General features: G+C 38.7%; 1 protein-coding gene across 1 annotated transcript; it reads left to right on the top strand.

Moving 5' to 3' along the window:
- The first annotated feature begins 8,939 nt into the window (after nt 1-8,939).
- Nucleotides 8,940-44,521, top strand: LOC125133783 (cytochrome P450 2J2-like). The gene is made up of 9 exons (XM_047792307.1): nt 8,940-9,183; nt 20,930-21,092; nt 29,997-30,146; nt 30,544-30,704; nt 33,244-33,420; nt 35,657-35,798; nt 38,038-38,225; nt 41,130-41,268; nt 44,020-44,521. Exons 1-9 carry the CDS (start codon nt 8,974-8,976, stop codon nt 44,196-44,198), a joined length of 1,509 nt encoding a protein of 502 aa, XP_047648263.1. The 5' UTR covers nt 8,940-8,973; the 3' UTR covers nt 44,199-44,521.
- The last annotated feature ends 26,088 nt before the right edge of the window (nt 44,522-70,609 follow it).

Genomic DNA, 70,609 nt, shown 5'->3' on the forward strand with positions numbered 1-70,609 from the left:
CATTAGAGTTCATTCTTTGGGTTGTATATTCTAAGTGCCTTGTTGTTCATAATATTTAGAGTCAATGTGATGGAAATTGGATTGGTATTTTATTGAAAGAGAGTGACTATCTCTCCACTTTGTATCATCTTTGATTTCTTTCATCAGAGTTTTGCAGTTTTTCTTATATACATTTTATTGTATATACATAAACTATTCTTTCTTTTGTTTTTATTTTGTGCTAATGTAAATGATATTGAGTTTTTCATTTCATAATTCAATTATTCCTTGCTGGTACTTAAGAAAGAAATTAACTGCTGTATATTAGGTTTTTTTTAATAAACACTTTTATAATAAAATCCAAAGTTGTATCCTGCAATCTTGCTATAAGTGTTTTCTACTTCCAGGAGACATTTTGTGGAAGCTTTGAGATTCTTTACATAGACAGAAATGAAATTTGTAATCTTCACTTTGTATCTTTCCTTGAAATCTATATATCTTTTATTTCTTTTTTTATTTCTTTTTTTTTAATCTTACCACATTATCTCGAACTGCCAACATAGGTTGAATAAACTGGTAAAAGAGAATATCCATGACTTGCTTCTGATCTTATGAAGAAAACAACTAGTTTCTCACTGTAAGTTTTTTTGTAGATATTCTTTATCAAGTTCAGGAAGTTTCCCTCTATTCCTCTATTGTTGAGAGTTTTTAATCATTAATGTATGTTAGAATTTGTCAAATGCTTCTTTTGCATCTATTGTTATAATCATGATTTTTTCTTCTCTAGCTTGTTAATATGATGGGGTTATAGTTATTGATTTTCTAATATTGAATCAACTTTGCATACCTAGAATAAATCCCACTTGGGCATGGTGTATAATTCTTTTTGTACAGCGTTGTATTTGATTTGCTAATACTTTGCTGAGGATTTTTACATCAATGTTCATGAGAGATACTGGTTTTCCTTTCTTATAATGTCTTTTTCTGATTTTGTTATTGGTATAATGTTGGCCTGATGGAAAGATTTAGTAAGTATGCTCCCTGCTTATTTTCTGAAAGAGTTTGTACAGAATTACTAGAATTTCTTCCTTAAAGTGTGGCAGAATTTATTAGAGGAAGCATCTGAATATTGTGCTTTCTGTTTTGAAAGATTATTAATTATTGATTCAGTTTCTTTAATAGATAGAGCCTATTGAGATATCTATTTCTCTTTCTGAGTTTTTATATATAGACTGTGTCTTTCAAGAAATGGACCCATTTCATCTAGGTTATCAAATCTGTGGGCATAGAATTGGTCATAATATTCCTTTATTAAACTTTTTTTTTTGGGGGGGGTAGGGCCACACCTGTGGCATATGGAATTTTCCAGGCTAGGGATCAAATCAGAGCTACAGTTGCAGCCTACACCACACCCACATCAATGCCAGATCCTCAAACCACTGTGCGAGGTCAGGGATGGAACCCACATTGCCCTTACAGTTATCCTGCCTCCTGGTTCTGTCAATTGATGGTAAAGAAATAGAGTCTCTAACTATAATAGTGGACTCATCTGGTTTTCCTTGCAGTTCCATCAGTTTTGCATCATGTATTTTGAAGCTTTGTTATTAGGTGCATAGATATTATGGATTGTTATGTATTCTTGGAGAACTGACCTTTTATTATGCTTAATGCCCCTTTTTTAATCCATCTTTATTTTCCTTGCTTTGGTGTCAGCTTTGTCTGCAATTAACATTGCTACCCCAGATTTCTCTCCACTGGTGTTAGTTTGGTATCTCTTTCTCCATTCCTTTATCTTCAATCTATCTATGCCTTTATTTAAATTTAAAGTAGGTCTCTTCTAGAAAATATATAACTGAGTCTCTCTCTCTTTTTTCTTTTTTTTGGAGTAAAACACAAATAACATGAGGTACACCAGCTTTACAAAGTTTTTAAATGTACAGTACAACATTGTTAAGTACACAATGTTACACACCAGATCTCTAGAACTTTTCCATTTCACCTAGCTGAAACTCTATAGCCATTGAATAGAAATTTTCCCATTTTTGTTTTCCTCCTCTGAGTTACTGATAACCACCAGTGTGGAAAAATTGGAACACTTGTGCAACATTGGTAGGAAAGTATGATGATGCAGCCGCTATGGAAAACAGTGTGGAAGTTTTTCAAAAACATTGAAAACAGAACTACTATTTGATCCAGTGATCCCACTTTTGGGCATTTATCCAAAAGAACTGAAATAATAATTGTGAAGAGTTGTTTTAATTTCCATGTTCACGGCAGTATTATTCGTAATGGTCAAGAGGTGGAAACAAGTGAAACATCAATTAATGAATGAAGAGATAATGAAAATATTGGTTATACACAAAATGGAATTTTCTTCAGCTATAAAAAAAGAAAGACATTTTGCCATACGCTACAACATAAATGAAGCCTGAGGTCATTATGCTAAATAAAATAAATCAGTCACAGAAGGACAAAATCACATGATTCCATTTTATGAGGAATCTAAAATAGTTAACTCGATGTGGGAAAAGAATCAGAGAGAATAGATATGTGTATTTGTATGACTGAGTCACTTTGTTGTACAACAGAACTTATCACAGCCTTGTAAATTAACTATACTTCAATAAACTTAAAAAATAAAATAGTTAACTCATGAAATAAAGTGTAAGCTTTGTTCTTTCATGTCAAGATTGTTTTGGCTATTCCTTTGTGGTTCCATATGAATTTTAGGATTATATTTTCTATATCTGTAAAGATGCCTTAGGGATTTTGACAGAAATTGCATTGAGTAAAAGGGACATTTTAACAATATTAATTAAGACTTCCAGTTCATGAATGTGGGGTATTTTTCTATTTATTTGTGTCATCTTTAATTTATTTCAAAAATATTTTAGAGTTTTCATTATATATAAGTCTTTTGCCTCTTTGGTTAAGTTTATTATTAAGCATTTTTTTTTTTATTTTCAGTGCTGAACTAAAATTATCTCTGTTTGAAAGATATTATCTTATATGCAGAAAACACTAAAAATGCAATACATAAAATCTGTTAGAATTAATAAATTAACTCATCAAAGTTGCAGGATATAAAATCAACATACAAAAATCAGTATATTTCTATATATTAATAACAAACAATCTGAAATCTGAAAGGGGTCTTGGTTTTTGCCCACTCTGACAGATGTTGTCCTCTAATTAGTGTATTTAAAATATTAATGTTTAAAGTGGTCATTGGTACAGATTAACAGCTATCATATTCACTACTGTTTTCTATTCATTGCTCTGGGTTTGTGTGCCTTTTTTGTTTTTAACTCTTTCTGTCTCCTCTGGTTTTAATTAAGACTTTTTATACAATTCCATTGTCTTCTGTCTTAACATATTGATTATATTTCTTTTTATAAACTCATAAGATGGTTGCCCTAGAGTTCACAATATACATTTCCAAGTGATCCAAATCCACTTTCAGATAATACCACACAGCTTCATTGGTAGTACAAATACCTATAACAGAGTTTTAATTCCTTCCTTCTGTCCCTTACAATATTGCATTATTAATGTCATTTACTATGAGCTATAATCACTGAATACAGTTACTATTTTTTTTTTGACTGTACCTTCAGCATGTGGAATTTCCCCAGCCAGGGATCAAACCCATGCCATAGCAGTGACCCCAGTCACCACAGTGACAATGTCAGATCTTTAACCTGCTGTACCACAAGAAAACTCCCAGTTACTATTTTTATTTTGAATAAAGTATTAGCTATCAGATCAATTAAGAAAAAGAAAATGAAATATTTATTTTACTTTATTTTTTCTCTAATTCTTTCTTTATGTAGATCTGAGTTTATGGCCTTTATCTTCTTCTTTCTTTCTGAAGAACTTTTTAGCATTTTTTGTAAGGTAAGTCTATTAGCAAGTTTCCCTCAAAATTGGTTTGAGAAAAATCTTTAATTTTTCTTTAACTTAAAAAAAATTAGGAAATTTAGGATTTTCTTTCATAAATCTTTTTGGCAAATATTAAAATCTTATATAGTTCTGCATCCATGTATTCAACAATCCCCAGATTCAACTAACTGCAGATTATGCAGTGCCCTTGTATTTACTACTGATAAAACTGTGTATAATTGGACCCTTACAGTTCAAACCCATGTTGTTACTCAAGGGTCAAATGTACTTGCAATTTGAATACCATAAACACAAAACACAAAATATCCAAAGTTAAACACTGATCTTCTATGACTGACTCTATTTAAATATTGTGTGTTTTATATTTTATAGAAAGGAATTTTCAGAGTTTTGTCAATACTTACAGTATGTACTGTTATTCCTCAAAATCTCCATGAAATCTAAAAGGCTAGTATAAAAAGCAGGGTTTTTTTCCTTCCTGAAAATTCTAAAACATGCCAGTTTAGGTTACCCTTCAGATTTTTAGGGCATTAAAGATATACAAATAGAGGACCCAAGAATATTCATTAACACATTTAGATTAAGTTTGTTCACAGTTATTACAGGAATCCCTTTGACTTCCAGATAATGAGAAAAAAAAAAAAATCCTAAGCAAACACAAGATATATGATGAGCCCAGTTACTTCTGGGTAAAAATAATACATTTCTGGAGTTCCCATCATGGCTCAGTGGAAACAAATCTGACTAGCATCCATGAGGACACAGGTTTCATCCCTGGACTTGCTCAGTGGGTTAAGACTCCCCCGTTGCTGCGGCATAGCCTGGCGGCTATAACTCCAATTGGATCCCTAGCCTGGGAACCTCCATACGCTGGGGGTGTGGCCCTAAAAAAATAATGATAATACATTCCACCAATTTTTAAAATACATCCTTAAAAACACCCAGAAAAACATGTGTCTTTTAGTTGTCAAAAAATGTATTCATGTGGTGGAAGAATATAAGACAACTAATAAAAACGTAAAATTTAAAAATAAGAAACTTTCAAATTAAAAAGTTATGGTTGCTTAGAAAATATGCCTTACTTTTAATCTCAAATTTACTTCAAGTACTTGACATATAATCTAATACCAAAAAAATACTCTAGCTAAATATTTTTTACTATTTATACAGTGTTACTTCTCTGGATAGAAAGTTTTTATACAACATTTTTTCAATTAATGCTGAACAAATCACTTGCAGTTTCAATCACAATTAACAATTAACTTAAGAGTTCCCTTCGTGGCACAGTGGAAATGAATCCAACTAGGAAACATGAGGTTGTAGGTTCAATTCCTGCCCCTGCTCAGTGGGTTAAGAAGGATCTGGTGTTGCTGTGATATAGGCTGGCAGCTGTAGCTCCAATTAGACCCCTAGCCTGGGAAACTCCATATGTCACAAGTGCAGCCCTAAAAAGCAAAAAAAAAAAAAAAAAAAAAAAACAACGCTTAACTTGATGCATTACCAATTTATTCAGGAATTCATGTGGCATAAGGACCAATGAAGTGACTAATATGATAATTTCTCAGCACACAATTATTTACATGTTTCTATGTGTGTGATCTGATCAACAAAAATACACACAATATCAAGCCTTTTCTTTCCTTTCTTTGCCTGCTTGCTTTCTTTCTTAAGCAGCTGAATAATCGATTTGGAGGATTGGTTAGTTCAAGACACAGAACATAAAAGGAAAAGCATAAAGTACAAAATAACACTGAACACCAATGCCAGTACTCATCTCATTATGGTTATAACTAAGGATATTATTAATTTTTTGTTATTCAGTTTTCTTTAGAACATGAATCAAAGTCAGTAACTTGAACCTGAGGTACAGACACACTACACACACAACCTTACACAAAATACTTTTTAAAGTCACATTACGTTTTAAAATACTAGGAACCAAATAACTGCACTGATTCATATTTTAACTTTTTTTAAATTTTTTCTTCTTCTTCTTCTTCTTTTTTTTTTTTTTAATGGCTGCATCTGTAGCATAAGGAAGTTCCCAGGCTAGGAGTTGAATTGGAGCTGTTGCTGCCAGCCTACAGCACAGTCACATCAATGCCAGATCTGAGCCACGTCTGCGACCTACACCACAGCTCAAGGCAATGCTGCATCCTTAACCCACTGAGTAAGGCCAGGGATGGAATCTGCATCCTCAGGGACACTAGCCAGTTTCATTACTGCTGAGCCACAACAGGAACTCCCTGATTCGTTTTTGTTTGTTTTTTCGCTTTTTTTTTTTTTTTTTTTTTTAAGGGCGGCACTTGCAGCATATGAAAGTTCCCAGGCTAGGGGTCGAATCAGAGCTGCAGCCACCAGCCTACGCCACAGCCACAGCAACACAGGATCCAAGTGGCATCTGCAACCTACACCACAGCTCATGGCAGCTCTGGATCCTTAACCCACTAAGCAAGGCCATGGATTGAACTTGTGTTCTCATGGATGCTAGTTAGATTCATTAACCACTGAGCCACAATAGGAACTCCCATGATTCGTATTTCAACTTAATGGAACAAGAAAAGAACAGTATTCAACTAGGGGAGGTCATATTGATCATAATAAGCTCTTAAGGTTGAAAATGTCTTTTTCTCCTTTTGTACTTATAGGCTACACAAAATCCTGATAGTATTTATTATATGAAAAACTATCAATCACAGCTTTAGGATTTTATTGAGGAAGGATATAATGAGAAAGCAACTGGAAGATGAACCTTCATCTTTGTTTTCAAAGAAGTGCTCTGAATTTTTCTTTTATAGAAGAAGTTAAAACCAGTTTATTGTAAATATATTCAAACCATTAATTTTTGCAGGTAAAGTCCAGCATTTGATTTTTACAAAGTTTATGAGAGTAAGCCTATAGAGATCATCTGATCTTACATGTGACATCATGATTCAAGTCCAAGGCACAATCTCTCCCTTGTAGCATTGTTTAAATGCAAAGACAAAACAAAGAAAACAAAACAAATGGTAAAAAGATGTAACAAACCTAAATGTTCATTGATATGGAAATGGGTAAAGAAATTGTGGAGTAAAAAATAGAACTACCATATGATCTAGCAATTCCACCTCTGAGTATTTATCTGAAGAAAATGAAAACACAAAAGAGGTCTACACCCACCATACTGTCTGCAGCATTTCTTATAATAGCCAAAATATATAAACAATGTAATGTCCATGGATAGATAAATGAATAAAGAAAATAAGATCCACATATATCTTTAAGGAAATCTTGCCATTTGCAACAATGTGGATAAACCTCAAGGGTAATATGCTAAGTGAAATAAGTCAGACAGAGAAAGACAAATGTTATATGATCTCATTTGTATGTGGAATCTAAGAATAAAACAAAAGTTAAACCAAAAATGCATCTCATAGATACAGAGAACAGATAGGTGGTTGCCAGAGTTAGAGTTGAGGATTGGAACAAATGAGTGAACAGGGTCAACATACAAACTTCCAGTTATAAAATAAATAAGCTATGAGGATGTAATGTACAGCACGATGACTATAGATAATAATATACTGAATATTTGAAAGTTGCCGAGAGTAGATCTTAAAAGTGCTCATAACAAGAAAAAAATTTTTGTTACTATGTATAATACTGGTTGTTAACTAGAGGTCTTGGGTGATCATTTTGCTCAGATGAATCACTGTTGTGTATCCAAAACTAACATAATGTTACATGTCAATCATACCTCAATTTAAAAAAAAAAGTTCTGGGGTAGTGATAAAATACTACACAACTGTAAGGTGAATGAACTAAAGCCACATGTATCAATCCAGACAGCTCTCAAACACAATACTGAGAAAAAAAGTCAGTTGTAATAATCCTTTTAAAATACATATTAAATATTAAAACATTGCACAGATGCATAACAACTGTAGTGAAACAGGAAAACATACTGGAAGGATTAAAAACTAAACTCTGGTAGCTTCCTCTGGACTTTGGAAGACAGAAGAAACTTCAATGCTGGTTTATTTATTTTCGTTCTTTTTTTTTTTTTTAATGACAGTCTGTCTATATACATGCTGTGTATCTGAGCATGTGCCATACTATTCAGAACTATGCTTCATGCTTCCACTGTCTCACAAATGGTGAGACACAGGTAGGCACACAGCATAGCATGAAAGATTGGAACCTGGAGTCCTACACCGTCTTGAGGCTTCAGGGGAGGAATCTCAGGAGGCAAAACAAAAAGGACATGACTAAGACAAGGACCTACCTTCATTTAAGCATCTATTTAAAACTAGCATCAGTGCTAGGAGATTTGATGTAATGCTTCTTCACCTTCAAAACAGTTGCAAATACGGGGCCTCCTTTCAAAGTGTTGCAGACCAGTGGATTCATTTATTCACTACGTATTTGTTTATTTTACCTCCGTCTTAGTTTCCGCAATTGCAGGATGGAATGAAGAAAAGCCTCTGCGTAATTTTCCGACAATAAAGCAATCTATGTAAAGAGATGACCGTGATCCCTGCATTCGAGTAAGAGCCCAAGAAATGTCAGGTGCTGCTTTTGTCCTGATTGTTTACCAGAAACAGTTCCAATCCTCTGGTGAGAAAGTGACTGAAAAACAGGAAGCGCAGTAGTCGCAGCCTTCTCAGAGACTCAGTGAAATGATAAACCTAGAGCCCCCAGGGTGTTACGGAGGGATGGGCTTTCTAAACAGCTAATAAAAATTCTCCTAGCTGGGGCCTCTTCCAACACCCTTGCCTGTTCTCCCGGGAATCTGGCTCCAAGCAACAGGTGGGAAGCAGGCGGGCAGGGTAGGTACCGGGGAGAGGGGAGAACTTGGCAGGGCACACTGAGTGGGTGGCAGGAGGCGGGACCTAGGAAAGAGCCCGGACCGGTCCCGCGGACGTGGTGACACTGGGAGCCAGGCGCGCCAGGGGAGGGGTGCGACGAATGGGCGGTGGGAAGGGCGGGGCGAGGCCTGGCTGTTGGGAGGTGCCCCGCTGTGAAGGTGGGCGGGGCTGGCAGCTCCGAGTCAGAGAGCCACCCGGACCTTAGTTGGTCCAGACCGCGGAAGAGCAAGCGTAGGTTGCAGCCATGCTTGCTTCGATGGGCTCCCTGGCGGAGGCTCTCTGCACCGCGCTCCATCCCCTTACTTTCCTGCTGAGTGCCGTCGCTGTTCTCATCTTTGCTGATTTCCTCAAAAGGCGGCGCCCAAAGAACTATCCGCCTGGGCCCCTGTCTCTGCCCTTCGTAGGCAACTTCTTCCATCTGGACTTTGAGAAGGGGCACCTTTCACTTCAGCGGGTAGGAGCGGACGAAGGTGTCCGGCCGGGTCCTGACCCTGACTTGAAGGACAAAGGCCATTCTGGGTACTGAGGGCGGGAGGATGGGGCTCTGAGGCTAAAGCGGGCATCTTGGTACCTCCCGCTTTGAGCCTCGCTCTTCTTGCCGTCAACTGGCATAATTCCACCTGCTCTATCTAGGGGTGAAGTATTGTTAAGTGTTTATTATTTAAGCGTGCCAGGTGCTATATTTTAAGTCAATTAATTGCGGCTCTTGTTAGCTATATTTGGGACATCCTGTTTATAGGATGCAATCCAGTCTCACTAAAGTAATTATTTTTAAATATCATTCTTTTTAGATTTTCTTGGTACTTTCCGGCTGACTCCAGAGTGCAGACTCCTTAGGCAGCCACTTGGAACTTTTCTCATAGTTCCTTACAATATTCTTTCTAACCCTTACCCATCAGGGCTCCCTAACTGTGGTCGCTCCGAATTTCTTAAAATCCACCCCCACCCCCACCCCCACCCCCCAACACATTCACAGGAATCTTCAGCTTCTTCACTGCCTCTCAGCACAGGTACCTTGCTGATAGCACTGAGAGAGGCTGTTGTGAAAATGAAATAAAACAGTGAATGGACAATATTAATACAGCTTATTGTAGGTACCCAACAATTATTAGCACTCCTTTCCCTTCAAAGTGTCTGAAGCACTTTGAACACAAGCCTGTAATAGATATTCAAGTTCAGATGGAGAAGATTTTTTCACTTGGAGAAACACCCAACTGGTACCACTAAGTGACAGGATCAGTCTACAGAATTTTAAACTAAACTCCTAAACCTGTACCCTCGTTTAATAAATGTGTTGTTTAATTTCCTAGTATTGGGAGATTTTCCTGTTTTCTTTCTGCTAATGATTTCTGATTTGAGTCCATTATAGCCAGAGGACATATTTTGTATGATTTCAATTTTTAAAAAATGTTAGTTTTTACGATCCAATATACAGCACCATGATACTTGGGAAAAAATGTATTATGCTGCTGTTGGGTGGCATGTTCTTTACTGTATGTCAGCTAAATATACTTAGATGACTGTGTTCTTTATTTCTTTGGTACCCTTGTTGACTTCCTATCTACTGATGGTACCTATACTAGGAGAAGCATGTTAAAGTCTACAGTTGTAACTACAGGTTTGTCTATGTCTCTAATCAGTTCTGGTAGTTTCCAGTAATGTATTTGGAAGCTCTTTTATATGGTGCATATACATTTAAATTGTCATCTAGGTGAATTGGCTCTTGAATGATTATGTAATGTCCCTTTTTATCTTTGTTAATTTTCTTTGCCTGAGCTTTTCTTTGTCTGATGTAATGTAGCCACACCATCTCTTTTTTTGTGTTTGCATAGTATATGCTTCTCCATTCTTTCACTTTTTTTTTTTTTTGGTCTTTTTCTCTTTTTTAGGGCCGCACCCGTGGTTTATGGAGGTTCCCAGGCTAGGGGGCTAGGGGTCGAATTGGAGCTATAGCCACCGGCCTACACCACAGCCACAGTAATGCAGGATCTGGGCCACATCTGCAACCTACACCACAGCTCAGGGCAACACGGGATCCTTAACCCACTGAGTGAGACCAGGGATTGAACCCACAACCTCATGATTCCTAGTCGAATTCATTTCTGCTGTACCACAATGGGAACTTCTCCATTCTTTCACTTTTAATCTACTTATATGATTATGTTTGAAATGAGTTTCTTGTAGATAGCATATAGGTCAGTAATTTTTTTATTCTGCCAATCTCTTTTAATTGGTCAGTTTAGATTATTTATATTTAATGTAGTTATTGATATTTTAACACGGAAATCTGTCTTTTATTATTTATTTTCTAATTTTAACTTTGTTTTTTATTCCTCTATTTCTCATTTCCTTTCTTCCTATGAGTCATTTGAACATTTTTTGAGGATTTCATTTTAATTTATCTATCATGTTTTTGAGTATATCTCTCTATATTATTTTTTAAGTGGTTGTTATAAATATTACATGCTATGCATACATAGTTTATTGCAGTAAGGATTTACCACTTCAGGTGGAACATAAACACCTTAAAACTTTCTAGATCCTTTTACTTTTCTCACTTTGTAAAATATAAATTGTCTTAAATATTATCTGTACATACATTGAGCACCACATCAAACAGTATTATATTTAGCTTTTAACTGTAAAACACAATTTTAAAATTCAATAAGAGGAAGATAGTTTACTATATTTACCCATTTATTTACCCTTTCTATTGCTCTTCCTTTCCTGGTTAGAGAAAGTTGGTTATTTCTTTAGCCACTCTTTAGAACCAGTCTGCTGGCACAAAAATTCTCTTAGCTTTCCTTTGTCTAAGAATGTCTTTATTTCAACCTTCATTATCATTAGATATAGAATTCTAGGTTGACAGTTTATTTTATTAATCTTTTGAAAATGGTGTGCTGCTTCTTTCTTGCCTCCCTAGTTTCTGATGAGAAATCTGGGTAATTTGAACTGTGTTCCCCATGTGTTGTTTTCCTCTGCATGCTTTTAAGAAGTGTTCTTTTTTTTAGATTTCAGAGATTTGATTATGATATGTCTTGGTGCTGAGTTCTTTGGATTTATTGGGTTCACTCACAACTTCTTGGATCTGTAGTTTTTTCTGATATCAAGTTTAGAATTTTTCAGCTATTATTTCTTAAATATTTTTTCAAGTCCATGGGTTTTTGTTTTGTTTCATTTTTGTTTTTGTTTTTTCCTTTCTTTCTGGTATTCTTGGGCACTGATGGCACAAATGATACATCTTTTGTTATTCCAACATAGATCCCTGCAGCATATGGAAGTTCCCAGGTTAGGGGTCAAATTGGAGCTGCAGCTGAGGCCTATACCTCAGCCATGGCAGTATAGGATTTGAGCCACATCTGTTACCTATGAGGCCAGGGATCAAACCCTCATCCTTATAGCGACAATAGTGGTTCTTAACCCTCTGAGAAACAACATGTACTCCCCCTTTTTCTTTTTTTTTAGGTTTTATTCTTCTTTCAGTCTATTTCCTCCATATTGGTCAGGTTGGATAGGTTGGATACTTTCTATCAATACAATCTATCTTCAATTTCACTGAATCTGCTGTGTCATTAACCTCATTAACACTCTGCCATTGTGTTTCTCTACTGAGTTTTTTTGTTTAGGTTATTGTATTTTTTAGTTCTAAATTTTCTCTTTGGTTCTTTTATATATTTTATATGTCTTTGTTAAGATTTTCTATTTTTTAAAAAAAATTTGAGAAGGTAATTGTTTTTTGAAACATTTTCATTAGCTGCTTTAAAATCTTCATCTGATAATTCCAACATTTCTATCATCTCAGTATTGGTTTCAACTCATTCAATTTGGCATTTCCTTGGTTCTTGGTAACATAAGTAATTTTAGACTTTATTCTGGACATTTTTTGTTTATTTTGTTATATGACTCTGGGCTCTATGTAAAATGTTTATTTTGGCACATAGTCAACTTGCTTATGCTCAGAATCCTCAGTTTTGTGGATTATGGATCAGACGTCAGTTTAGGTTACAAAGCCCCTGCAGTGCTATTTTGGTCTACCCACTTACATGTTGTCCACCCCCACTGGACTCCACCCCACATTCTTATCCATGCAGGCTGGAGAGAATGAGGATGAGGATGAAAGCCTGGAGCCCCTCTGAGTAGCACAGCCTCTTCCTTACTACAGAGGGGGAAGGAAGTCAGAGATCTAACCATATCATCTCTGTGAGGAAGGGGTACCTTCTTGTTTCTGTAGAGTGTTAGAAATCATAATTTTGCCCACCAACTTCTCCAAGAAGTCCCTATAGTTTAGATCAGAGGTGATAGTCACAATTCAGCTCTCAGACTCAGCAAGGGAGGGGCATCACCTATTTGTTTCAGGGGTCAGGTGAAGACAGGTTTCTAGCCATATCATCCAGTGCCATAGGCACCCATTAATGTGGATAAGGGCCACATCTTTTTCGTGGTGTTTGTCTCCAGAACAGGAAGACAAAGAGAACGAAAGGTTCTAGTCCTTTGGCTAGAGAGAATAGGATTGTATGGAATTATTTTTTGGTCTGTGCCAATTAGTATTATGACCAGTATTAGGAATAAAATAAAATGCTGTTCCTCATTCTTATCTGGAAACAGAAACTTGATCTAGAAGTTTCCTGCTGGCACAGCGAATTAAGGATGTGGCATTGTCATTGCCTTGGCCTGGGTCACTGCTGTGGTGCAGTCTGATTCCTGACCAGGGAACTTCTGCATGCAATGGATGTGGCCAAAAAATTTAAAAATAAAATTAAAAAAAGGAAACTTCACCTGTACCCTTGTTTTACCATTAACTTAGATGTAACTAGAACAGTTAAATGATTTGCCTAATGTATAAAACTGGCCAGGGATGAAACTGAGGCTAGGGTCCTATCCCTGGCCCACTGATCATTCATCAGAACTGTTATGTTTTATTTTGTATAAGTTTGCATTTAAATATTGTTGGTCATAAAGCAAATGGCGTTAAATGGTGTGATTTAGCTGCAATTAAATTTATATTCTAGCAATTTGGATATATTAATACCAACTATTTGCTAGGTCTTGTGTATGGATGTATGTTAATTTTCATTTAATGTTCACAAAAGACACACAAGTTAGGAATCTTAGGATGTTGTTTCCATGTGACTACTAAAAAAGCTGGTTGAAAACAGTAAAGTGATTTTCCCAAGTTATTCAGCATAGATAATGAACAAACAGTGACTGGAACCCAGGACTGTTTGACTCTTATACCTATTCTCTACTTAAGCTACCTGACTTTTCATTATATAGTTAGAGCATAATGCCTTTATTCATGAGCTCAGCAGGTATTTATGAATTGCTTATCATGTGACAGTTGCAGTAGAAGACCGTGTATGATGAATGTGTGATATAAAATTCCAGTATCCAAATGAAATGACGATAGGATCACCGTGAATGGGAAACCCTGGAGGTAACCTTGTGTAGAATGTTGAGACAAATGTGGCTGAGCTTGAATACATTAGGCAAGTGGCTACATGGAATAACCTCCTGGAGATTTTTAAATGGGGGAAAGTGGAATGAGTTAAAACACAGTGAAAGGTCAGTAAAGAAACTGGCCTATTTGTATGGCATGATAAGAACCTTTGTTGTTTTAACTCCATTTTCTAAACTTTCTCTACATTAGCTATATGGCTTATTATAGGAGTATGTGCTTAAATAAGAGAAGATCTTATTTGACTTAGGTGGGGAAATGGTAGATAAGGTGGATAAATGTATTAGTCAGGATATTCATTGAACTGCTTGAAACAAAAAGGCCCCAAAATACAGTGATGTAAGAAGAGACTGAAATTCATTTCTCTTTCACAAGTGAGTTAAGATTTAGGCAGAAATTCTAGCATAGGGAGGCTGCTTTCTACCACAGAGTCATCCAAAAACCCCAGTTCCTTCTATTTTGTTGTTCTGATCCTAAAGCATGATCATGTGTAAGTTCTGGTCCATGAAAAGGAGAAAGTGGGAGGTGGTGAGAAGTAACTCTCATATAAGGACATGGCCCAGTGGATGCACAATCACCACTACTCATGGCCCCTTTGCCACACTTGGAGACGCTGGGAGATAGGGTTTCTGATTGGAAGGTCATGTGGCCAGCTAATCCTTAGGGAGCGCCATCACGCAGAAGGAGAGAGAGAGAGAGAATATCTTCATGCTTTCATTAAAGGATGAGACATACAGAGAGAGTTAGAAAGAGCCCTACCTTATGCCACTAACTATGTGCTATATATCTGGGAATCTTTTTCTGAAAACTGGGAATACTTTATAGGATTATTATATGAATCAAATAATCTCATTAATATCAGTTTACTGCCAGGGTGCCTAGCACATAATTAATGCTTAGTTCTATATCTACCACTTTCACTCTTTCTTCAAAAGTTTACAGTAACAAACTCAAGGGAAGCCAGTGGTCGGTTGGTTTCACACCAGGCATCACTTGTCTGGCCTGACTGCTGCATGGGCTTTATCAGTTCACTCCCTGGTCACTGCCACTCCCTTCCTTTGTCCATAGCTTACTAGAGTCCTTCTGCTAAAATACACTCCCAAATATATCAATAGCAATAGAGAGTTTTATTATTACTTTTAGTATTATGGTTACCTAGCACCACAGTTTCTAAATATGGCAACTATTACTATCCCCCATTTTACAGATTTGGAAACTGAGACACAGAGAAGTTAAATAACTTTACCAAAAATCACAAAGAAAGTAACAAGCAGAAGCTGGATACAAACAGATTTGTATGACATCAAAATCCAAGTTCTTAAGCCCTCACTTGTATTACCTCTCTTATTGACGTTTCTAAAATATTTCACTTGACATTAAAGCATCGTTGGTCTAGCTCATATTGGTCATAGCTATTCAGTCTTGTCTCCCATCCCTCTACACAAATAAGAGATTTTTTTTTCCAAGAACTTATCCTAGACTCGGGGTCCCCTTATGTGCTTCCTAAAATTTCCCCATCTTGATAACAGAGAATGGTAATAATGAGAACTGATTACCTAGCCTTTAGATGGCCAAACACTTAAACTTATGTACTTGTACCCCCAGCATCTGGCTTTGACCTAGCACAGGATTAGTGCTCTTTAATGAACACTGGTCAGCCTAGTCTTTGCCTTCACACTACATGTTCTATGATGGAACCCTGAATTTCATTTAAGATTTAGTCCAAATACCATCTCCTCTTAGAAGTTTTCTTCCATTTCTGGAGTGGAACTTCATCTCTTTTTTCAACAGTATCATCCCTCTCTCTAGCATTCTAACATATATCATCTTCCACCATGATAGAATCTTGGGCACTTTAGGAAAATGCCATAGCATATTGATCTGTGTACGGCCTCCACATATGACATAGCAATGTCACAAGGTGCCTGGTAGCTTTGAAGTATTTCATAAAGATTTGTTGGTTTGAACTAGCATTTGATTTCTACAGACTGTTCTCAGAAACGTAGCATAATCCCAGGAAAGGACTAACTGTGAAACCAGGAATCTTAGCAGGAGTTCATGGGCCCCAGGGCACTGGTGAACCCCTGAAACTGCATGTTTATATAACTGTATTCATGGTAAAGAATTTTCTTACAGAGTAGATTCATGACAGACTCAAGATTTTCAAAGAGTTCTATGACTCAAAAAAAGGGGTAAGAACCTCTGTTATGAACTTTTGTACATAGGTTTCTTTTTTGTGCTTTAGTGGATAGAAACACTTTTTAACTATAAAAGCAATACAAACACATTAAGACAATTTTTTTTTTAGTTTTAAAGCCACATCTGTGGCATATGGAAGTTCCCAGGCTAGGGGTTGAATTGGAGCTGCAGCTGGGGCCTACACCACAGCCACATTAACACAGGATCCGAGCCACATCTGTGACCTACACCAAAGCTTGTGATAATGCTGGATCCTTAACCCACTGAGAGAGGCTGGGAATTGAACCTGCATCCTCAAAAACACTGTGTCGGATTTTTAACCTGCTGAGGCACAACAGGAACTCTGAAACATTTTAATATTCAATTTAGTGAGTGAGAGAAAATCTTATCCCTCCTTGTGCCTAAACCCCCACTACACACACACACACACACACACACACACACACACACACACACCTACCTCTCAGTGCTGGTGAGTGTTCAGAGGAATAGACCTTACCTGCTACTAGTGGGAGCAAGAATTGGTACAAAGTGACTTTTTTCCTTTTTCTCTTTTTACGTCTTTGTTCTGTTGGGTTTTGAGTTTAAGAATTTAGATTAACTAGAATCTCCAGCAACATTGTATCTTGTGGTTCAATTTCTTGTCTCCCTAATTCTCCACTTCTAATTTTTTTTTTATTCCCAACATTTATTTGCTATATTTTGTCATTTAAGTGCTTAATGCCACATTTGGAATTTTAATGCTTCATATTAAATTTCCTGTCTTCTATTGCTTTTATTTGCCATTGATAACTCTCATATTGATCATTTTCTCTTTATTTTTCTATTTTCAATTCTGACATTAAGCCTTTTCTAGCTACTTGAACCACCTTATTTTTAACCCCTTTTTTTCCTTTACATTATTTCATTGTTTTACATTGAAGTCTTCTGAGATGACTGTGGGTCATCCATTTACCTCCATGAAAGCAGTTGGCACAGTGACTGGTATGGGGCACTTAAGAATTGCTAGACAGAACCATTGTCATACCAGGGCTGCAGGAGGTCATGTGACTGACCCATGTTCACACAGTTGATCATATCATAAAAGTGCTTGATCCAGTTCTCTCAGACTAGAAATATACATGGGCTGAGGGTTGGCAGGGATGGAACTCTGCAGAAGTTCATTTTAGCAAATGCTGATAGAGTGCTCAGTCTTTTCTAAGAACAAACTGTTTCTGACTTGTATACCTTGTTAGGAGTCATTTAGCTTTACCTGAGAGTTTCAGCCGTTCCCAAAACACATCATCATTGCTTATTCTGAATTAGTCAAGAAATCCTTTCTGTAAAGCCTAAGAAATTCAACACAATGAAATTTATTTTTTTTAACTTTTACAACAGTTTATGCAGAGCATACATAGGTAACAGCTTATAAATTCTCCTTAAGAAAGAAAATTGGCATAAAAAACTAGGAATCACTATTGTAGTCATTTCTGCTAAAAGACTTCACTATACTCTGGGCTATTCATTTTCTTCTTATAAATATATTTTTAAAAATGTTTTATTACAGTTGATTTACAATGTTCTGTCAACTTCTGCCGTACAGCAAATTGACCCAGTCATACATTCTTTTTTTCACATTATCCTCCATCATGTTCCATCACAAGTGACTAGATATAGTTCCCTGTGCTATACAGCAGGGTTTCATTGCTTATCCACTCCAAATGCAAAAGTTTACATCTGCTAACCCCAAACTCCCAGTCCACCCCAGTCCCTCCCTCTCCCTCTCCCCCTCCCCCTTGGCAACCACAAGTTCTGTTCTCCAAGTCCATGAGTTTCTTTTCTGTGGAAAGTTTCATTTGTGCCATGTATTAGATTCCAGGTATAAGTGATATCATGTGGTATTTGACTTTCTCTTTCTGACTTACTTCACTTAGTATGAGAATCTCTAGTTTCATCCATGTTGCTGCAAAGGGCATTATTTTGTTCATTTTATGGCTGATTTATATATATATATATATATATATATATATATATATATATATATATATACACACATACACACACATACATATTTATATACCACAACTTCTTTATACCTTCATCTGTTGTTGGACATTTAGGTTGTTTCCCTGTCTTGCCTATTGTGAATAGTGCTGCAATGAAAATAGGGGTTCATGTTAACTTTTGGAATGGAAATTTTGTCTGGATATATGCCCAAAAGTGGGATGGCTGGGCCATACGGTAGTTCTATGTTAATTTTATGAGGTACCTCCATACTGTTTTCCATAGTGGTTATACAAATTCACATTCCCACCAACAGTGCAGGAGGGTTCCCTTTTCTCCACACCCTCTCCACCATTTGTTATTTGTAGACTTAATAATGATGGCCATTCTGACTGGTGTGAGGTGGTATATCGTTAGTTTTGATTTGCATTTCCCTGATAATTAGTGTTGTTGAGCATTTTTTTCATGTGCCTGTTGGCCCTCTGTATGTCTTCTTTGGAGAAATGTCTATTTAGGTCTTCTTCCCATTTTTCAACTGGGTTGTTGGTTTTTTTGTTGTTGAGTTGTTGTGCATTTCAGAGATTAAGTCCTTGTCGGTTACATCATTTGAAACTATTTTCTCCCATTCTGTGGGTTGTCTTTTTTTTTTATGGTTTCCTTTGCTATGCAAAATCTTTTAGGTCCCATCAGTTTAATTTATAATTAATTTCTATTGCTTTGGGACACTGACCTAATAAAACCTTTGTACGGTTGATGTCAGAGAATGTTTTGCTTATATTCTTTTCTAGGAGTTTTATGATGTCTTGAAATTTAAAAATCTTGATTTATGAAGTCCCATTCCTACAGTTTCTTACAATATGTATGGTATAATACATACAAACACATGTACTTTATAGGCATACCAGCTTGAGATGGAATCTTGTCTCTGCCTTTATAACAAGACAGGATACACTGTGCTTAGTGATGCACAAACATTGATGGAAAATTCTGGGCCAAAAGGACAATGGAAGGATTGAGATCTGGCTTAGGCTTTAATGTGGGAGCACAGTGACTGAATGAGACTAAATCCATGGTATTTGCTGTGATGGGATGATGGGGTCCAGGAGGCTCCAGCTGACATGAGGTAGCACCAGTGCATGGAGGTTGTGGGGGAGGAGCCACAGACACCTGAATGAAATGAATGCTTCTGTTTGAGACCACAGCCTGCGGCTAGACACAGCCGTGCAGACTGGAGACAGAGACAAGGTCCACTTAGTATTCACTTTTGAAAAAACAGGTCATGAAGACTTTGATTACTGACCACTGACTGCCACCCAAGTTAGCCATGTATATCCCTGCACATTTGTATACACTCCTCTCTCTCTCTCTACCTTTCTTTCCCTCTCTCTCTCTCTCTGTCTCTTTCTGTGTCTCTGTCTCTCTCCCCCTCTCCCTGGTCCCTCTCTCTCATCCTCACTTTTACTCTCTCACATCCACTGAACTCTAAGGTCCTAGTGCCATCTTGGGTTCATGTCTTTATCCTCAAATCTGACCTAATGCCTGGTGGATTGCCTCCAACACCCAATAGCTTTGTTACCTTGGCTAAGTTACTTCTGCTATGACTCATTTTCCTTTTCTGAAAGACAAGGAAAATAATTGCTACTGTAGGGTAGTTGGAAGTTTAATGAGCTGTAACATGAAAGGTGGTTATCATGGCACCCAGTGCATGTGGTTGTCTGTGACCATGAGAGCCCCTCACAGGCATATCATCTTGTGCTCTGTCCTCTCTGTCACCATAAGCAAGGGCACCCACATCCCTTTGCACACAGGGCCCATTCATTCCCCAGAGCCTCAAGTGGCTGTCTGCCAGGTACCAGAAAACAAAGTGCCTTTCACATTGCTGTTCTCATCCTTCTTAACAGAGAGCTTTGTGAAAGGAAAAATTTTCTGAATTTATAGCTGGGGAGCTGAGGCTAAAAACAAGTGAAGCAACTGTCCCAAGAGCTCAAAGCTTCAACCATGGAGTTAAGATAGGCACATGGCTCTGGAGCCCATGTGCTCATCTCCATAGTGAATTTTCTGTCACCTAGAACATGATGAGAAAGGGGACATCCTCTCCTGGTTAAACAGATATGATTTACTAATGATTTACTAACAAGTTCATGCTCCCTCCACCATTCACTAAACACATCCCAGCCTTTGCTGGCAAGTTACTTGTGCTGAATTCTCTGCCTTCACTTGACTCCAAGATGCTTGAGGTTAGAGACCTTGTTTTTATTATAATTATAGTTTTACGCCTGGTTCTGAGGACACATGGTATGTGCTCACTCAATTCAAGGAAATTGAAGATATAAATTAATATTTATAAAGTATGTCCATGTCCTATAATGGGATCAACCCAAGTTTAGTTGAGAGAAGGAGAAATGGAAACAGGTAGAAACATTCCCATCAGACCAAGGTGCATACACAACACACACACATATATACACATACTCCCCTCACCTGACCCAAGCTACACACACCATCCATTTCTGGACACACTAACTTCTGCATATTCAAATGTGACTATTTTACTATTTTTCAGTTTGTGAAGAAATACGGGAACCTTTTTAGCCTGGATTTCGGTGACTTGCCTTCAGTTGTTGTAACTGGATTACCCTTAATCAAAGAAGTTCTTGTCCATCATGACCAAAATTTTATGAATCGCCCCATTCTCCCTATTCGAGAACATGTTTTTAAGAAAAATGGTAAGTTTCTTGACTAATGTAACATATGTATGTTTTATATCCTGTGATCTATGAAAGCTGCCGGTGTAATTTTAATTATCCAACACTCCCTGGGACTAAGCCCATCGTTAAAACCCTGCCCCTAAAAAGCTCAGTGCCAACATTTCCCTGTTGAAGGGGTCTTCTCAGTGACCTGGCAGCATCAGCACTAACGTCAGGGACTTGTCACCTGCATGAACTCACTCTGGATATTTGATAAATAAGTAAGTGATGAGATATGGTTTCTGTTTGTTTGCTACCATGAGTTTGACTTTTTATTTTTTTAATTTTTTATGATTTTTATTGTTTCCATTATAGTTGATTTACAGTGTTCTTTCAATTTCTGCTATACAGCAAAGTGACCCAGTCATACATATTTTATGTGTGTGTGTGTGTGTGTGTGTATAAACTTTTTCTCATATCATCCTCCATCATATTCTATCACAAACGACTAGATATAGTTCCCTGTGCTATGCAGCAGGGTCTCATAGCTTATTCACTCCAAATGCAAGAGTTTGCATCTACTAACCTCAAACTCCCAGTCCAACACACTCTCTCCCCCTCCTCCTTGGCAACCACAGGTTCTGTTCTCCAAGTCCGTGAGTTTCTTTTTTTGTGGAAAGTTTCATTTGTGCCATATATTAGATTCCAGATATAAATGATATCATATGGTATTTGACTTTCTCTTTCTGACTTACTTCACTTAGTATGAGAGTCTTTAGTTCTATCCACATTGCTGCAAATGGCATTATTTTGTTCTTTCGTATGGCTGAGTAGTATTCTTAATTCATTCATCTGTTGTTAGACTTTTAGGTTGTTTCCATGTCTTGGCTATATGAATAGCACTGCAATGAAAATAGGGGTTCATGTTAACTTTTGGAATGAAAGTTTTGTCTGGATATATACCCAGGAGTGGGATTGCTGGGTCATACAGTTGTTCTATATTTAGTTTTCTGAGGTACCGCCATACTGTTTTCCATAGTGGTTGTACCAATTTACATTCCCACCAACAGTGCAGGAGGGTTCCCTTTTCTCCATGCCCTCTCCACCATTTGTTATTTGTAGACTTAATAGTGATAGCCGTTCTGACTGATGTGAGGTGGTATATCATTGCAGTTTTGATTTGCATTTCTCTGATAATTAGTGTTGTTGAACATTTTTTCATGTGCTTGTTGGCCATCTGTGTATGTTCTTTGGAGAAATGTCTATTCAGGGCTTTTGCCCATTTTTCAGTTGGATTGGTGGGTTTTTTGTTGTTGTTTGTTTTTTGTTTTTTGCTTTTTTTTTTTGCTGTTGAGTTGTTTGTTTGTATAATTTAGAGATTAAGCCCTTGTCAGCTGCATTGTTTGAAACTACTTTCTCCCATTCTGTAGGTTGCCTTTTCTTTTTCTATGGTTTACTTTTCTGTGCAAAAGCTTGTCAGTTTGATTAGGTCCCATTGGTTTATTTTTGCTTTTATTTCTGATGTTTGGGAGACTGAACTAAGAAAACATTTGTACAGTTTATGTCAGAAAATGTTTTGCCTATGTTCTCTTCTAGGAGTTTGATGATGTCTTGTCTTTGTTTAGGTCTTTAAGCCATTTTGAGTTTATTTTTGTGCATGGTGTGAAGGTGTGTTCCAGTTTCATTGATTTACATGCTGCTACCCAGTTTTCGCAGCACCACTTACTGAAAAAACTGTCTTTTTCCAATTTTATATTCTTGCCTCCTTTGTTGAAAATGAATTGCCCATAGTTGTCTGAGTTTATTTCTGAGTTCTCTCTTCTGTTTCATTGGTCTGTATGTCTGTTTTAGTATCAGTACCACACTGTCTTGATGACTGTGGCTTTGTAATATTGCCTGAAGTCTGGGAGAGTTATGCCTCCTCTTTGGTTTTTGTTCCTCAGGATTACTTTGACAATTCTGGGTCTTTTGTGGTTCCACATAAATTTTTGGATGATTGTTCTAGTTCTGTGAAAAAATGTCATGGGAAACTTGATAGGGATTGCATTGAATCTGCAAATTGCTTTGGGTAGTATGGCCATTTTTATGATGTTAATTATTCAAACCCAGGAACATGGAATATCTTTCCATTTCTTTGAAGCCCCTTTAATTTCCTTGATTAATGTTTTATCGTTCTCAGCATATAAGTCTTTCACCTCCTTGGACATATTTATCCTTAGGTATTTGATTTTTTGGGGTGCAATTTTAAAAGGTATTGTATTTTATATTCCTTTTCTAATATTTCATTGTTAGTATACAGAAATGCAAATGATTTCTGAATGTTAATCTTGTATCCTGCTACTTTGCTGAATTTGTTGATCAGTTCGAGTAGTTTTTGGGTTGAGTCCTTAGGGTTTTCTGTATATAGTATCATGTTATCTGCGTACAGTGACAATTTTACCTCTTCTCTTCCTATTTGGACAAATTTTATGTCTTTTGTTTGTCTGATTGCTGTGGCTAGGACTTCCGGTACTATGTTGAATAAAAGTGGTGAGAGTGGGCATCCTTGTCTTGTTCCGTGGGAAGGCTTTCAGCTTTTCTCCATTGAGTGTTATATTGGCTATGGGTTTGTCATAAATGGCATTGATTATGTTAAGGTATGTTCCTTCTATACACACTTTGGTAAGAATTTTTATCGTGAATGGATGTTGGACCTTGTCAAATGCTTTTTTTTGTTGGATTTGTTTGGCTAAAAATTGTTGAGAATTTTTGTGTCTATGTTCATCAAAGATATTGGCCCATAGTTTTCTTTTTTGGTAGTTATCTTTTTCTGGTTTTGGTATTAGAGTGATGGTGGCTTTATAGAATGTCTTTGAGAGTGTTTCTTCTTCAACCTTTTAGAAAAGTTTAAGGAGAATGGATATAAGTTCTTCTTTATATGTTTTTTTTGTCTTTTTGTTGTTGTTGTTGTTGTTGTTGCTATTTCTTGGGCCGCTCCCTCGGCATATGGAGGTTCCCAGGCTAGGGGTTGAATCGGAGCTGTAGCCACCGGCACACGCCAGAGGCACAGCAATGCGGGATCCGAGCCGTGTCTGCAACCTACACCACAGCTCACGGCAACGCCGGATCCTTAACCCACTGAGCAAGGGCAGAGACCGAACCCGCAACCTCATGGTTCCTAGTCGGATTCGTTAACCACTGCACCACGACGGGAACTCCAAGTTCTTCTTTATATGTTTGGTAGAATTTGCCTGTGAAGCTGTCTGTCCTGGACTCTTGTAGGGAGTGTTTTTACTACATATTCAATTTCATTTCTAGTAATTGGTCTGTTCAGTTGATCTATTTCTTCTTGATTCACTTTTAGCAGGCTATAAGTCTATAGAAAGTTGTCAACTTCTGCTGGGTGGTCAAATTTGTGGGCATATAATTGTTCATAGGATACTCATGTTTTTTTTTTTATTTCTGCAGTATCTGTTGAGATTTCTCCTTTTTCATTTCTTATTTTGTTTATTTGTTTCTTTTCTCTCCTCTTCTTAGTGAGTCTGGCCAGAGAGTTGTTAATTTTGTTTACTCTTTCAAGAACCAGCTCTTGTTTTTATTTTTTTATTGTTTTTTGAATCTTTATTTCATTGATTTCTTCTCTGATCTTTATGATTTCCTTCCTTCTGTTGACTTTAGGTTTTGTTTGTTCTTCTTTTTCTAATTCATTTAGGTGGTGAGTTGAGCTGTTGATTTGAGATTTGTTTTCTTTTTTGAGTAAAGCCTGTATCACTATGAATTTCCCTCTGAGCACTACTTTTGTGGCATCCCATAGATTTTGAATGGTTATATTTTCATTGTCATTTGTCTCTAGGTATGTTTTTAATTTCCTTCTTGATTTCCTCATTGACCCATTGGTTTTTTGGTAACATGTTGTTTAGTGTCCATGTAGTTAGTTTTTTCTCATTTCTTTTCCCGTGGTTGATTTCTAGTTTCATGCCATTGTGGTCAGAGAAGATGACTGAAGTAATTTCTGTATTCTTAAATTTGTTGAGGTTGGTTTTGTGCCCCAATATGTGGTCAGTCCTTGAGAATGATCCATGTGCACTTGAGAAAATGTATATTCTGACTTTTTTGGATGTAATGTCCTTAAAATGTCAATGAAGTCTAACTTTTCTATTGTGTCATTTAGGATCTCTGTTGCCTTATTGATCTTCTGTCTAGAGGATCTGTCCATTGATATGAGTGGGGTGTTAAAGTCTTCTACTATGATTGTATTCCCATCAATTTCTCCTTTTATGTCTGTTAGTAGTTGTTGTAGGTAGCTGGGTGCTCCTATATTAAGGGCATATATGTTGATGATTGTAATATCCTCTTTTTGAATGGATCCTTTAACCATTAAATAGTCTCCTTCTTTGTCTTTCTTTATGGCCTTCATTTTTTTTTTTTTGCTATTTCTTTGGGCCGCTCCCATGGCATATGGAGGTTCCCAGGCTAGGGGTCGAATCGGAGCTGTAGCCACTGGCCTACGCCAGAGCCACAGCAACGCAGAATCCGAGCCGCGTCTGCAACCTACACCACAGCTCACGGCAACGCCGGATCGTCAACCCACTGAGCAAGGGCAGGGACTGAACCCGCAACCTCATGGTTCCTAGTCGGATTCGTTAACCTCTGTGCCACGACGGGAACTCCTATGGCCTTCATTTTAAAGTCTGTTTTGTCTGATATGAGTATTGAAACTCCTGCTTTCTTGTCTTGTCCATTGGCATGAAATATCTTTTCCCATCCCCTCACTTTCAATTTATATGTGACCTTTGCTTCTCTTTTGTAGAGAGCATATTGTAGACTTTTTTTATCCAATCTGCGACTCTGTGTCTTTTGATTGGAGCATTCAGTCCAATGACATTTAAGGTAAATATGTATTCCCATTTTAAACTTGTTTTCCAGTTGATTATCTGTTTTTCCTTTGTTCCTTTCTGTTTTTGGTTTCCTTTTATTTTATGCTTGAGTACTTTTCTTTTCAGTTTTTGTGAATGTAATGTTTAGTTTTGATTTGCAGTTGCCCTGGTTTTCAAGTATGTTAATCCCTTCCTATACCTGCTTGCCTTAGCCTGACAGTCATATAGTTTCAACCATTCTAAAAAAAAAAAAAAAAGAATCTAGATTTTCTTTCTTTCCTTCCCCACATTCTATGATTTCGAAGTCCTTTTTTAACATCTTCATGTTTGTCCTTTTGCTGTTCCTTTTGTTTATCATCACTTTTACAATAGGTTTTTTTTTTTTCCTTTTAGATATGTATACTGGCTTCTTTAAGTGATTGCTTTCCAATTGTGGTTTCCTCCATCCTATTTCTTCTTACTTCTTTATTAGATAGAGAAGCCCTTTCAGTGTTTCTTTTAGAATGGGTTTAGTATTGCTGTTTTTAGAATGGGTTTAGCTTTTGTTTGTTCAAGAAATTCTTCATTTCTCCTTCTATTTTAAATTATATTCTTGCTGGTAGAGTATTCTAGGCTGCAGTTTTTTCCCTTTTGTAACTTTGGCTATATCTTGCCACTCTCTTATGGCCTGTAGTGTTTCTTTAGAGAAAACAGCTTATAGCCTTATGGGAGTTCCCTTATAATTGACACTTTGTTTTCCTCTTGCCCCCTTTAGAATCCTCTTTAACTTTTGCCATTTTTTATTATAATACGTTTTGGTGTGGGCCTGTTTTGGTTCAACTTGTTTGGGGCCCTCTGTGCTTCCTGTATCTTGATATCTCTTTCCTTTAGATTTGGAAAGTTTTCAGACATAATTTCTTCAAATATATTTTCAATCCCCTTTTCTTTTTCTTCTCCTTCTCGAATTCCTATTACGCATAGTTTGGCCCACTTTATATTATCCCATAGATCTCTTATATTGCTTTGATGTTTTTTCGTTTGGTTTTTTGTCTGCTGTCCTAATTGGCTGATTTCCATTATTCTATCTTCCAAGTCACTAATTCACTCCTTTGCATTATTCATTCTGCCCTTTAGTGCCTTTAGTTCAGTTTGTATCTCTGTAAATGAATTTTCTAATTTTTCTATGTTCCTCCTTATATTTTCTAGTTCCTTTCTAAAGTAATCTATATTTCTGTTTATGTCTGCTCTTAATTCCTTCATAGTCACCCTTAATTCCTTCAGTATTTTCACAATATCCCTTTTGAACTCAGTGTCTATTAGACTGCAGAGGTCTGTTTCATTGTTTGCTGCTTCAGGAGAATTCTCCTGTTCTTTTAACTGGGAATGGTTCCTGAGTTTCTTCATTTTTCTTATATTTTTCTTACTCTGAGTTTAGGGAAACCAACTTTTGTAGTCTGGGAGGGTTATTTCTATGCAAGATCACCCCTTTTATTTTTTCTGGGAGGGGGTACTGTTTATTTTTGGCTTGGGAGTTTGGATATTTGCTGTCTCGTTCTTCAGTGTGAGCTGTTATCCCCTTGATAGGATGCTCAGTGTGTTTACAGGAAGAAGGAGTCAATGGGCAGGGCTAATAGTCAGTGCCTGGTTGCTGGGCTCTTGACAGTAGCAAGGACCTTCTGGAAGATGGCACAGGCTACTCCTAGTTGCAGGGTCCTGGGAAGTGGTAATGAGCCTCAGGAAGATTTAGGTGGTGCCAAGAGCATTTGGCAGTTGCAGCGGCAGGGTGTGTGAGTTCCCAGGGGAGTGAGAGCAACAATAGCTGGTGTTCAGTCTCAATGCCCTACTCTGTGGTGCCCTCTGAGGTCTTTGGGGCCACAAGTGGTGACTTTTCATGGACCCCTAGTGGTGGTGAGCCATGCCTACCTCTGGAGTCAGAGATAACTGCAGTGGTTATGTAGACCATGCAAGAAATACATGCAGTAGGCCATGCAAGAAAAACCCATCTTGCTTAGCCCACTCAGGAGGTACTGCACAGGCTTGTCCTAGTTGCAGGGTCCTGGAAGTGACAGTGATCAGGCATGTGTGGGTGCTGCCTGGGGCGTTCGTTTGGCAGTGCAGCAGCAGGGTGGGTGTGTTCCCAGGGGACTGAGAGCAACCATGGTTGGTGCTCAGTTGCAGTGCCCTCTTTTTTTTTTTCCGACATCTGAGATGACTTGGGCTGCAAGTGGAGCCTTTTCACAGACCCTAATGGTGGGCCATGCTACCCTCTGTTTTCTGAGATGACTGCTGTGGTTTGTCCCCACAACCTGTAGTTCATGCAAGAGGTACCACATCGCATTTAGCCCCCCACTATCCTTAGCCTACACAAGAGTTGCCCAGCCACCCATAGCCCATACAAGAGGCACCCAGTCTCCCATAGACCAAGCAATTGACCTCTCACTGCCCGTAGCCTGTGTCTGAAGTGCACCACCCTCTGAGAGCCCACGAGTACACAGAAAGAGATTCTTATGTCAGTTCACCCCTTCTCCTCTTGTGCTCCCCAACAGTGGTGCCTTGCTTTTCCTGCAGGCCCAGACCTCCTCCTGGGTTCCCTCAGCTGTCACCTTCCATTCCCCAGCTCATGGCACACTGCTCCTTAACCTCTCAGGCTGTCTCCACACAGCCAACCCTAGTCCTCTCCCTGGAACTGATTTCCAGGGCCTGAGTCTCAGCACCCAAACCCCGCCCCAGCATCTCAGGTTGTGGAGTCCAGGGAGATTGTGCAGATGATCTCTGCAGCTCTCACTCTGCTTTGCTTTCCCCAGTCAAGCTGCCACGCTTTTCTTGGTGACTTTGAGGTCCCTCCATCTCAGCTGATCTCTCCTCTTTCTGTAGGTTAGGTGGCTTTCCAGGGTGTGGGTTCCTTTTCTCTTTATCTGCTCCCTTTCAGGAATACTAGTCTCATCCTGATTTCCTTTTCTCTCTCTCTCTCTTTTTCTTTCTTTTGTTCTACCCAGTCATGTAGAGGGTTTCTTGCCTTTTTCAGAGGTTTAAGTTCTTCTGATAGTGTTCAATAGATGTTTTGTGAGAATCATTCTACATATAGATGTGTTTTTTTTTTTTTTTTGATGTGTTTGTGGGAGAAGGTGAGCACCACATCTAACTCTAGCATAGGTATGGAGAGAAGAGACTTGAAGAACATGATCCTTGAAGAAATAGATCATTTTTATATTTAAAAGAAGAAGGCAAATTAACAAAGGATATGGTAAGTTCTCTGTGTAAGAGGATTAGAAGGAAAATCTGGAGAATGTGGTGTCCTGGGTACCTTTGAAAGAGAATGTTCCAAGAAAGAAGTGTCTTATGCTGGTGACATATGAAGATGAGGTTTAAAGGGACCCTGGACTGGATAGCAGGGAGGGATATTTCATTGAGTTGGTGGAGGCCAAGGCCAATTATTAATAGGAGTTAAAGAGTACTCTGGAAGTGAACATGAAAGGACTGTGGCCTCATGTGTGTTTGAAATAAATGATGGTCTATTGAACACACTGGACTTTTTTATTTCCTCTGTGTACTTTCTTCATAGACTGTTTACTCTTCCTTGCTTTCTTGAGTCATTCGTTTATCCTTTAAAGTCTAGCTTATATAGGACTCTCCTTTTAGGCTTTGCCTCCTTATGAGTATAGACTTCGTCTAATATATAATGCATCCTTGGTATGTAATATAACAAATATTTAAATATACTTAGGTGATAAGTAATCAAAGCATGGGCTTTGGAGTCAGGCAGGTCTGAATTTGAATGTTGGTTTAGCTGTTTACTAACTTTGTGACCTTTCAGAGTTTACATTTATCCTTTGTTCCTTGTTTTTCTCATCAACAAAATTTAGGGGAGGTTGGCACTTATGATTGTATCCACCACAGAGAGTTCCAGTAAGTACTAAATCACATAATACATTAAAAATACTAAAATGCCTGGTATTTCAAGCAACCAATAAATGCCAGCCATTATATCCATTGCTTTGGGACTACTTCTCTGAAGAGTTTGTAGGGACCTTAATGCGCTTCAATCTGATAACATATCCATGTGCTCTTGATGGCTCTCTTTTCATAACTTTGGCTTTCTTTTTCCCAGGATTAATCATGTCCAGAGGCCAGGTATGGAAGGAGCAAAGAAGGTTCACCCTGACAACACTGAGGAACTTTGGTTTAGGAAAGAAGAGCTTAGAGGAACGCATTCAGGAAGAGGCTCAATACCTCATCCAGGCAGTAAGAGAGGAGAATGGTGAGTGTGTCATAGGACAGGTGCTGGGGACTGGGGGTCCTTCATTCACTAACCAGATATTCAGTAAATGTCTATGTGCCTGACCTGTTCCCAGAACTGTGTAGGGCACAGAGAGGATAAGAGTGCACAGCTAGCTATGATCTGCCTTCATGGAGCCTGAGAATTAAGCACAAGAAAATGGGTATTAAACACATTACTGATTTTAAATCCTGGTCATTAGTTTGACTTGCCAAGCATTGACTGAGGACTTGCCATACTATCATACCCTGTGAAGTGTGCTAGGGCCACAGTTTCAGAGGTGGTTCTATAGTCAATATGTCATATGTCATGTAGAGTGGACTCTCAGTGGAAATAGAAAGAAGCTATCTGAAGGGCCCATCTCTTCCTCTGCCTTCAGGACAGCCTTTCAACCCTCACTTCAAAATCAACAATGCAGTTTCCAATATCATTTGCTCCATCACATTTGGGGAGCGCTTTGACTACCAGGATGACCAGTTCCAAGAGTTGCTGAGGCTCCTGGATGAGGTCACATGTCAGGAGACATCAACACAATGCCAGGTGAGGCAGTTCTCACTTCCTATCCTGGATAAGGTTAATCAGGTTGATGTCAGACACAGATAAGGTCTTCCTTTTTTTTTTTTTTTGCTAATAGATAACCTTTTAAAAATAGACTGTAACACATATTTGAAGTCAATATGTTGAATCTAGTGTTTTAGATAATATTGTTAAATATTCACTATAAACAATGTTTCTATTATTGATGTAAAGTAGAAAACTGAACATGACTTACACCTATGGACCTATGTTTCTTTCTTTAAGAAGCACAATATCACCATCAGCTTTGAGTCCCTCCTCTCTATGTCCCTTCCTAGTCCACCATCTCCGTCCTCCCTCAGCAGTACCTTTCGGTACCTGACTGTCCCTCGGCGCATTGTTTTGAGGGTCACATGTTAGTTGCACTCCTTTCTTTATTTTGTGTCATTTCCATGTATCAATATGCTCCTTCTGTTACTCTTTTCACTATGGATGAACACTTGTGGATTTCCAGTTTGGGGATGTTATGAATCAAGTTGTCATGAACATTCTGGTTTCATCCTTCATGTGGACACATCCACTCATCTCTGAAATGTACACCTGGATGTAAAAATACTTAAAGGTTTCCCAAGTGGTTGTACACCTTACTTGCCCATCCTCACTTTTATATCAATCTTCTTAATTTGCAGGTTATAAATTTTTGGGGGTTCAGACCTCACCCCTTTTGTAGGTTCTGCCCTCTGCTTTTGTCCTGCTAGGCCTGTGAGTCTAACAAAACCTCTGCTCACCTTCTTGGACTCTCAGCCACTTTTCTAGATTTGGAAACCATTTCTAAGGGAAAGTCATCCCCAAGTGTTTTATTTATTCCTGACAAACATCTTTGCCTGGAGCCTTATGGACCCATCATACCAACACTGATAAAGAAATTAGCATGACTCCTGGCACATTAAAGAAGCATAATGAATGTGAGCTATTATGATTATTGTCAAAGTTGCTTTTGAATAATTTTATTTATACTCGATTCTATTTGTGGTAGTCCCCATTCAGTAATTCCATTTTATTCCCTCCAATTAATAGAGAACCTAGAAAGTCATGAGAGTTCAGTGGGTATCCAGGTGCCTGTCCCCAGGGAACACAAATTCCTAGGAGAGATGGGGCAGTGAGGCAGGGGTAAGAAGCATTTCTTAGAGATCCAAAATAGATCAGGCACTTTGATGAGCAACTGCACATACTTTATCTCAGTTAATTTTTACAACAGTCCTTTAGTGATGAAATGAAGCATCCAGATGTGTTCAGGCCAACATGGAAATGTGTGAGCAAATTCACATGGCGGTCACTGGCTGTGTGTTAGTGCTGTATGGGTCTCATGTCATTTGGTCATGAACATTGCCTGGGTTCCCATTAACAGGTTGTTTAAATAGTGACAAATCACTCATTATTACTACTATTATTATTCCTATTATCAGCAAAGTATTATAGTTAGAAAACAACAAAGCTAACAGTTAGACCCATGGCTGTTTCATTTTAAACTTGGGCAAATTTCTATTCTGTTATGCTGTCTATTTTCTACCAGATAATATTAGAGAAATATATTTTTAAAAAAACTGTTTATTTCAGTAAATGTGTCTTACTCACATGGAGATTACATCATAATGGGAACAGACAAATGAATACATATCTATGTTTAACACAGACTGATAGGTGGATAAATTGATAGATCAGTAGATCCATAGATGCATATGTTTTACACACACAAATATGCACATACACACACACATTAGTGACAGTTGCCAAGAAAAAATAAAACAAAATGTGAGTGTGGAAAGAGGGTGCCAAAGATGCTGCTAATTATAGGATCGTCAAGTAAGACAGGTCTAAATTGATGACATTTGAGCTGCACCTCAATGAAGGAAGGGCCTGGAGTTACACAGATTCCAAAGGAAGAGCATTTACATGGAAGGAACAGCAAATGCCAAAACCGAGCCGAGAGCATCCTTGATGTGACCCCTGAGGCCCATGGGGCTGGACTGGAGAGAGGAAGAGAGGGTGTGATGACTGAGAGTGATGGCAGAGGAGGTGACAGGAGTGGGAGGAGCCAGCTCACGTAGAGCTCCAAGACAGAAATGATATGGAATTTGTCTAAATGCCATGGAAAATCATTGAAGGCTGAGAACCAGAAAGGGAACGATCTTATTAAACTGTTAAATGATCCCACTGGCAGCTCAGTGGAAAACAGACTGGGGAAGTGGTCAGGTATAGAATCAGGAAAACTGTGGGAGGCTTTACAGCATCCAAGTAAGAAATGTTGGTGGATTGTACAAGGACAACAAAGCACATATGATGAGAAATGGTGAGAAATTGGTTATTTTTTAGATGGAGTGCTGGAAGGCTTTGCCAGAAGGGTAAGAAGAGGGTAAAGAAAGAGGAAGTGTCAAGGATGACTCCAAGGTTAAGTGTAAGCAAATAAAAGAGATGGAAAGAGAAGTTGATGTCTACTGTCTTTAAAAAGTATAAAACTAGCACCACCTTGTCTCTATTATTGTTTATTTTTTTTCTCAATCAGTTCTTCAATGTGTTTCCACGGATAATGAAATTCCTTCCGGGACCCCACCAAACCCTCTTCAGTAATTGGGAGAAACTGAAAATGTTTGTTGCTCAAATGATTGTAAATCACAGGACAGACTGGAATCCTGCTGAAGCAAGAGACTTCATTGATGCTTACCTCCAGGAAATAGAAAAGGTGAGGAAGCCAGAGTTGTTTCCTGAGTTTTGTTCTTTTTTTTTTTCTTGCTTTTTAGGGCTGCACCCAAGGCATATGGAGGTTCCAAGGCTAGGGGTTGAATCAGAGCTACAGCTGCCAGCCTACACCAAGCCCCAGCCCCAGCCCCAGCAATGTGGGATCTGAGTCACATCCACAACCTACACTACAGCTCACAGCAATGCCGGATCCTTAACCCACTGAGCGAGGCCAGGAATTGAACCTGCGTCCTCATGGATGTTAGATTTATTTCCACTGAGCCATGATGAGAGCTCCTAGAGTTTAATTCTTAAAGAGTAAATGAAGGTATTTTACTTTCTTATTGCTGCTGTAACAAATTACGGGGCTCGAAACCACACAAATTCATTCTCTTATAGATCTAGAGTTCAGAAGTCTGAAAGCAGTGTCACTAGGTTGAAGCCAAGGTATTGTCAGGGCTGCTCCTCTTGGAGGCTCTAGGGCATAACCCATTGATTGACATTTCAACTTCTAGAGGCTGCTTGCACTCCTTGACTAGTGGCCATGTCTTCCATCTTAAAGCCTTCAATGTACCATCATCTCTTTTTTCATCTTTACATCTCTTTATGACTGTCTTGTACCCTTCTCATAAAGACTCTTGTGATTATATTGGGCTCATATGGATAATCCAGGCTAATCTTCTTTCATCAAGATAATTAATTTCATCAAGATATTGTGGCTCAGTGGTAACAAACTCAATTAGTATCCATGAGGATGTGGGTTTGATCCCTGGTTTCGCTCAGTGTTTTAAGTATCCGGCATTGCCATGAACTGAGGTGTAGGTCACAGATGCGGCTTGGATTCTGTGTTGCTGTTGCTGTGGCATAGGCTACTAGCTCCAATTTGACCCCTAGCCTGGGAACTTCTTAAAAAAAAGATAATTATATTGACAAAGTTCCTTCTGCAATATAATATTCATGGATTCCACAGATTAGGAACTGGACATCTATGTGGGTCATTTTTCAGCCAGCACAGGGGAGTAAAAATCGACGCAATATTTCAGAGTGTAGGAATAGCATTAACTCAGAAATGATGAAACAATTAGAAATAAGGTTTGACATTTAAGATCATTTGCTTCGAGGCCTTGGCAAAGCCCAAATTCTTCCTTTTTCGTAGTCTCTTCTCTACCCTCTATCCTTGTCTGAAGGAGCTTTACACAAAAGGAAAGAGAAGCAGTGTTTCCTATCACTTCAACCTGTGCCTGGGTTTCTACCCCTTCTCCCAGTTCTCCAGGGCAGAACAGAGGTAAAGCTGACTCAGATGCTAAAGTTTACCATCACGTGGGAGGGACTTTGCCTTCCTCATCCCCATATCGTCCACTTTCCAAGATGATATAAAAGAAGCAGGAAAAAATGCCAAGTTGGATGTTTAGCCTTTACTATAGTAACCCCTCTGCCTCAGAGTCATAAATTTTGACCCTCAGATTATTCATTTATTCTCCTGAAGTTTGCAAAATGGTAGATTTCTTTCCCTCTGCTCTCTTATTTCACCTTATTGACATAACATTCATAGGAGCATTGACTTCTCCTCTGAGGAAGACACATCACTTGCTGTAAGGCATGCAGGTGGGGAACCATCACAAAGGAATATGGATGCATTGAAGCTTCTAGAGGAAGGTGGTAGAGCTGCTGCAGTGTCATGAGGAATGGCTGTTGGGATCAGAAAATTTTAACCTAGAAAGAAAAAGATTAATGGGGGATGGGTGAATTTTTGTACTTTAGAGAAATTCTTTCTGGTATCAGTACAAAACTCTATTGAGGATTAGCTACATGCCCTTTCCATCTCATGTAATTCATTATGCCATCTTAAGGGTGAGTGCTGTTATTTCTATTTTATGGTCATGAAACTGAAATACAGAGGAGTTTAGTAGCTTTTTAAAATCATACAGATAGTGAATAATGTAGGAAATATTGGAAACCAAGGCTGTTTTTTCAGCATACTAGTAGAAACTCCCAAATTATGGAAGTTAAAAAAAAATAGTTGTTTCAGCTCTCATCCAGAAGATGTAACAAAAGCTTCCAGCACTTGGGGCAGGAGGATGCTAATGGTGTTTCATTAATGAGTTTCTGCCTCCTGAGATGGCCAAAGAGAAAATCACTTCTCCTGGGATCTCTCCTTCCACATTCTCTCTAGGATGACCCCCATGTGTTGTGAGTACCAAGATCCACCCGAATAAACCAATCATCATTGTACTTTCTAGCATAAGGGTGATGCTACTTCAAGTTTCCATGAAGAAAACCTCATCTTCACCACCCTGGACCTCTTCTTTGCTGGAACTGAGACAACGTCAACAACACTGCGCTGGGGTCTGCTCTTCATGGCCATGTACCCAGAAATCCAAGGTGAGCATGTCAGTGGGTTGGTCTGAGCAGGTCAGAATGGGGCCTTCTGGAACACACTGCCCTGGAAGTGGGGCCAGAGGCTAGCCTGGTAGGTTGGAGAGACAGGTAGGACAGTCATGGAGCCAGGTGGACTTGAGACCAGGCACCTTCTTCAATTTTTCTGTCAGGATTATGATGGATCCATATAATACACATATAACAGAGAGTCTCTGCCCTCAAGAAACACATAGTCCACGGGGGCAACAATGAAGTCCATTGACAATGCGGTGAGTCCCAGGAAATAGCTCCGTTCTCTTCACATATGAAACTTGGGCACAGTCTCCCTTCCTTTTGAGTTATGACTTCCATCACCCTGTGGACAGTGTTTGAACACCCTTGTCTGGTATATCACATCCTCTGATGTGCCTCTTTCTGCCTGTCCAGCCTCAAATCTTTCCACCCTGCATGGTGGCCTCATTAAATCACATGTCCTCTTCTTTGCGTTGTCCTTGTCTGTGCCTCTTGGCCATCATACCTGCTCTTCCCTAGAAAGATAATACAAGATGTATTTCCATAATTTCTTTACACAGTTAACCACTGGGTATTCTTAAAGAATCAGCTCAAACACAACCTTCACTAAGACGTTTTCCCATTCTTCTAGGAAATTACTAGCAGTTGCTTTCTCTAACGATGATCTAATGTACTTCCATTGCTTTACTCATTGTATATGTTTTAAATATTTTCCCCACATGCTGTAGTACATTCCAGGACAGTGACTGTTATAATCATTTTCCTTTCTCCAGGTCCCAGGACAGTTTAAGCACAAGAAGGATAAAATTTGTTTGGATACAGTTTTTCAAACTGTAGGTAACAGTTTATAATTAGGACATAATGTCAGTTTAGTGAATCAAGACCAATGTTTTGCCCTAAATTAAAAAAAAAAATCAGAGTGATTCCTATGTATTAAGAATGTCTTATATGTATGCATATTTCTCTTTATGTGTAGTAAGTCATGTTGTAAAATGTGTTTGTAACTGTGAATCATTGGGTATTTTTTAAGTTTAAAAGTCACTGAGTTAGATACAGGTCTGGCTTCTCTATTAGAGGTTTCAAAATAACAGTGGCTTAAAATGGTATAAAAAGTGGGAGCATCTCAAGTGTCTATTGATCTATTGATAGATGAATGGATAAACAAAGTGTGGAATGCCCTGGGACGGTATGCAGCCTTAAAAAGAAAAAATTCTGACACATGCTACAACATGCATAAACCCTGAGGATATTGTGCCAAGTTCTACAATCCAAAAAAAGACATATACTATATGATTCTACATATGTGACCAATGACTGAAGTGTGGAAATCATAGAAAGTGAAAGTGAAATGGTGGTTCTCAGAGCCTGAGGTTAGGGGGACATGGGGAGTTATGGTTTTAGATAGGGAGTTTCAGTGTTGCAATATAAAAAAGTTCTGGAGATTGGTTGCACAACAATGTGAATATACTTAACATTATTAAAATGAGTAAGATGATAAATTACATATTATATGTATTTGATCACAAGTTTTGAAGTTTTTAAATGGTTAGTTAAAAAAAAAAGAAGTTTGTTTTTCTATCAAGTGAAAATATCTGGGATGGACTCTGCAGACACCCCTTGGGTCTAAGCTCCTTCCAGTGAGTGCTCTGTTTCTAGAATGATACCCTTATAGGCACTCTTGGAGATGGCTTACCCCTGAGCCTGCCTTCCCACCAGTAGGAAGGGAAGAAGGAGAAGGAGGCACACACCATCCTTTTAAGGTTCTAAACTTAGTCACAAGAGAATCTAGCAAAGTGAGTCTTTAGCTGGGTATCCAGGTATAGGCTAAAATCTCTATGGCTGTAGAAAAAGAGGAAAACAGATATTGAGGCTATAATAGCAGGGGTTTTTGTTTGTTTGTTTGTTGGATGCTCCTCCAAATTAGTTCATGTAAATCCCAAAACATCCTAAAAATAAAACTATATTTATCCTAACTAATAAGAAGAGAAAACGGGGGCTCAAGGACTTTCAGAATCTTACAACCATAATGTTGCCGAGCAAGAGTTTGCCACCAGATTTGTTGTAAACCAGGGCCTACTTTCCAAACTCACACCATCCGTGAGAAACTACAGTCTATAGAGCCTACTATAACTGCAACCATCACGATTCTGCTTTTTTCATGCTTTAGTTGAACCAGGCTCAAGAAAAGTTATAGACTAATAGAGTAATGGAACCTCCTCTGCTTTTCCAGAGAAAGTCCAAGCTGAGATTGACAGGGTGCTTGGCCAATCACAGCAGCCAAGCACAGCAGCTCGAGAGTCCATGCCCTACACCAACGCTGTCATCCATGAGGTCCAGAGAATGGGCAACATCATCCCCATGAACGTGCCCAGGGAGGCGGCAGAGGATACCACCCTGGCTGGATACCACCTGCCCAAGGTAATTAGGGTCCTACTTGCAACCTCAGATCTCTAAGCTCATCTTTGTAAAAGGTGGAAATCTCAACTAGAAAAGTGACTTGTATTCTTGTCCTCAGGAATCACGTATGGAGAGAGAGAGAGATTATACCTGATATAGTGCTAGGTTTGTTCTCTGTGTGTGATTTGAGAACATTATTTCAGCTAGATGTTAATAGGTGCTATGGAGGGGAAGGGGAATTCCTAGGTCAAATACGCTTAGGCAAAGCCTGGCTTTTCTTAGCTGTGAGGTTGCTCAGTGTTTTTACTACATTATGTGCCCTGTGAATCTTTCTGGGGATACAGCAGGCAGTAACTCTCAGTCAGACTTTGTCATAAGGTCTTTTCTTGGTCTTGGTAGAGCTTCTCACAGGATAGGAATCTGCGGGACTTAAGATAATTCTGCTTCACAATCCTAGGGAAATAGAATATTGAAATACGAAGGGGGATTTGAGACCAACTGATCCAATATCACATTAATGTTGGAGATTCTAGCATAATATCCCCACAGGTGTCCTCCAAGTTCTGACTTACATCCCGTGATGGAACTATCACCTCACGGAAACCAAGCCAAGTCTGAGCAGTACTAAGTATCAGTACTGGAGAGAAAGGAACCAGTGCTGATTAAGCAGTGATTATGTACCATGGACCATACAGGCTCTTTCAAAATGTCTTGATAAGTCCTCAGAATATCCTGTTATCCCCACATTCTGAGTATGGAAGCCAACTCTCAGAGAGTGATTTATCTTGCGTTTAAGTTCTGCCAGCTACATAGTGACAAGTGTTGGGTTCCAAAAACAGAGCTGTTTTGATTCCCAGGCTCATATTTTTTGTACTAAAACATGTTCTCTTCACAGGAGTTGCTTTAATTTGGCTTTGAAAGAGTTTTCCTGCAATAGTTCTCACTCTGTCCCTGTTAAATTCCCTGTCCTCTCAAAGGACATCCTGCTCTCCTCTGCCCACCACTCAGGATCTTGGCAGGCAGCTCTCCTGTGCCCCCTAGTGTCCTCTCTCCACACTACACATTCACCCTTCCTGGGTTTTCTCACCACCTTGGTGAGCCTCTATGGATCCACTCCAGTTTGTCTAAGTCCCTCTGTGTGTGGTGTACTAGGGATGATCTCAAGAGGCAGAACCAGAGGAGTGTCCCCATTTGACACCTCTTGGTCACCAAACCTGCAGATCCAGAAAAAACAGCTTTTTCTGAAGTTATTGCATCAGCTAATGGAGCATCTTACTGATAAAATCTGAGGTATAGATGATTTTGTAGGTACTCCTTGCATTTTTGGGGGGCAATTCATGTAGCTCAAGGGAACCAGCCTACCTCAGCAGGCACTTTCCACCACAAATTTTTAACATTTGATTGAAGAATCATCCTGGGAACTGAGACATCTCATTGACTATATGTTGTAGAGGTTGGGAGCCATAGTTTTGATATTAAAAGTCCTAGTTCAAATTATGGTCCTACCTCTTCCCACCATTACTCTGGGCATCTTATTCAACCTCTCAGAGCTTCAATTCCTTTACCTGTAAATGTGCATTTAAACCTACCTCAGTGGTCGAGGTATAATGAGGTCATACATGTAGAACACTTAATCTAGTGCTTAGTATAGAAAGTGTTCAAAATAGCAGTTATTATTCTTTAGTAATTCAACAGGTGTTCTTTAAGCACCAAAAATGTTCAGGTCTTGGAAACACAGCTCTGAGTAAAACATTCACACAAGTTTATAATTATAAACCATGATAACTGCCCAAGGGGGAAAAAAGTCACTAGTTTCTAGAATGATGCAGGTTAGCTGCAATGGGGAGTGAGAGCAGGATGGGGCAGAGAAGGCTTCCAAAAGGAGATGACATTTGATCTGAGGATTAAAGGAGGCTTCAGAGCTACCTCAGTGACAAAGTGGGGAGGAAGGATATTCCAGCAAGGTCTACAGCATGTAAAGAGGCCTGAAAATGAGTGGGAACATGTGCCCTGTTTGAGAAGCCTGATGTAGTGGGAGTGGAGGCAGGAGGAGGGGCTCAGACAGGGCTCAGGTGGTGCAACTTTGATCTAAGGGAGATGGAGCTAATTGAAAATTATCCATCAAATTCTAGGTGTGGAGGGTGGATGGAGAATGACAAGAGTAAATCATGTTCAAAGTTCACTCTGTTTTCAGCACGTGCAGCACAATGGAAGGGGAAAGAGAGGACGCAGGACCTAGGCAGCTATTACAGGCATAAAGGCAACCAAGGTAGTCGCCTAGACCAAGGCGGCAGTGGCGAACCTAAGTGGAGGTGACAGAATCAAGAAAAATTTCAAGTAAAATTGACCAGCTTCACTGAAGGCTTGAATGAAGGCAGCATGAGGAATAGAGGGGACCTGGGTGGATAGTGTTTCCTTTCCCTGAATAGCCTGATCCTATAATTAAATCTTCTTTGGAATGTACTAGACAGTGGAGGGAAGAGAATGAGAGACAGAAATGCATGGGACATATTTTAGCTTGTAAGGAGAAACAAAGACATAGGAGACATTTTTACCTTGGAAGAGCTGCCTTAGCTATCGCTTCCTGGAGAAGCTGGGTTGATTTTGGTACAGAACTGTTAGTTCTCTCACTGATGCACACATGTTCCTTCCAGGTTCTACACTGACAGGTCCCTGTAGAGATCCACCCAAAGTCAAGAGTAATCACATCATTACCAGTGGACAATTCCAGTCCATCCTTGCAGGCTGTGCATAGCATAGAGCAGGGTCCTAGGGGTGGGGCTCTGAGGATGATGTGTTGGGGAGATTGAGGGTGTTCAGGGAGGGTACTGTAGCCTTGGTGTAGGAGCCTAGAGTCTTCCCACCCCTCTACAAATGTGTGTTGTGTGGGTCAAGCCTTGCCTGGGTCTTTGCTGTGTTTTCCAGGGGACCATGGTTCTGACCAATCTGACTGCCCTGCACAGGGACCCCGCAGAGTGGACCACCCCAGACAGGTTCAATCCAGAGCATTTTCTGGAGAATGGGCAGTTTAAGAAACGGGAAGCTTTTCTGCCTTTCTCAATAGGTGAGTTGCAATAAATTGTGGTGTGGTAACCTGGAGTCCCGCTCTCAGCCCTTCCCCACTTTTTTCTCTGCTGTGTTTCCAAGGTCAACTGCAAAAAAAAAAAAAAAAAAGCCAAAACCTAAAAGTTGAGAATTATATTTTATCCAGGGCATTGCCCATGACTAAACTCCAGGATGGCAGCCTCTCCAATAGCTGTTAGGGACTGTTCCCAAGTGGTAAGGAAATCCTCAGGGTATATAGAAGCTTTTTCTGAAAAAATAAATGTAGTCAAACATCAAAAAAATTACTGCTAGTTACCAAGAAAATGAAAACCAACCAAACCAAAACCCTCAGACATCTCAAATGAATGCTTTTAGTGCTTTTCTTTTTAATGGCGAGATCCAAGAGCCTGGGCTCATTAAAATTATATTTTTATATGTATCCTAACACTCTAGGACCAGTATCCTTTTTTTTCTCCATCCTGACTTCCCCTCCCAGTGCAGCACCAGGGGCAGCTGCAGTGGCTGATGGCTGGAGGGAGGCCAACATTCACTATTACCAGAATGGCAGGGAAAGGTATTATTGCAGATGTATATTTTCTTAAGTTTTTCCTATTTGATCCAACAAAGCAACAGATAGCTTCATGAAAAGCAAGAGGCTGAATCCTCATTTTTCAAAAATAAAAATAAAAATCATTTTGTGTTAGGAGGTAAGGTTAGGACAAATTTTTCTTAAAAACTCTAGGTCAGTTCTCTCATTTTAGTAATAAGGGTAATTGACCTGTTTCATTAGTTATGCCCAGTCAGTGGAAGCACCAAGGATATGGCTCATGTTTTCTGTAATCCAGGCTGAAGATTTGAAGTTAATTGTCTCCATGATTTTATTTATTTGTTTTGATTTGCTTTTTAGGACCACAGGTGCAGCATACGGAAGTTCCGAGGCCAGGGGTTGACCGGAGCTACAGCAGTCGGCCTACGCCACAGCCACAGCAAGGCAGGATCTGAGCTGTGTCTGCGACCCACACCACAGCTTATGGCAACACTGGATCCTTAACCCACTGACCATAGAACCCATATCTTCATGAATACTAGTCAGGTTCATTACCGCTGAGCCACGATGGGAAGCCCAGTCATCTCTATGATTTTAAAAGCAAATTCATAGTTTCTGTCTTCTTGGTATTCCTGCCCAGCCACATAACATAGTTAGTACAGAGGTTATTTTACATGTCTCACAAGTGAAAAGTGTTTATGTCTATAAGAATATAGGGTTTATTCATAGCCCAGAGTTGATGACTCATGTAACCAGTACTTAACCCTGGTTCCTGACGCTCTGGGTTCAGTTTTATCACAATATCTGGATTCTACTAAGAGAAACTTGAGTATTTACAATACAACTGATCTGGTATTATTTTAACAAAATTTCCTTATTGTACTATGTATGAGAGGGAAAGAAATGAGGATGAGGGTAAAAGCGATGATTAGACACATGCTGCTGTGAAACAGGCAAAGAATAATATAAGAATGAGGTAATTCTGAAGCATATTTACATGTATTAATCACTTTGCAAATATTCTCCAATTTTATTTCCTCAACAACTTGTTAAAAGCAGAGGACAAAATTGAGGTATACATGCATTATTTTCCAAGAATATTTCATTACATAGGAAAATAGAAAGTAGCACAACACACAGAATTAACCACAGAGATAATCCCGGTGACTGTGTGCCGGAGAATCCGTACAAGGACAGTGAGGAAATATGTCAAAACCTTAACAAGGGTTTTGTCTGCATTACTGTGTTTATAGTTTTCACATTTTTCCTTTCTGCAGTGAATATGTATCACTAGGGAGAAAGGAAGTTATTCAAACCCACACAAGAGCAACGGAGGCAGAGACCAGTGTGGGGTGTTGTAGCCCAAGTGGGGCAAGGAGGGCATTCAGGAAGGGGAGGGGGCAGCAGAGACCTGGAGTGGGGGTCAGAGCACAGCCTGATGAGAGGGGGGCTGTCCTGCAGGAGGGGCCATGGCAGGGAGGGTCGAAGTCATTAAGGAGGGAAGCTGACACAAGGAAGATAGATGCCTTGTACTTGGGAAACCTTGTCCTGACATTGACTTGCTTATACTTTGCAACAGTTTTAAGAATTGAAAAACTTAACACACATATTTGGTCTTGGTCTGCTTTTTTTTTTTGTCTTTTTAGGGCCGCACCCACAGCATATGGAGGTGTGGGGTCTAACCGGAGCTGTAGCCACCAGCCTACACCACAGCCACAGCCACGTCAGATCTGAGCTGCATCTGCGCCCTACACCAGGGTTCATAGCAACGCCAGATCCTTGACCCACTGAGTGAGGCCAGGAATCAAACCCTCAGCCTCATGGTTCCTAGTCAGATTCGTTTCTGCTTCGCCACAGTGGGAACCCTTGTTTTTGTCTTCTTTTGTCTTTATTGTTTGCTAGTTGGTTTTGGAAAGACTTTAGGCTGAATGCCACTTTCTAGTCGACCCAGGCCCCGCCCTTCCTCCATCTACACCCTGAACCTTCACACCTGTGCCTCACCTGCCTGCCCATGAGGGCTCTGGAGTGTGTGATTGGGGATTGATGCTTTCTGGGCTTGGGGGAACCCAGGTGGTTGGGATCTAACAAGCCGAGTCCATAAAGCCCCAGGCCCAGCAGGCCCGCCCCAGGCTCGGGCTTTGCCAGACATGGTAGAAGATCTCAGTCCTTGCTGGGCACAGACACCACCAGGAAGGTAACTCCTTTTACGCTTTTGTCTTGCAGGGAAGCGGGCGTGCCTTGGAGAGCAGCTGGCCAGGACTGAGCTGTTCCTTTTCTTTACTTCCCTTTTACAAAAATTCTCCTTCAGGCCTCCAGACAATGAGAAGCTGAGCCTCAAGTTCAGAATGGGCCTGACCCTCTCCCCAGTCACCTACCACATCTGTGCTGTTCCCAGGGCATGAGGTTGTGGGAGGGGGAGGGGAAGAAAAGAAGGGAGAATGGGCATCTCCCCCAAGGCAGGGGCTCCTGCTCAGAAGTGAGGGGACAGCATGAAGTGCCTCTGAGCACAGGTCCTAGGAACTGCACTCAGAGGAACCTGGAGTCAAACCCCAGCTTTGCCGTCTCCAGTGTGGCCCTGAGCAAATCAGTTATGATGTATGTGAGTCATTTGCCTTTTCATCTGGGAGATTTGAAGAGGATTATGATTCCTTCTGCAAAAGAAGAATTGCTGTAAAAATCAGAGGAAATAATGGACTTTAACCATAAAGCTCATCATAAAGTCGTACCTGTGATCTGCCTCCTTCTCTGCCTTCTTCCTTAGATGGGGATTTGCTTCTAGCCTGTTGAGATGGTCTGGGTCAAAGTGGTACCAGTTGGTCAATTAGAGTTAGAAGTGGGACCCTGGGTCGTCAGTCTCAGAGGTTGGCCAGAAAGAATGTCAATCTTGGTAGCACTGTCTAGGCTTCTGCTTCTGCCTCAGATAACCCCCAGGAAGGTGGCTGGGCAGGTAGTGTCCTGATTTATAGGCAGGTTTCTATGGAAAAGCAGTTTCTCTTGTTCTCCTAAAGACCCAGGACCTTGGCCTTGGACCCAGGACCAAGGACAAGGTGACCTGGAAAGCATGTATAGGGAAAAAATGTGGAAATATTTTCTATCTTTAAGATGCCTCCTTACCTTAAATCCCCTCTCATGTATTTATTCTCAAGCCCCATATTGGAGTTAAAAGCAGGTGGGTGTGATCTTTTCTCAAAAATTGATTGCCCCCTTTTGATGGACAAGCTTTCCAAGCCTAAAGTCAACAGAGCCATGGTAGAATACTTTATAGCAGGAACCAGAAATGCCATAATTCTGCTCCATCCACCTGCATGTCGTTGCTGAAGGGAGAAAATGGCCATAAACTGAGGGACCGTGTACCTACGATAGTCTATGGACTTTTGTTGCCAACCCCCATGAAAATAAACCACAAACAAACCTTTGTAAACTGAACTAAACCATATACAAGACCTTTTTGTTTAGGCTTTTAAACCTGTGATTTAAATAGCTCAGAACGAAATGAGCCATGAGGACATGAGGCTTTTCCTTTCTATTGCTTGGGCTTCAGAGAAAAGCCATTCAGTGGACATCATTCAAGGGAAGCAGAAATAGGGAGGAAAGGGGGATACAGAGAGTCTGTCTGGCGGAGTCTGAGCCTTTTGGGGAGAGCCAGCACAGGTGTGGAAGAAATGGTTACAGTTCTCATTGTGGAGGAGGAGGAGGAGCTGGTCCTTCCTGGCAGTAGAAGAACAGAAAATGAGAACCCCAGCTGCACACCAGAGTGCACTTTCTTTTAACCTTCTGGAAAGTTGGATCTCTAGAAAACACCTCAAATGATATTTCTATAAGAAAACCAATCAAATCAGACCTTGAACTTCCAGAACATCTGAGCCCTTATCTTTCACTTCCTCCTGCCCCCAGGCAGATCATCCATATAGGAGACTGAACAATGGGCCAAACTGCCTTGCATAATATGCTCAGTGTCCCCATCTGTAAAATGCAGGCTCGTCAATGAGTTCCATTCCTACTCTGATATGCATTTCCCATGATTCTAGAAGGGCATTTACTTACTCCATGTGGAATCTATGGAAAACCCCAGGACTCTCATCCTGACCTAACAGATGCAATGGGTCACAGAGCAAAATAGAGTGTGACCACGATTAATCAGAAAGTTTGGGGACATGTGACTGGGAGCGACTAAATTTTCTGGCCATGTAAAATCTCTCTTTTCCTCAAGGTTCATTGGAGAAACTCTAAAATATGACTTCCTCTCCAAGTATCACACAAGGCTTCTGTTGTCTGTGCTTTTGTAGCTCTTATTCTTCATCTCTTTTGGAAGCTTTGGGGCCCCTTCCTCTCCATTTGTGTAAGGGTCTAACACATAGTGTGCAAGTCATGACGTTTTATGGCATCGTGGGACGAGGCCCAGATTTTACCACAAAGCACCCCAGGCTACGGATCTTTCCTCCACCATGTCCTGCTGAGACACAGACACATCCACACTGCAGTGTCAATGTCACATAAGGTTGGAGGTGGAGGACCCACAAGCAGACAAGGAGTAGGGCACTCAGGAGACCCTAAGTTGTGTGGAGTGTGTCCAGGTCAGGCATGGCTGGACCACATGCCCCAGGAAGAGGCTCCAGTACAGAGGCCACCTCCCAGAGACTGTATGTTTACAGACGAGAGGCTGGGGCTGGCAGGAGACTTAAGTGACAAGGACAGCTTCCTGGGTGAGTTTCTATGTTAGACCGGGGAATCCTAGAGCTTTACCTGGATGTCAGGCTGTTCTCCCATGGAGCCAACTCAACCCTGCTCATTGCTAAGCTACACTGAGAATGAGTGTCCAAGGACATGGGTTTTATCTCTCCTCAACTCCTGACTGTGACTTTGGGCAACATATTTAAAACACAAATATTGGTTTTCCTCCTCTCAAAAATGGAATAGGCCTCCTGCTCCATTTCCCCAGCTTATTTTCCCAGAACAGGCTGATGTCCCTGGGTGGGTATTTTTACTATCTGGGTCACACTCTGTGCTTGTGCAGTCATCACAAGCTACTTGTACTGCTCTGAAAACCTAAGAACTTTTTGCTCTGCTTTTGAAACAGGTAAGAAATTAAGCAAGTATAAGGGTCAAATGCAAGGGGTCACTTTCAGGGGTTGGCACTGAATACAACACACAAAAGAGCAGCTTCTCTTTGACAGATATATAGAGGATCCAAAGATAGCATAGGGCTCTGATGCACATACAATGTTAAAAGATGCAGGGGGTAGCATGGGGAGTCTGATGGACTAGGGGTCAGGGCTTTGGAGCTCAGCTTGCTTCAGTTCCAAATCTTATCTTTGATTAAATTTTTATTTCATTATTATTATTAATTAACAAGCTACTGTACTCTCCTGACCTCATTTCCTAATCTAAACTAGAAGGAATAACACGGCTGGGAATTATGGGATAGGTTCAAAATCCCAAGACCCTCTCCGGGTCGCCTTCCTTTATGGTGCTTTTCTCTGTGGGATAATTAGCTAGTCACCCCAACAGATTTAGGAATGGCCCTGTCATTTACTTTTGCCAACAAAAGAGAGCATAAATTCCATGGGTCACTTCTGAGTGCTTAAGAGCCAGGTCATAGTTCACCATGTTTCCTTCTTCTCTGCAATGACTGGAAATACCCTAGTTAAGTATCCAACCTACACCCAGGAGTCAAAGTATCAGGGTCTTAGCTGATTCAAAATGGACTTGAGATGTGAAAATTAACCTATTTTGATGTGAGCCACTAGAATTTGGGATTGTTAGTTACAGTTTAGCATAAGTTATCCTAAACTATCTGAGTAACTTGCATTTTAATTGTTTTCATGCCCAAATATGTATGTGTGTGTATATATATATTTAATCAATATATAAAATATATATACGTATAAAATTATATTATTGTGTGTTTAAATGTTTAGTTTATAAACACATTCTATTGAATAAATATATAATATATATAAATATAAATGTTATATATATATTAAGCCAAATTACAGTGTGCTTGGTAGGTGATAGGTAGTTGTAATGCTGTTAAGGTTTTTCATACAAAGCTTCCCATTATTTCTGTACCTTTTTTACCAGGCCATTTGATCTTTTCCTCACTGGATTCACAAAACAATACACTTTTCCCTGTAGACTGCAAGATCATTTTAATCCGTTAGCAAGCCTGCCATACTGGTGGTCTAGGTGAACAGCGCCCTCTGGAGGTAGCCGTGCACATCCACGTGTGTGACTTGCTCCATAGCTCAGGCGTAGTTTTGGGATCTGAAACCTCACTTCTTCAATCCATCTCTTAGTACTTCTCCTGCCAAACTGCTGAACTCCTATCAATTCCCTCTGACCAAGTCCTTTATCATCTTATCTTTATATATGCTTCTGTAAGAAATGTCTCATTACATCCACTAGACCTTGCTTAAATGTGACTCTTTAATGACATTTTGTTTACTCTGTCAGCCAGTTAGTTGATCCCCTTGTCCCTTCTCTGAGAACTTTATTCAAAACTTTCAATTTCCTATTTCCATTTCAATTTCCAGTTTCCCAACTATACTGAACTTTTCGAGGTGATTGTGCCTTACTCACTTAGGCTCAGTACACAGCAATTTGGGTATATAGTAAGTGCTTAGAAACTGCTTATTGAATCTGAGACAGGTTGAACCTGGGACCCTTTACTGCAGTGCTTGCACCTAGACCAAAGTTTCTTCCAGCAACAGAACACAAAGAAACACTAAGGGACTAAAAAACCTGCGTGTATGCCTGGTTGGAGCTAATTATGAACAACTAGATACAAAAAGGCCAAAACCCAACTGCCACTTCTAAGGTGCCAAGGGTAAAAGCAGAGTACTGTGCATGATCTCTGCACACTGTACCACCAAGGAGGTAAGCAGGCCACCTAAGCCCCTCCTCTCACCCAACCCACTGACCCCACCTTACCCTCACCCCATTTAAGGAACCCCCTTCTGGGAGCAAGCAAGGGAAACTGTTACTTGTTTTCTCTTGTGGTGCAGCACCAGACCCTGTAAAGTTTTGCCTGAATTTCTCTACTGGCGTTTTCAATATTGATTAAAGAGTTCAAGAACCCAGATCCACAACAAACCTGGGGCAGTCAGGGCAGGGAGCCCAGCGACTAAGAGCAGGCAGAGGAATGCTACAGCCCTTCAGATACCTTCTTCTGCTGTGCAGCAGGCCTTTTGGCCTTAACGTCTGGAAAACCTAGACTTCAAAGAATGCTTGCTAAGCTCCCTTCTACTTCCAAAAATCTGACTTCTAGAGAGAAGAACCTCTGAAAAGGCCTTTCAAAAATCCACTCCTCCATAAATGCACCGAGAAAACTAGCAAAATTTGTCAAAATCAACATTTCCAGAACCCTAGACATTACGGAGAGAGAGTTCTTGCAACACCTGCAGTTTTGGCAAACAAAGTTTTAAAACAATCTGAGCTTTTAAAGAAAAGCAAAAACAAAGAGAGAGCTGAATTTCAGTAAGAACTGAAAACTTTTAACTTGGCTCTGCTCCTGCTGCCCTCTCCCAAGCTCTGCTGTTCTCATAAAAAAGCAACATTGTGGCAACTGTGACAGCTGAGAAAACCAGGCACCAAGCAGCACTGGAGGGAATTCCTCAGAGGCCCAGTGCTCAGACAACTGTCACTGTTTGGCCTATATGGCAGCTCCCTGGAAAGCCCCACTCTTGAAACTGTCTTAACTTGACCTGCCTCCAGTCTGTGTGAACCACACTACAAGTCATGTGTTCAAAAAAAATGAGAGGCAGTTGTATATATGTACATTAACCTGAGGTAGCAATACCGTATCTGCACCAAGAGGATTAAGAGGAAAAGTTGGGGAAGGGGGTGTCCACTTGGGCTTTAACAAGCTCTGCCTTATTCCTGAGAATCTAGAAGGCTCTGCACCTTCAATGGCTCTGTACATGTTCACAAGGGACCGGAGAAGCACTAATCCCAGAGCCACTAATTGTGGTTTTGATTTGCATCTCCCTAATGATAAATACTGCTGAGCACTAATTAATGTACCTGTTGGCCATGTGTATGTCTTCATTTGGGAAAGGTTTTCTTCAAGCCCTTTGCCCATTCTTTGACTGGGTTATTTTTTGGGTTTTTGTTGTTTTTTTGCGATTGTGTTGTATGAGTTCCTTATACATTCTGGATGTTAACCACTTACCATATAAATATATGTATATCTAAATATATATGTGTGTGTACATGTATATCTAAATACACACACACACACACAAATATGTGGTTTGCAAATGTTCACTTTCCTTCCATAGGTTGCTTTTCTATTCCATTGATTGTATCCTTTACTGTGCAAAATGTTTGTAGTTTGATATAGTCCCACTTGTCTATTTTTGCTTTTGTTGCCTATGTTTTTGGTATCATGACCAAAAAATTGTCACTAAGGACAATGTCAAGAACATTTTCCCCTATGTTTTCTTCTAGTATTTCTTACTTTGGGGTTTTACATTTAAATCTTTGAGTTGATTTTTTTATATAGTGTGAAACAAGAGTTCATTTTCGTTCTTCTGTATGTGGGTATCCAGTTTTTCTAGCACTATTTATTGAAGAAACTATCCTTTCTTCTTTGTGTGCTCTTAATTCTCTTGTTGAAGATCACTTGGCCATAAATGTATAGATTTATTTTGGGGGTTCCTATTCTGTTTCACTGCTCTATAATTATCTGTTTTGATAATTACTGGGATTGTTAACATACTGTTTGGATTACTATAGATTGTAATTTTATTTGAAATCAGGAAGTGTGATGCTTACAGCTTTGTTCTTCTTGCCCAAGAATGCTATGGCTATTGGGGATCTTTTATATTCATTCTATATGAATTTAAATTTTTCCCCTATTTCTATAAAGTATGCTGTTGGGATTTTAATAGGAATTCCAGTCAATCTGTAGATAGCTTTGGGTAGTATGGACATTTTTACAGTATTAATTCTTCCAATCTATGAACATGGGGTGTCTTTCCATCTACCTATGTCTTCTTTAATTTCCTTATCTTTTATAGTTTTCAATGTACATGACCCTCACTTCTTTCATTAAGTTTAGTCCTGAGTATTTTATTTTGTTGTTGTTATTGTAAGTGGAATTGTTTTCTTAATTTCCTTTTTGGGTAGTTCATTGTTAATATAGAAATACTGATTTTTGTATGTCAATTTTTATCCTACAAATGTACTGAATTTTTTGAGCTAATTGTGGTTCCTTCATTTATTTGTTTTTGGTTGAGTCTTTAGTGTTTTCTACATATATAATCATGAAATCTATGAAGAGAGATAATTTTACTTCTTTCTTTCCATTTTACCTGCCTCTTTTTTTTTTTTTTTTTTTCTTGTCTACTTAATCTAGATTGGACTTCCAGGACTATGTTGAATAGAAGTGGTGACAGTGGGTATCTTTATCTGTTACCAGTTCTTAGAGGAAAAGCTTTCAGTTTCCTGCCCACTGATTATGATGTTGTCTATGGGCTTTTCATATATAATCCTTATTATGTTGACATAAGTTCTTTCTATGCCTATTTTGTTGAGGGTTTTTATCATGAATAGATACTGAATTTTGTCAAGTACTTTTTCTGCATCTACTGAGATAATCATGTGTTTTTTTTATCTTTCATTCTATTGATGTGGTGAATCACCTGATTGATTTGTGTTTGATCCACCCTGTAACCCAAGGATAAGTCTTAATTGGTCATGGTGTATAATCCTTTTAATGCACTGCTGAAATTTGATTTACTATTCTTTTATTGAATATGTTTGCATCTGTTTTTATTAGCTATATTGGCCTGTAGTTTTCTTTTTGTGATGTTTTTGTCTCACTTTGGTACGGAGGTGGTTCTGACCTCATCACATGAGTTTGGGAGTGTTCCTACTTCCATTTTTTTTAGAAGGGTTTAACAAAGATTGATATTAATTCTTTTTGAATGTTTGGTGGAATTCACCCCATGAAGCCATCTGCCCCTGGGATTTTCTTTATGAAGAATTGTTTTTTCGGGTTTCAGTTTTTCTTACAAGTTTTTTCTAAAATTGAAATATAGTCGATTTACAATATTGTGTTAGCGTCATGTAGACAGCAATGTGATTCAGTTTTGTATAGATATTTTTTCAGATTATTTTCCATTATAGTTCATTACAAGATATTGAATATTGTTTTCTGTGTTATACAGTAAATCCTTGTTGCTTATCAATTTTATATATAGAAGTGTGTATCTGTTAATCCTATACTCTTAACTTATCACCCCTTCTTTCTCCTTTGGTTACCATAAGTTTGTTTTCTGTGTGTATGAGTCTATCATATAAGTTATATTTCTCTTCTCTTAGTATGATATTCTTTACATCCATTCATGTTGCTGCAAAGGAAAATATTTCTATTTTACAGCTGAATAATATTTCATTGTATATATTTTGATTACTGCTTCATCTCCTTATTTGTTACTGATCTGCTCAAAGTCTCTATTTTTTTTCTTGATTCAGCCAGAGTATGTTGTATGTTTCTAGGAATTTATCCAGATTTTGTTCTCTAGTTTTTTGGTATATGATTGTTCCCAATAGTTGCTTATGCTCTTTTTAATTTCTGAGGCATCCATTATAATATCTTCTTGGAACATTCTATTGGTATTGCTCCTGAAAGCAGAGCCATCTACAAATTCTAAAATAGTTCCATGTCCAGAATGTTCTGTGAGCAAAGGAAACTGCAATCCTGTTCAAGCCACATATATTTGAAGTCATTGCTAAAATAACTTATCCTGTAACCAAACTAGTATTTGGAACTGCTTATCCCTTTTTAAAAATCAGTCCATGATCTAAGTTATTCTGAGTATAAATCAATTGTGGTTCATTTTTTTTACTTCATCATGTGATCAATAACTGAACATTTGTTCCCAAAGCTTATATTTGCTCTGCTTGATACCACACTGCTCAGATGACAATCCCTTTGAAGACTGGTTCTAGAGTTCACTTCACCAAGGAAGATTTGATCCCATATCCTGGAATAGTCTTTGACCTAATATTTGATGTTGGTGCAGAATGTCAGTATAAATTCCAGGCAGAAAGATTGGCCAAAAAGCAATGGTAAATCGTAAGATAGGACATGGTACAAACATGCAGAAATTGGTGGGGAAGGTAAGACTTAGATTAGGGGCTTGAAAGATGTCTGTGATAATTAGAAGGACCAGACAGGGCACTTTTGGCAGGTGGTTAGGTGAAATAAACATGTTTACACAGAGGAAGGTGTGGTGTCAGGCTTGCCTGGAGCCCAAATTCATATTTAAAAATAATAGGAGATTCAATCAGATAAATTAGGCTGGGGGGTAAGGAGGCTGGCATGAATTTTGGAGGCCTTAGAACTAAGCAGGCGTGTTTACAAGTGACAGAGCATAAAGAAATACTCTCCTGATTTATGGTTCAGGAAAACAGCACTAATTCTGCTCTTGAACAAAGCAGAATTTGAATTTTTGCTTTGCCACACCCATGGGCATTTTGAACTTGAACAAAATGATTTCATATCCATAAACTACAGTGTGATAATCTGAAAAATTGGGACCATACTAACTATATCTCAAGTCTGTTAGTGGGATTAAATGAAATAATAAATGTAAAATGCTCAATAATAATGGCACATTAGGAAACCAGATTATTGAAATTCTTTTCTCCGGTGTTCAAGGATTTTAGAAGTTTCTACCACCAAAGAGATGAGAACCCAAGGGCATGCTGTGCCCTCGTAGTCCAGTCATAAGATTGGAGTCACCAAGTTTCTTTCATAAAAATGTTTAACATTCTCAGACTTTAGCTCACACTCTCTAGATGAGCACTGAAGGAGCCAAACTGAACATCCAGAATTTTATGTGAGAACTGACAAAGGAGCAGACACTGGAAATGATATGGACAGTAAAATGATCCAAAGTATGGATAAAACTAGATAAAAAAAAAAAAACCTGCTAAATCACAACTTGAATTCTGGTTCCTGGGGGAGGACAGGAAAAATTCAGTTTGATTCAAAAGCACGTATTAGACAATCCAGAGTTTTTCAAACCAGGGTAGAGCTTTACCTCTGGATGAGAGATAATGCCTAGAAAGAGGCACAAGGCAGATTGCCAGTACTATTCCATTTTCTGTTGTGTGCTATTATATGGAATGTGTCAACTTTATGCACATTCACTGAGCTATGGACTTAGAATGTGTGCAATTTCTGTGTGTATTATATACTTCAATAAGCAGTGTGAAAGCTTTTTACACAGTAAACGCACAAGATGGTGTATTTGTCATATATTTTCATAGTTAAGAGGTGCATTTTAACCATGCCTTTGCTGTAGAAAAAGACCAGTTTTTTAGAATTTAAAATAATTTGAACTTGAAACCATCAGAAGGCTCTGGCAAACTAAGGGCATCGTGTGACACTGGATGGCTTGAGGCTTAATGAAATGGTAGCAACTCATTATTTCCAAAGAAAAGAAAATAAGAACAATTTTTTAAGTGGTATGTAACATGGGTCCATCCCTGTACACCTAAGTCCGTGTTTTCTCTGGAGAGCCCATGGATCATAGATTCTCAGGGTTGGAGAATATAAAGCACTTTTGTTTTCTTTTTTTATATTTTAGAGCTGTACCTACAGCACATGGATATTCCCAGAGGGGTCGAGTCAGAGCTACAGCTGCCGGCCTACGCCACAGCCACAGCAACGTGGGATCCGAGTTACGTCTATGACCTACACCACAGGTCACGGCAATGCTGGATCCTTAACCCACTGAATGAGGCCGGGGATCAAACCCGCATCCTCATGGATCCTAGTCAGGTTTGCTAACCTTTAAGCCACAAAGGACCCTCCTAGGAAATGCCTATTAAAGCACTTCTAATCCTGCATTGCTCATCACATGTATATTTCCTCTTCAGCAATCTTGTTCTAATTTTTCTCCAGTGATTTAAAAAAAAACTTGCTAATACCCTGTTTCATAGCTGCTATAGTCTCTTTTCTTGTAAGCCATATTTGAAATTAATGGGTAAAATTCTCTGAATAAAAAGACGTGTTCTTGGAGTTCCTGTCGTGGCACAGTGGTTAACGAATCCGACTAGGAACCATGAGGTTGTGGGTTCGATCCCTGGCCTTGCTCAGTGGGTTAAGGATCTGGCGTTGCCGTGAGCTGTGGTGTAGGTTGCAGACATGGCTCGGATCCTGCATTGCTGTGGCTCTGGCATAGGCTGGTGGCTACAGCCCTGATTCGACCCCTAGCCTGGGAACCTCCATATGCCAAGAGAGCGGCCCTAGAAAATGCAAAAAGACAAAAAAAACCCACTAGTGTTCTTATCCTAACAGTGTCACTTATTCTGCCTTTGTGGACTTTGGCAAAACACTTCATTCTGAACTTGTTGGACCATCTGTAAAATGGGAATGATAATTTCATTTCATGGCAAATGTTGTAAAAGTTATATCTGATTCAGATGAAAGTTCTGAAATATCTGACCTCTACCAGTTTTTTAGTAAAAGGGAATCTTAGCACAGGAAAATATACTCAATACTCTGTGATGGCCTATATTGGGAAGGAATTGGAAAAAAAATGGACGTATGTATAATTAATTCACTTTTCTGTACATTCAAAACTATCACAACATTGTAAGTCAACTATACTTCAATAAAACCTAAAAAAATAATATATATAATTTTTTTAATGTGGGAAATCATATCCATCCTGGTCAGCCTCCTCTGTACATATTTCAGTGGAAGTTCTTAACCACAGTTGTCTGAACAGCTACTCTCTGAAAGAAACATGACATGCATTTTCCCTAATTCTCAAAAGTTCCCTTTCAGATAATTAATTTTTTAATTACTGAAGTCCAACATATTTTTTTTTCTTTCATAGAACATGCTTCTTGTGTTGGATAAAAAAAGTCACTAACAATCCCAAAGTCATCTAGATTATTTTTCCTATGTTATCTTCTAGGAGTTTTATAATTTTGCGCTTTACATTTAGGTCTGTGAGTTAACTTTAGTGAAAAGTGTAAGATCTTTGTCCAAAAATCACTTTTTACATGGGGATGTGCAGCCAGCACAGCTGCTTGAAAAGGCTATCCTTTCTCCATTGAATTGCTATTGCTCCTTTGTCAACTGACAATACTTGTGTGAGTCTATTCATGGAGTATCTTATTCTTTTTTCCCTTTTTTTTTTTTTTTTTTGGTCTTTTTGGGGCCACATGGCAGCATAGCTAGAGACTCCTGGAGTCTCTATTCTTTTCTATTGATCTATTTCTCTATTATTTCACCAATATCCCACATCCTCATTATGTAGCTTCATAGAAAGTCTTAAATCAGGTCGTGTCAGTCCTCCGACTTCCTTCTCCTTCAATATCGTATTTGCTCTTTGGGGTCTTTTGTCTTTTAATATTAACACTAGAATTGGTTTTTCGATTTTGTCTTCCAGGTTTACAGAAAAATTCAGTGGAAAGTAAAGAGAGTTCCCATATACTCATTCCCTAGCCATCAAATATGTTATCCTATTATTATGTATTGCATTTGTTATCATTAACGGGATATATTGACACATTATTAGCAACTAAAATACATTTTTAACTCTTTTTTTTTTGTCTTTTTGCCATTTCTTGGAACGCTCCTGCGGCATGTGGAGGTTCCCAGGCTAGGTGTTGAATCGGAGCCGCAGCCACCGGCCTACGCAGAGCCACAGCAACGCAGGATCCAAGCCGCATCTGCAACCTACACCACAGCTCACAGTAACGCCGGATCCTTTAACCCACTGAGCAAGGCCAGGGATCAAACCCGCAACCTCATGGTTCCTAGTCGGACTCGCTAACCACTGAGCCACGACGGGAACTCCATTAACTCATTTTTTAATTAGAGTTGATTCTTTTGTTGTATATTCTAAATATATTTTGTCTTTACATAACCTTTAGACTCAAGTTTTCATTGTCTGTAAAATAACCTGATGGGCTTTTGTTTGGGATTTCACTGAAAAAAAAAATGTATGTGTGTCTGTGTGTATTTCTTTTACATATATATTTGGGAAGAATTGACATCTTCACAATATTGCCTATCTATAACAGTAAAATATCTAACCATTCATTTATATCTTTGGGTTCTTTCATCACAAAATTATAGTTTTCCTCGTTTACATATTTTTTTAGTTATACAAACTAGCATTTCATTCTTTTGTTCTAGTTTCTGTTTTTGGTGCTAACATGAATGCGATTTTAATTTTAACTCCAATTGTTCATTGCTGGTACTTAAGAAATTAACCTTTCTGTTTTAATACTTTTTCACTTAATACATTTGTAATACAATCCAAGATTGTATCCTGCAAATTTGCTATATTTGCTTACTCGTTCTAGGAGACATTTTGCTAATTCTTTGCAGTTCTCTACATAGACAAATTACATGGAAACTGTAATCACAATTGTGTTTCTTTCTTTTTAATTTATATATCATTTATTCCCTTTTCTTGTGCTACTGCATTGTCTAGGACTTCTGGTACAATGTTGAATAAGGTGGTGAAAGAGGACACCCTTGCTTTTTCCTGATCTTATGGCAAAAACATTCAGTTTCTCAACATTAACTATAATGTTAGCTATAAGATTTTGTAGATATTCTTTATGAAGTTGAGAAAGTTCCCCTCTATTCCTCATATGCCGAGGGTTTTTATCATGAATGTATGTTGGGATTTGTCAAATACTTTTTCTGCATCTATTGATAGAATCATATGATTTTTCTTCTTTAGCCTATGGATGTGGTTGGGTTTATATTAATTGATTTTCTAATATGGAATCAGTTTTGCATACCTAGAATAAATCCCACTTGGTCATAGTATATAATTCTTCATATATATAGGAATAATATGTATATTTGGATCTGAATTACTAATACCTTGTTGAAGACTTTCACATCTATGTTCATGAGAGAAATTATTTCCCTCTCTCTAATGTCTTCCTCTGGTTTTGTTATTAAGTTAACGCTGGCATCATGGAATGAGTTAGGAAGTAATCTCCCTAATTCTCTTTTCTGGAAGAGATTATAAAGAATTGCTATAATTTCTCTCTAAATGTGTGGTAGAAGTCATTTGTGAAAGCTTCTGGATCTTCGTGTCTTCTTTTTTGAAAGTTTATTCATTATTGTTTCAATTTCTTTAATAGACACATGCCTATTTAGGTATCTATTTCCCTTTGTGTGAGATTTTGAAGATTGTGTCTTTGAAGGAGCTGATCCATTTCATCTAGGTCATCAAATGTGTGAGCATAGAGTTGATCATAACATTCATTTATTATACTTTCAAAGTTGATGAGATGAGTAGTGATGACCCTTTCATTATTTATGATAGTAATTTACATATTCTCTCTTTTTCCTTAGTTAAATTAGCTAGACAATAACCAACCTTTCTGATTTTTTCAAAAAAACAGCTTTTGGTTTTGTTCTTTTTCTCTGTTATTTTCCTATGTTCAATTTTATTTGTTGATGCTCTAAATTTTATTATTTACTTCCTTGTGATTTCTTTGGATTTAATTTTCTTTTATTTTTGTAGTTTCCTGAGGTATAAACTTAGATTGTTTATTGTAGAACTTTCTTCTTTTCTAGTACATGCATTTAATGCTATAAATTTTCCTGAAAGACCCGATCCCACTACATCCATTGCATTCACAAATTTCAGTAAGTTGTAATTTCATCTTAATTTAAGTCAAATAATTTTTATTACTTGGAATTCTTCTTTGAGCTATATTTTTTTAGAAGTGTGTTGTTTAATGTCCAAGAAGTTTGAAGGTTTTACCTGTCTTTCTGTTATTGATTTCTAGTTAATTTCATTGTATTACGAGAGCATATTTTTTATGCTTTCCATATATTTGTTAAAGTGTGCTTTATAGCTAAAATGTGTCCTACTTTGGTGAGTGTTTCATATGAGCTTGAGAAGAATGTATATGCTATTCTTTTCAGATGATGAGTTCTATAAATGTCAATTAGATCCAGATAATTGGTAATGTTGTACACTTCAACTTTGTCCTTACTCATTTTATGACCCCAGTTCTGTTCATTGATAGCAGGGGGATATTAAAGTCTATAAATATAATAGTGGATTAATCTATTTTTCCTTGTAGTTCTATCAGTTTTGCCACATGTGTTTTGAAGCTCTGATGGTAGGTGCATACACATTTTATGATTGCCATGTCTTCTTCAAGAATTCAACCTTTATCAATATATTATGCCCCTTTAAAATCCAAGATAATTTTCCTTGCTCTATCAACAATTAACACAGCTACTCCAGCTTCCTTTTGATTGGTGTATAGGATTTATAGAACTTTTCCATCTTGCATGACTTGAACCCATTGAACCAAATTTTTCACAATTTCTCTTCCCCTGAGTCCCTGGCAACCACCAGATGGAGAAATATGAACACTTGTGCACCATTTGTGGGAATGTAAAATGTAACCATTATGTAAAACATTACGCAGGTTCTTCAAGAAAAAATTCAAAATAGAACTATCATACCATCCAGTGATCACATCTGGGCATTTATCCAGAAAAACTGAAGTTAGAATTTTGAAGAAATATTTTCATTTTCACTGAAGCATTATTCATAATAGCCAAGAGGTGGCAACCAACTAAATGTTCATTGATGGATGAAAAGATAATGAAAAGGCAAATTATAGACACAATGGAATATTCTTCATCCATAAAAAAGCAATACATTTTGTCATATGCTACAAATAACATAGATAAACCTTGGTGGATATTATACTAAGTTATATAAGCCAGTCACAGGAGGACAGATATTACATGATTGCAATTATCCAAAATATCTAAAATAGTCATCCCTTTTAAAAGCGTGTGAGCTGTTGTTCTCTTTTATAATTGTTTTGGCTATTAAGGGTCTTTTGTGGTTCCATACAAATTTTAGGATTATGTTTTTGATTTGTGTAAAAAGTGCCTTTGGGATTTTGATAGGGATTGCATTAAATGACTTTGATTAGTATAGACATTTTAACAGTATTATGTTTTCCAGTACATGAACATGGAATGTCTTTCCAATTCTTTGTGTCTTTTTAGGTTCCTTTTGACAATATTTTATAGTTTTCAGTGTATAAGTTTTTGCCTCCTTGGTTAGGTTTATTACTAACTATTTTATTAGTTTGATGCTGAACTAAAATTATCTGTTTCATATAGTGTAGAAAACCCTAAATATTCCACAAAAAAACTGTTAGGACTAGTAAATGAATTCAGCAAAGTTGCAGGATAGAAAGTCAACCTACAAAAATCAATGTGTTTCTATACATGAGCAACAAACAATCTGCAAGGAGTATTGTTTTTTATCCACTCTGACAGACATTGTATTTTTATTAGTGTATTTAAACCATTAATGTTTAGAGTGACTACTGATACAGATTAATATCTACCATATTCATTACTGTTTTCATTACTCTTGTTTTTTTTTTAATCTTTCACTATGTCTCCTCTGGTTTTAATTGAATATTTTACATAATTTCATTTTCACTTTCTGTCTTGGCATTGATAGAAACTGCGACAGAAGAAGGAGGCAGAGAGGGGAGCAATGAGATCTCAAGCAGGTTTATTGACCAACAGAGTGTCCAGGGCTACTGAGCAGAGAGAACTCAGCCTCCCCAGACCAGGCTAGTTATAGAGTGAAAGGGTAGGTTCTATTTTTAGCACATTCTACTTTTAGCACATGTTCCTGGTAGAGTAAGAAACAGGGAAGATACAAGATACATTATTACAATTTTACAGTTTCTCCAGCTATTCTTGATTTGCAGCTTTGTGTTTCATTTTGTACAGTTACCACCTATCAGCCATATCAATTCTATTACTCTTTATAAAGCCTCAGGGCAGTGTAGGACTCCAGATTCCAATCTTCCATGCTACCCTGTGGTCCTACCTGTGTCTCACCATTTGTGAGACACTTGTGCATGAAGCAAAGTTGTGAACAGTATAGTACACTCAGGTACTCAACATGTACATGGACAGACTGCTTAAAATCTTTTTTTAAATAAAAGAACTAATTTAAAACACTACTGAAGTCTCTTCTATTTTCCAAAGTCCAGGGGGAGCTACTACTCAGAGCTTAGTTTTTATGCTTTCAGTCCATGTCTTCCTCTTTCACTATAATTGTTATGCACCCATACAATATTTCTAATATTTATATAAATGTTATTTTTAAAAGAGTTATTCTACAAGTGATATTTTTCCTCAGTATGGTGTGTATGAGAGCTATCTGGGTTGATACATGTGACTTTAGTTCATTCACTTGAACACCTATGTATTATTTTATCACTGCCCCACATTTTTTAATTGAAGGGTAGTTGACATACACTGGAGGCTTCCACCACCATCTTGAGGCTTCAGAGGAGGAATCTCATGTGGCAAACCAAAAAGGACAAGGACTAAGATAAGGACCTACCTTCATTGTTCATTATGCACCTATCAAGGACTAGCCTCAGTGCTAGGAGCTTTGATGTAATGTTTCTTCACCTTCACAGCAGCTACTAATACAGGCATTTCTTTCAATGTGTTGCAGACCAGTGGAATCATTTATTCACCACAAATTTGTTACTTAACCTCTATCTCAGTTTAGCAACTATAAGATGGAATGAAGAAGTGTATCTACATAATATTTTCAGAAAGTAGCTATTTATGGAGGATGGGATTAAGATGGAAGAATAGAAGTAATGGAGCTCAATTTCTCTCCTAAAAACAACAAAATTTACAACCAAATGCTGAGCAATCTTCAACCAAATGGACCAGAAACTTTCAAAAAGATATCCTACTCCAGAAGACAAAGAGGAGGCCACATCAAGAGGTAGGAGGGGCAATTATGTGATCTAAGCAACTCCATACCTCTGGAGTGGGAAGCCCCACAGACTGGAAAGTAACTGTTTCACAGAGACTCATCTACAGGAGCGAGAGTTCTGAGCCCCACATCAAAATCCCATGTTGGGGGATCTGGCACTGGGAGAAAGCCCCTGGAGCATCTGGCATTGATGGCCAGTGGAGCTTGTGCACAGGAGCTCCACAAGACTGGGGGAAATGGAGACCACATTCTTAAAAGGTGCACACAGACTTTCACGTGCACTGGGTCCCAGGGCAAAGAAAAGTCTCCATAGGAATCTGGGTCAAACCTGACTGCAGTTCTTGGAGGACATCCTGGGAAAACAGGGGTTAATGTGGCTTGTTGTGGGGGAAGGATATTGGAAGCAAAGCTCTAGGGAGCATTCAGCAGTGTGCTTTTCTCTGGTGGTGGCCATTTTGGGGAAATCTGACCTCACCCATCAGTGCTGAGAAGCCCCAGGGCAAACAACAATCCAGGTGGGATCACAGCCCTGCCCATCAGTAAACAGGCTTCCTAAAGACCCCCCAGACACATGGCCACCTCTAATCTCACCCAGAGGCAAAGCCCCACACACCAGAGGGATTAGAATCAGCTCCACCTACCAGTGGGTAGGCATCATTCCCTCCCATCAGGAAGCCTACAACAGGCCCCTGTACCAACTTCATCCACAAGGGGGACAGATACCAGAAGTAAGAGAGGCTACAACTCTATTATCTGTGAAAACCTATAAAAATGAAAAGACAGAAAACTATAACTCAGATGAGGGAGAAAGAAAAAAAACCAGAAAATCAGCTAAGCAATGAGGAGATTCTCAGCATTCAGGAAAAAGACTTTAGACTGTTGATGCTTAAGATGATGCAAGACATTGGAAATAAACTGGCGGCAAAGATGGATAACTTACAGGAAACACTAAGTAAAGACATATAAGATATAAAACTTAAACAAGAATAGATGCAAAATACAATAACTGAAATAAAACATTCATTAGAAACAGCCAACAGCAGAATACAGGAGGCAGAAGAACGAATAAGTGAGGTGGAGAACAGATCAGTGGAAATCATGAATTTGGAACAGAAAAGAGAAAAAAGATTGAAAACAAATGAAGAGAGTCTCAGAGAACTCTGGGACAACGTGAAATGCACCAACATCCGTGTTTTGGGGGTGCCAGAAGGAGAAGAGAGAGAGAGAGAGGGACAGAAAAAATATTCCAAGAGATAATAGCCAAAAACTTCCCTAACACGGGAAAGGAACCACTCACTCAAATCCATGAAGCATAATGAGTACTATATAAAATAAACCCAAGGAGGAATACCCTGAGACACATATTAATCAAACTGATCAAAATTAAAAACAAAGAGAAAATATGGAAAGCAGCTAGGGAAAAGAAACAAATAACATACAAGGGAACCCTGATAAGGTTATCAGCAGATTTTTTAGCAGAAACTCTACAGGCCAGAAGGGAGTGGCATGATATACTTAACGTGATGAAAGGAAAAAAACCTCCAAACAAGATTACTCTACCCTGCAAGGCTCTCATTCAGATTTGAAGGAGAAATCAAAAGCTTCACAGATAAGCAAAAGCTAAGAGAATTCAGCAACACTAAACCAGTTTTACAATAAATACCAAAGGAATTTCTATAGACAGAAAAGAAAAGTCCACAACCAGAAACAAGAATACCACAAATGACAAAGCTCACCAGTAAAGGTATATATACAGTAAAGATACGAGATCATCCATTCATAATTGTGCCACCAAAATCAGAAATTGTGAGGAGAGAATAAATGCATGACACTGGAGATGAACATGCAATTAAGAGACCAACAACTTAAAACAATCTCCTATATACAGACTTATATCAAAACTTCAGAATAACTGCAAAGCAAAAATCTACAACTGATACACAAACAAATAAGAAAAATCAACTCAAATACAACACTAAAGATAGTCATCAAACCACAAGAGGAGAGAACAAGAGAAGAAGGGAAGAAAAAAGAGCAACAAAAACAAATCCAAAACAATTAATAAAATGACAATAAGAACATCATACCAACAATAATTACCATAAATGTTAATGGAATAAACACTCCAACCAAAAGACATAGACTGGCTGAATGGATACAAAAACAAGACCCATATATATACTATCTTCAAGAGACCCACTTCACTTCTAGGGAAACATACAAATTGAAAGTGAGAGGATGGAAGAAAATACTCCATGCAAATGGGAATCAAAAGAAAGTTGGAGTAGCACTACTCATATAAGACAAAATAAACTTTAAAATGAATATTTTAAGAGACAAGGAAGGATACTACATAATGATCAAAGGATCAATCCGAGAAGAAGATATAAAAATTTTAAATATCTACACACCCAACATAGGTTCACCACCATATATAAGGCAACTGCTAACAACCTTAAAAGGACAAATCAACAATAACACAATCATAGTGGGGGACTTTAACACCCCACTTGCAGTAATGGACAGATCATCCAGACAGAAAATCAATAAGGAAACACAGGCCCTGAATGAAGCATTAAAACAGATGGACCTAATAGATATTTATAGGACATTCCATCCAAAAGCAACCGAATACACATTCTTCTCAAGTGCACATGGAACACTGTCTAAGATTGATCACATCCTGGGCTACAAATCCAACCTCGGTAACTTTAAGAAAATTGAAATTATATCAAGCACCTTTTCCAACCACAACGCTATACAACTGGAAATCAACAACAAGAAAAAAACTGAAAAAAAAAACCACAAACACGTGGAGACTAAACAACATTCTACTAAACAACCAATGGATTGCTGAAGAAATCAAAGAGAAAATTAAAAAATACCTAGAAGCAAATGACAACAAAGATACACACTCCAAAATCTATGGATTAGATAAAGTTAGCAGAAGGAAAGAAATCATAAAGATCAGAGCAGAAATCAATGAATTAGAAACAAAGAAAACCATAGAAAAGATCAATGAAACAAAAAGCTGGTTCTTTGAAAAGATCAACAAAATTGATAAACCCTTAGTGAGACTTATCAAGAAAAAAGAGAGAGAGGACTCAAATCAATAAAATTAGAAATGAAAAATGAGAAGTAACAACAGACATCACAGAAATACAAAGAATCATAAGAGACTATTATATGAAACTATACACCAATAAAACAGAAAACCTAGAAGAAATGGAAAAATTCTTAGAAAAGTACAATCTTCCAACACTAAACCAAAATGAAATAGAAAAGATGAATGGACCAATCACAAGTACCGAAATTGAAACTGTGATTTAAAAACTTCCAACAAATAAAAGTCCAGGACCAGATGGCTTCACAGGTGAATTCTATCAAACATTTAGAGAAGAGCTAACACCTATCCCTATGAAAATATTCCAAAAAACTGCAGAGGAAGGAACACTCCAAAACTCATTCTATGAGGCCATCATAACCCTGATACCAAAACCAGACAAAGATACTGCAAAAAAAAAAAAAAATTACAGGCCAATTCAAGTGATGAACACAGACGCAAAAATCTTCAACAAAATACTACGAAACCGAATCCAACAATACATTAAAAGGATTGTACATCATGATCAAGTGGGATTTATCCCAGAGATGCTAGGATTCTTCAATATCCGCAAATCAATCAGTGTGATACACTACATTAACAAACTGAAAAATAAAAACCATATGATCCTCTCAATAGACATGGAAAAAGCCTTTGACAAAATCCAACACCCATTTCTGATAATAACCTTTCAGAAAGTGGGCATAGCAAGAACCTGCCTCAACATAATAAAGTCCATATATGACAAACGCACAGCTAACATCATTCTCAATGGTGAAAAGCTGAAAGAATTCCCACTGAGATAAGGAACAAGACAAGGATGTCCACTCTTGCAGCTACTATTCAACATAGTTTTGGAAATCCCAGCTATGGCAATCAAATAAGAAAAAGAAATAAAAGGAATCCAAATTGGAAAGGAAGAAGTAAAACTATCACTTCTTGCAGATGACATGATACTATACCTAGAGAATCCTAAAGATGCTACCAGAAAACTGTTAGAGCTCATCCATGAATTTGGCAAAGTCACAGGATACAAAATTAATACACAGAAATCAATGGCATTTCTATATACTGATAATGAAAGATCAGAAAGAAAAATTAGGGAAGCAATTCTGTTTACCATCACATCCAAAAGAATGAAATACCTAGGAGTAAACCTACCTAAAGATACAAAAGACCTATACTCTGAAAATTATAAGACACTGATGAAAGAAATCAAAGATGAGAAAAATAGATGGAAAGGCATACCATGCTGTTGGATTGGAAGAGTCAATATTATCAAAATGACTATACTACCAAGGCAATCTACAGATTCAAAGCAATCCCTATCAAATTACCAAGGACATTTTTCACAGAACTCAAACAAAATATTTCAAAGTTTGTTTGGAAGCACACAAGACCCAGAATAGCCAAAGCCATTGTGAGAAAGAAAAATGGAGCTGGAGGAATCAGGCTGCCTGACTTCAGACTATACTACAAAGCTACAGTCATCAAAATTGTATGGTACTGGCTCAAAGATAGAAATATAGATCAGTGAAACAGCACAGAAAGCCCAGAATTAAGCCCATGCACCTACAGCCATCTAATCTATGACAAAGGAGGCAAGAATATACAATGGAGAAAAGACAGCCTGTTCAATAAATGGTGCTGGGAAAACTGGACAGCCACATGAAAAAGAATGAAATTAGAACACTTCCTAACACCAAACACAAAAATAAACTCAAAATGGATTAAAGACCTAGATGTAAGACCAGATACTATAAAACTCTTAGAGGAAAACATAGGCCAAACACTCTCTGACATAAACCACAGCAACATCTTCTCGGATCCACCTCTTAGAATAATGACAATAAAAACAAAAATAAACAAATGGGACTTCAAAGTTTCTGCACAGCAAAGGAAACCCTAAACAAAATGAAAAGACAACCCACAGAATGGGAGAAAATCTTTGCAAATGAATCAATTTACAAGGGATTAATCGCCAAAATTTATAAACACCTTCTGCAGCTCAATGCCAAAAAAAAAAAAAAAAAGCACCAAACAACCCTATCAAAAAATGGGCAGAAAATCTAAACAGACAGTTCTCCAAGGAAGACATACAGATGGCCAAAAAGCACATGAATAGATGTTCAATGTCACTCATTATCAGAGAAATGCAAATCCAAACCACTATGAGGTACCACCTTACACCAGCCAGAATGGCCAGCATCAGAAAATCTACAAACAGGAGTTCCCGTTGTGGCACAGCAGAAACGAATCCGACTAGGAACCATGAGGTTGTGGGTTTGATCCCTGTGCTTGCTCAGTGGGTTAAAGATCTGGCATTGCTGTGAACTGTGGTGTAGGTAGCAGATGCAGCTCAGATCCTGAGTTGCTGTGGCTGTGGCAGAGGCCAGCAGCTACAGCTCCAATCAGACCCCTAGCCTGGGAACCTCCACATGCTGCGGGTGTGGCCCTAAAAAAAAAAATAGACAAAAAGACAAAAAAAGAAATCTACAAACAATAGATGCTGGAGAGGGTGTGGAGAAAAAGGAACCCTATGACACTGTTGGTGGGATTGCAAATTGGTGCAACCACTGTGGAACACAGTATGGAGAGTCCTCAGAAAACTAAACATAGAACTACCATTTGATCCAGCAATCCCGCTCCTGGGCATCTATCCAGAGAAAACCATGACTCAAAAAGACACATGTACTCCAGTGTTCATTTCAGCACTATATGCAATAGCTAAGACATGGAAACAACCTAAATGTCCATTGACAGAGGAGTGGGATCAAGAGGATGTGGTTCATATACACAATGGAATATTACTCTGCCAATAAAAGGAAAGAAATACTGGCAATTGCAGCAACATGGGCGGACCTAGAAATTATCATGCTAAGTGAAGTCAGTCAGACAGTGAGACACCAACATCAAATGCTATCCCTTACATGTGGAATCTAAAAAAAGGACACAATGAACTTCTTTGCAGAACAGATACTGACTCACAGACTTTGAAAAACTTCTGGTTTCCAAATGAGACAGTTTGGGGGTGGAGGGATGCACTGGGGGTTGTGGGGTGGAAATCCTCTAAAACTGGATTGTGATGATCATTGTACAACCATCAATGTAATAAATTTATTGAGTAATAAAAAAAGACACATCAAGAAGATCACAGTCTGAACCAGGAAGCAGGTACTCACCAGACTCTGAATCTGCCAGTGCCTTCATCTTGAGCTTCTCAGCCTCCAGAACTGTGAGAAATAAATTTGTTTATGACAAAAAAAGTAGCAATTTATGTAAAGATGCAAGCACGATTCCTGGCACATAGCAAGCACTCAAGAAATAGCAGGTGCTGCTGTTTCAATCCTTCAGTGAGGAGGTGGTTAAAAGCTCAAAGCTCAGTAGTCACCTGTGCTCTCTTGAGATGCAATGAAACCATAAACCCTAGAGCCGCCAGGGTCTCAGGGAAAGGTGGACTTTCTAAATAGCTACTAAAAACTCTCCTAGGCTGGCCTTTTGCAAGAGCCAAGCCTGTTTTCCAGGGAATCAGGCCCCTGGCTTCTGGTGGGTGGCAGCCTGACTGGTTGGGGATATAGGGTAAGGAGCGGACCAGATGGGGGCGTGTTGGGAAATGCGGAAGGAGGAGGTGCTTTGGGAAGACCCAGACCAGTGTGGCAGACCAGGCATCATTTGGAGCCAGGAGGGCCCAGGGTAGGACCACTGGGTGTTGGGGGTGGGGACAGGGCGGAGCAGGCCCATGGGCGGTGTCTGAGGGAAAGGGGCAGAGCGAGGGAAGGTGGGTGGTGCTGAGAACTCAGAGGCAAAGACTCCGGGGACAGTCCCTGGCTCAGTTCTCAGAAGAGAAGAGATCCCAGCCATGCTCCCGGTCTTGGGCTCCCTGGCGGGGGCGCTCTGGACCTCGCTCCATACCCACACGCTTCTGTTGAGTGCTGTAGCCCTTCTCTTCTTTGCTGATTTTATCAAAAGGCAGCGCCCAAAGAACTACCCACCTGGGCCACGAAGCCTGCCCTTCCTAGGCAACTACTTCTATCTGGACTATAAGCAATGGCACCTTTCACTTCAGCAGGTAGGAGCAGACAAAGGTGCCTGGCTGCATCCTGACCCTGACCTCTAGGACAAGGGCCGTTCTGGGTGGTGAAGGTGGGAGGATGGGGGCCTCTGACTCTAAAGTGGAAACCCAGCCCGTGCACACCAGGCTTTGAGCCTTGATGTCCTCATCATCCACTGGCATGATTCCGCTTACTCTATCTAGGGGTGAAACATTGTTGTGTTTACTCTTTAAATGTGCCAGACATGATATGTTTTTAAGTCATTTTATTGTGTGCCTTTTTACACATTATAGGCACATCCTATTTATAATATGATGATCTTGCCTATTTAATATTATTGTGCTGGAGGTAGGGGGATGCTATACTTTCCCTCTTGGAGGCTCCATTTCCCATGTGAAAGTGGTGATATTACACCTAAATCCTCCCCACTTTTCAACCAAATTCCTTCCATCCCTGCAAGGACTGGGCCCCTTGTTTTCAGCCTCTTCACCCTACAATCCACTCTCACTAAAGTGGTCATTTTTCAATGTCATTCCTCTGCTTAGACTTTCTTAGTGCTTCCTGCTTCTTCCCAGAATTCATACTGGGTAGAGAGCTACTTGGAATGCTTCTTGCAGCCTCTTTTCACTCCTTTGTAATCATCTCCCAACAGGGCTTCCTTAACCGTGGCCACTCTGAGTTCCTTAAAATTCCCTGGAGCATCCAACACTTTATCCGGACCCTTCAGCAACTTCCCTGCCTCTCAGCACAGGTGCCTTGCTAATAGACTGCACAGTGATAGGTAGTTATAAACATCAAATGAACAGTGAATGTTAAATGTTAACATGGCTTATTGTAGGTGCCCTCAAAATAATAGTCTTCCCTTAGAAATGTCTGGAGCACTTTAAAAAAAAAGCCCATAATGTAAACTCAAGTTCAGATGGAGAAGGTTTTATCACTTTCTAGGAAAAAAAACACATATTACCACTAAGTGACAGAGTTAGTCCCAGAATTTTAAAGCTAGGCTCCTAGACCTGAACCTTTGTTTAGTAAATGTATTGTTTAATTTTCAAGTATTGAGAGTTTCCTGTTTTCTTTCTGTTAATGATTTCCAGTTTGAATCTATTGTGGTCAGAGGTCATATTTTGAATGATTTTAACTTTAAAAAAACGTGGAGTTTGACTTTGTAACTCAAGATACAGTTTTATGTATTCTTGGGAAAAAATGTATTCTGTTATGTGGGGTGGCATGTTCTATACTATATGTCAGTTAGATCTTATTAGGGGATTGTGTTCTTCAGTTCTTCCATATCCCTGTTGACTTCTTAACTACTGATTCTAGCAATTACTAGGAGAGGCTTGTTGACATCTCCAACTGTAATTACTTGTTTTTCTATGTCTCTAGTCAGTTCTGGTTGTTTTCATTTATGCATTTGGCAGCTCTTTTATTTGGTACATACAATTTAATATTGTTATGTCATCTTGTAGAATTGGCTGGTGGGCTCTTTATTATGTAATATCCATTTACTTCTGATGAATTTCTTTGCTTGAACTATATCTGATAGCCACGACAGTTATCTTTTGGTTAGTGTTTACATGGTATATGTTTCTCTCTTCTTTTACTTTTAACCTACTTATATGGTTATATTTAAAATGAGTTTTTGTATGGCTCATTTTTTTCATTTTGCTAATCTCTCTCTTTTAATTGGTAAATTTAGATCATATATATTTAATGTAATTATGGATATGTTAACACAAATAATACCACATTATTATTGCTTTCTATCTCACTTTTATTTCTCTGTTCCATTTTTTGTCTTCCTGAGGGTCACTTGAACATTTTTTTTAAGATTTCCATTTTAATTTATCTACCGTGTTTTTGAG

Source organism: Phacochoerus africanus, chromosome 8 (assembly GCF_016906955.1).
Source record: "Phacochoerus africanus isolate WHEZ1 chromosome 8, ROS_Pafr_v1, whole genome shotgun sequence".
Lineage (NCBI taxonomy): Eukaryota > Metazoa > Chordata > Mammalia > Artiodactyla > Suidae > Phacochoerus > Phacochoerus africanus.

Excerpts from the sequence above, each read along its gene's own strand:
- LOC125133783 (XM_047792307.1), top strand. The coding sequence starts at position 8,974 with ATGCTTGCTTCGATGGGCTCCCTGGCGGAGGCTCTCTGCACCGCGCTC. Across the intron at positions 30,147-30,543 it reads GGCAGTAAGAGAGGAGAATG|GACAGCCTTTCAACCCTCAC; the intron begins GTGAGTGTGTCA and ends CTCTGCCTTCAG. Across the intron at positions 41,269-44,019 it reads TTTTCTGCCTTTCTCAATAG|GGAAGCGGGCGTGCCTTGGA; the intron begins GTGAGTTGCAAT and ends TTTGTCTTGCAG.